The 72,089-nt window shown below is 36.5% G+C and overlaps 5 protein-coding genes across 5 annotated transcripts; 4 read left to right on the top strand and 1 right to left on the bottom strand.

Annotated features, from left to right (window-relative positions):
- The first annotated feature begins 18,319 nt into the window (after positions 1 to 18,319).
- On the top strand, positions 18,320 to 19,676 carry foxd3 (forkhead box D3). Its single transcript, XM_084426221.1, has one exon. The coding sequence runs from the start codon at positions 18,455 to 18,457 to the stop codon at positions 19,565 to 19,567; it is 1,113 nt and encodes a 370-aa protein (XP_084282347.1). The 5' UTR covers positions 18,320 to 18,454; the 3' UTR covers positions 19,568 to 19,676.
- A 4,591-nt stretch (positions 19,677 to 24,267) lies between these two features.
- alg6 (ALG6 alpha-1,3-glucosyltransferase) lies at positions 24,268 to 41,630 on the top strand. Its single transcript, XM_084425613.1, has 14 exons — positions 24,268 to 24,455; positions 24,688 to 24,772; positions 24,904 to 24,993; positions 25,101 to 25,189; positions 29,292 to 29,374; positions 29,481 to 29,549; positions 29,685 to 29,866; positions 31,106 to 31,241; positions 34,030 to 34,115; positions 36,100 to 36,184; positions 36,275 to 36,345; positions 37,389 to 37,457; positions 40,015 to 40,204; positions 40,747 to 41,630. The coding sequence occupies exons 1-14, from the start codon at positions 24,374 to 24,376 to the stop codon at positions 40,942 to 40,944; spliced, it is 1,515 nt and encodes a 504-aa protein (XP_084281739.1). The 5' UTR covers positions 24,268 to 24,373; the 3' UTR covers positions 40,945 to 41,630.
- A 753-nt stretch (positions 41,631 to 42,383) lies between these two features.
- itgb3bp (integrin subunit beta 3 binding protein) lies at positions 42,384 to 51,304 on the bottom strand. The gene is made up of 10 exons (XM_084425502.1): positions 51,176 to 51,304; positions 50,558 to 50,594; positions 50,269 to 50,341; positions 49,888 to 49,957; positions 48,520 to 48,598; positions 48,102 to 48,189; positions 47,870 to 47,926; positions 44,712 to 44,760; positions 43,150 to 43,207; positions 42,384 to 42,859 (listed from the first exon to the last, which is right to left on the bottom strand). Exons 1-9 carry the CDS (start codon positions 51,178 to 51,180, stop codon positions 43,201 to 43,203), a joined length of 465 nt encoding a protein of 154 aa, XP_084281628.1. The 5' UTR covers positions 51,181 to 51,304; the 3' UTR covers positions 42,384 to 42,859; positions 43,150 to 43,200.
- A 206-nt stretch (positions 51,305 to 51,510) lies between these two features.
- On the top strand, positions 51,511 to 61,033 carry efcab7 (EF-hand calcium binding domain 7). The gene is made up of 13 exons (XM_084425501.1): positions 51,511 to 51,783; positions 52,167 to 52,378; positions 52,517 to 52,603; positions 53,152 to 53,347; positions 54,482 to 54,603; positions 56,296 to 56,437; positions 56,597 to 56,706; positions 57,727 to 57,887; positions 58,039 to 58,172; positions 58,773 to 58,921; positions 59,382 to 59,591; positions 60,347 to 60,454; positions 60,654 to 61,033. Exons 1-13 carry the CDS (start codon positions 51,675 to 51,677, stop codon positions 60,732 to 60,734), a joined length of 1,821 nt encoding a protein of 606 aa, XP_084281627.1. The 5' UTR covers positions 51,511 to 51,674; the 3' UTR covers positions 60,735 to 61,033.
- A 1,028-nt stretch (positions 61,034 to 62,061) lies between these two features.
- pgm1 (phosphoglucomutase 1) lies at positions 62,062 to 71,720 on the top strand. Its single transcript, XM_084424853.1, has 11 exons — positions 62,062 to 62,381; positions 63,732 to 63,894; positions 65,359 to 65,502; positions 65,588 to 65,713; positions 66,325 to 66,515; positions 67,542 to 67,696; positions 67,828 to 67,943; positions 68,490 to 68,625; positions 68,749 to 68,932; positions 70,743 to 70,877; positions 71,411 to 71,720. The coding sequence occupies exons 1-11, from the start codon at positions 62,136 to 62,138 to the stop codon at positions 71,498 to 71,500; spliced, it is 1,686 nt and encodes a 561-aa protein (XP_084280979.1). The 5' UTR covers positions 62,062 to 62,135; the 3' UTR covers positions 71,501 to 71,720.
- The last annotated feature ends 369 nt before the right edge of the window (positions 71,721 to 72,089 follow it).

The following is a 72,089-nucleotide window of genomic DNA, read 5'->3' as shown; positions in this document are numbered from 1 at the left end:
TGAATATATATAATTGGATCTAGGGACGCTTGCCTTTCCAACTGATGAATAATGTTCACGATTCATTTTGGCCTGCTATGAGCCTCCTCTGAGCATCTATTACTCGGCGTCTCGCTAAAAATGATGATGACAAAGGGAATTTGGAATTAGCTTCAGTGTTCATTCAATGCTTAGTTAAACACAAAGGATAATAAAAATGGAATCTGAGGGTGAAAGCTCCGGGCTCACTGCCATCTCACAGGTTCACTGAAATGGTGTGACAGTGATGTCATTAGAAATTGAAAATGGAAGGACGCAGGCTAAAGTATAAAATTTCTCTGTTTTTTTTTGTTTTGTTTTTTAATGCTTTTACATTTTTTGTTTGCTGAGGAACACAAATGTCAAAGAAAAACAAAAAAAACTTTTTCAATATATTTTTGTCTTGTTTTGTATAGTTAAAAGATAAACTTTATGAAGATATTTTACTTCTACAAAATTATTTAAATAATTTTTTTCATAAATACTAGTTTAAAAAGATTGTATAGTTCATTGGTGTATATGACATTAAAACATTAGTTGAACAGATTTCATTCATATCAGTCAGTGTTACAAATGAGTCTACATTAATGAGAACGTAGAATCATCTTATCTGAATGAATAAATACAAACAATCCAGACAATCAGAGTTCACTGATTATCAGAGGCCTGTAAAAGGAATAATAATGATGGTAATAAGCATTACTGAAACATTGACTTAGCATTCACTCAGTTCATTTGTGAAGAAAAGGAGGAGGAAACGTGACAGAGGGGAGCGAGGAACCTGGGAACAGAATAAAAGGGTGCGATTTGAGTCATAGCAGTAAAACGTTGCCCTCCCATTGGTAACCAAATGCAACAGTCCCTCCCCTCCACATTGTGCGGGGTAAACGTTGCGTAGAGAGGGTTTGTGCGGATTAGCAAGCTGACCAACATTATCAATCCTGGTTAAGGAGGTTCTGTTGACAGGGCAGGGAAACAAGGATCCAGCTGCTCCCAAAAGAGTCCATTGGGCCTCACTGAACCTTTACTTCACACATACACACGCACGCCCATCCATACTGCCGCGACAAGGCCATCTCGTGCCCCCCTCCCCCCCATACATCACTCCAAATTAAATTTACATTAGGCCCTCCTCAATCAGAGGCCCGGCGGAAAAACCTGACATCATTAGACAGAGCGCGTGGCCGCCATCCATTACACCCCTATTATACACATGTCTTTGGATTTTAGCAAAGTTCATGCATACCTAAGTGCAAGTTTGTGTTAAAAATTAAAGACTCTTTTAGGAGGACAAAGGAGTTTCTGAACTGTTGACTTTGAGAGAGTCTTCATTACCCCACAGCCGACGGTTCAGCACCAAAGACCCGGTCTCGTTCTCCTTTTTTCTCGTTCTTCTATCCTTCTTTTGCCCTATCACTGCAAGATTTTTCAAGAAAAACGATCTGAGGAGGAGTCTCTTGTTAATCTCTTTTTCACTTCTAATGCACTGTGGAGCAAGAAGGTGAAAAGTGGCTCCCTAATAGACACACGCAAACACATTTGTTTCCCCTAATTTCTCCATTAAACCATATCTGTGAAGCAGGATCTGATATCAGGTGGTGAGAAGACAGAGAGACCAGGCTCCTGAGTGAAGCGCTTTACTCTTTAATTGCTTCATTAGCATCAACACTATAATCCCCCTCTAATTTCCACTCTCATTTCTCACACTCATTTATTCCAGCTCCCTCTTCATCTCTGTACCCCCCCATCACCCCCATCCCACCATCACCCCCCCCTAATCACACAGCACCTATTTGCTTTCCAAGGTAATGATAACAATTCACCATTCAGTAATGTTTATTTCATATGCTCTATTCCCCAGATAAACAAGAAAATGCCGAAAAACAGGCAAGCATACTAAGGCTCATTGCGTCAGACTCTAATTTTTCTCCCTAATTATGGTTTAATTACAGTTGTGTATGCTAATACGCTAAACATTTGTACAAAACATGCCCAGCATCCACCTTTTCTTTTCAAGGTGCTGTGTGCAATAATGTTTCACTCCTGTTTGCATGATTTGGTTTCAGAGGTTAAACGTCACAATACTGAAAAATAATAACATTGGAACATTTTATTATTATTATTATTATTATTATTTTATAAATGTTATTACTACTACTAATTGTTATAATTATTATAATTATAATTATCATTAACCCACTGACTCTATATATTTATATATAAATACAGTATGTCAGTCAAACATAATTAGGACATTTGCAGCTGTTTACTAGCAGGCAATTGTCTTTTTACTCTTTTATGGCAACTATTTTCTTCAATGAAGAACGCAACGGAAGTCATTAGAATCACAATATTCTACTAAGTATTTCCTGATAACTATAATTTACGAGAGTTAACAGCAGCTCTGTAGAGAGGTGACAGATAGCTCTAAAGGTCTTTGTGAGATCACACACCCACGCTGCACTCACTCACTCTCCTGCGGTCAATGACCCAGTGTGACGGTTCGAACCAAGTTGCTCATCCACACATCCATGAACTGCATGCCACTGAACCATTAACATACAAATGGCCTCAACTTAACACGTGATTAAGATTCCAAATGCCATCAAATGTGAAAGAACTACCAACTAAAGAATAAATAACCTTAATGGGGACCTATAACATGCTGTCTGTAATTTCCTTCCTGCACCGCCGCCTTGGTTGAAATGTCCAGAATTTAATTTCTCATCATGCAACACATCTTCTTAAGAGGGTTGGGCAGGGCCGTAAGATCTTTCCATTAAATACAACCCATTAACACTGTCGTGTCCCATATAGTAAGTTAAAAGTCCAAAAAGTATATATGAATAATGAGCTAATTAAAGGTTGCATTTTAAATAAATTGCTATTAATAAGGAAACAGCAGCTTATTCACACCTGGCCAAGTGTTTAGAACCAGGTAGATATGGATTTCCTTATCCACGCAGGTAAACAATATTAACCCTTCTGCTGTTACTTCTGAAGATCTCACATAGCCATTACTGGGTCAAAATGACCCTATAGTCACATCAGGAGTCAAAGGCTATGTTTATATGTCAATGCTAAAAGCAGGAAAGTTTATCGCGTACAGGCGACAACATTGTCAACTAAAAACAACTAAAAACGCTGTATTATGCTGCCTAGCCAGTAGTTGGCGATGTCACTTAATAAAGAAACTGCGTGCCAATAGACTGAACACTTAATACGTATGCGCATGATGTCATCGTTTTCACAAATTCTCATTTTTGTAGTTTATACAGAGATGATATCTGTATAATTTGCGAAAAAGTCTTGCACTTTGAAATTTGAAAGTTTGCATTTTCAGACCCCCAAAACGCTGTAAATGATTGGCCAAAACGCATAAAATGTTTTTAAGTTTTTAGTTTAAAACAGTGTAGTATAAACGACCCCAACGTTTAACTCTACATCATGGCAAACGGTTGTCATAGGCATGGTATGGATGATATAACAGGCTTCTTTTCATTTAGACTTGATAAACACCAGCTCACAGTCACAAGAATTGCCTGTTTATGTGAATAAGTGATGACTGTTGTGTGGTGGATGGCTAATGACCACAAGCACTGACTGAACATGTACTGATTCATCTTCTGGGAAATAAATCTCAAGTCAGTAAAAAGGCTGCATATATATGCTCAAAGATAGTCAAACACAGAAATATAATGAACATTTTTTTTTACATTTTTTTTTCCTGTGATGATAAAGCTCCATTTCAGCATTACTCCAGTCTTCAGTGTCACATGATCCTTCCTTCAGAAAACTAAGGCACGTTCTAAAGCAAGTTTATAAAAGCTACTTGAATCAAATTGAACTAAGGCCTAATCCTGGCTTAATCTAAGCCCTGTCTGTGAAACCGGGCCCAACACTGTTTCTTTGATTACACACTTTGTTTCCGACTCTTTTAATTTACTGTTCCCTCCTTCTCTTTAGGCCTTAGGCTGGCTACAAGGGTCAAGTCAAGACAGGGTGAGAGAAAAGATCACCCTACCCATCATTTATTTTTATCTTTCGCAGATGTCACACACAACAGCACCTCGAGAAGTAGCTACATGGATCAATATCTATTTAGTGACCTAACCCCTGTGTATGTGTATGTCAAAGCAGGCAATCTAAAGCTGTTTGAAGTATTTCATCTGGCACAGTCCTGCCCCCTGACCTGTCCAAAACACGGATCTCTCCGTCCTTCTGGCATGCTGCTCTCCAGCAATAAACAAGGCTGGGAAGTTGTTGCACACTTGTCACAATGTTGGTGGCAACTGACCACCTCTGAATTGTCGGCCTCCTTTTCTACCAGGCCTTCTCACACTCTCTCTCTCTCTCTCTCTCCATCTCTGCTTTTCAGAAAGCAACAGTAGCACAGGGCAATAAATACAAATAAAATTGGTCCATTGGCCCAACTTGCCCCACATTAAGTAAAAACATAAACATAATAAAGTATTATTATTATAGAAAATAGGATTTAAAACTATGTATCCAATTTCAAATAATGTTGCCATATAGGCCTACATTATATTCTTATTTTCAAAAAAAAAAAGAAGATTAAACAATCCAGAAAACAACCAGAAAAGGGTTAAATATTCAGAGTGGAGTGGAGAGTGGAAAGAAGATAATTTAATAATACGAACATTTTCCTTCTTTTTGGGATGTTTTTTTTTTTTTGGGCCATTTAAACTTGAGAGAAGGACATAGAAGAAGTGGGAATGGAATCAAAACATGTCACATGCCAGATTCACAGCTCAATGGTGACAATATTAAGAACATTCAGACCTTAATCAATAATAAGTTAAAAAACTATAGAAATGGTCTGCCGCAGTAAAATAAGCAGATGCCAGACAGAAGTTGTTCTTTGTTCATAGACACAATTCCATTTTTACATCCATGGTTTAACTAAACTTTTCAGCAAATAACATCATTGCAATTTCAGCAAATAAATGTACTAGTGAGACATGCTGAGATACAAAAACAAACCGTAACGACAAACACGTAAAACCTCTGCTGGGTTTATTGCTCTGACAGGAAAAGGTCTGAAAGAGTAAATAAGCAGACATCTACGCCAATCTTTCATTCAGCCGGCAGTCATCCATCCAGTGTGCACCTCTTAATCTGGTCCTACTAGCACTAGGGAAACAAAGACCTTCACCAGATAAAACAAATGAGCCCACTAGGAATGGGAAACAACTCACAGTCAACAGTTCCACTCTCAAAACAAGTCAGTGCTTTACCATCTGTGGGTGATTGAGCCATGTGTGTCCAAAATCACACATTGCACCACAAAACAGAGATAAACCGAGCTGGGGATAATAGCTTTGATTTCGAAATAAATAGTTCTGATTTTTGCAGCACCCTAAACACACCATTTGAAATCTGGCATCTTTGCTCACAGGCAACAATGAAGACCAACAGAAGCACAGACCGCAGAAGAGTTTTAAATGCCATGTCACAAACTACTCTGGAGTCGCAGAAAATTTTGTCTGAAAGACTGATGGCACCAAGGGAAAACATAGGCACTAATAAAACAGAGACTATACTATAATGCAATATTAGCAATGTGTACATGTATACAATGATTGTCAAGATGTTGTTTGGTACACTGTGATATGGAAATAGTCTTCGACTTGCCTCACAGACCTGAGACATATATAGAAAGCTTGAAATGTCTACTTTTAAACAGAACAATTCAAAACGAAATAAAACAGACTGCTCTCTGCTTATGTAATCCGTATGAAATGTGCATTTCTCTCTGGTGCGTTCACTACTGCGAAGATTGCGATAAAGCAGCGGTCCCCAACCTTTTTTGCGCCACGGACTGGGTTAATATCAGACAATATTTTCAAGGACCAGCCTTTAAGGTGTGTCGGATAAATACAACAAAATAAAATGACACGACCGGCATAAAAACACCGTAAAAAAAAATTACATCAAAATTTTTCAATTAGTCTGACGTATTATTTCTCATTGAGCCAATGTTAACAGACTATTGCAACAAGAATTTCACTTGGGCCAATTGAAAAATTTAGATGTTATCGGTCACTTGAAATTTTTGATTTGGGAGGGTTAGAATTTTTTTACAGTGAACTGGGGTATTTTTTAAATATAATAATAAACGTGAATCCAATATGTAGGCCTACTCGCAACTTTATTAGCAGCGTCCTTGTAACATCGCGCCTAAAGTCAACTGAGAAAGCCTGAACACAAACAAAATGCCCCCCAAAAGAAAAAAATCTCCATGTTTTCGGTGCTGATGCATTCATGTAATATGTAAGGGTGGCGCTGCCAATAAAGCACATAAAAGCTGTCACAAAGAACGGCAAAATGAATGATTATGAATATGTCAAATATAGCAGGAGACATTTTAATTGTTTACTAATAAACCAGTTTTTTTTTTTTTATGTCAGTGTCGGCTGGAAAGATGAAGTTGACGATGCTGAATCGCGATATTCGCAGTAGTGAACGCACCAGAGAGAAATGCACATTTCATACGGATTACATAAGCAGAGAGCAGTCTGTTTTATTTCGTTTTGAATTGTTCTGTTTAAAAGTAGACATTTCAAGCTTTCTATATATGTTTCAGGTCTGTGAGGCAAGTAGGCTACCTTACACCCTGAGTTTCAGTTAATTTATGAGACCAGCTCCAGTTCACGCGCTGGCGCCTCCATGTCTAATTATCTATTTTCTATATTTACTTCTTATTTATTAAATCCAGACAATTGGTTGATGAAACAATGATTAAAATTAAGATACAATTAATACAAATTGTATTTCTGTTTGAGGTCTCTGTGAAAGTTTTAAAGCAGTCTTATGCCGCTTTCAGAGAGCTCACGTCCTTAATGGAGAACTGTCCCATCTGTAAAAACATTTTTTTTTTTTTTTTTGTGAAATTAATTTCTAAATAGGTGCGACTTATAGTCCAGTGCGACTTAGGCTATATATGTTTTTTCTTCTTCATGGCGCATTTTTGACTGATGCGACTTATACTCCGGAGCGACTTATCGTCTGGAAAATACAGTATTAAGTTATTTATTCTTTCTGTGTGGCCGGTACCAAATGTCCCAGGACCGGAGGTTGGGGACCCCTGTTATAAAGAATTCAGGGAACTGTGTCAACTTGTGTAAAAGTTAAACATGACAGTATGCAAGTTGATGAGATGAATCAATGTAACTCCACAACAACTACATAAATGTATCCACTAACCATTCAGAAACGTCCAGGTGCAGTGAAGTCTAAAAGTTGCAACCTCTTCCTGAGTCCCTCCATAAGGTTGCACTCTGCTACTGGTTATTTACGATATTTTGGATGAGTGAAATTCGCGTGTTTTGTTAGTGCAGAAGATCACCGTCTTCTGAAAACAGCATCTGCATTTAAAGGGCCACACACAAAACGGCGCGTTTTTTGCTCACACCCAAAAAGGGGCAAATTTGACAAGCTATAATAAATGATCTGGGGGGTATTTTGAGCTGAAATGTCACAGACACATTCAGGGGACACAGTAGATTTATATTACATCTTGTGAAAAGGGGTATAACATGTCACATTTAAGCTAAGCTTGAGTGAGTAGGCTACAGACTCAAAAGTGCTATTAATTTCTTTAGGGTAAAAACTTAATTTCTTTAAGGTAAAAACATATGTATGTATGTATGTATGTATGTATATATATATATATATATATATATATATACATGTGTGTGTGTGTGTGTGTGTGTGTAAGAACTGCTGTGTTGTTTCAACCTATGTTTGGGTTAAACATGGAACCCATTCAACCCATTAAAAAAATTTTATTAAAAAATTTAAACCAAAGGTTGGGTTTGTCCATATTTGACTCAAACATGGTTTGAAACAACCCCACACTTTTTCGAGTGAACAAATGCATTAATCTTTGTCCATGTATCAGAGCAAAGTAATTAGCACATCCATTCACCTGCAAGTAAATGCACTGCATACAAGGCCTCAATGACTAAATCCTGTCTATCACTTCCATATTATACAACAAATATGAGAATCAACTGAATTCAAGACGTCTTGTCTATATCGACCCATGCACACTTATCTGATTATCCTTTTTTTTTACAGGTTTTTCATTTAGCATGTTTATAGTCAAAATTCAGCACACTTAAAATTACGCAGACTACTCAAATATTCACCAATGTAATGCCTACACTTGTCTGAGATGCTGTGTTTTGGATATTTGCTTGGATAGAAGCTTGGCTTGTCATTTGTGGTAGTGACCTCTGTAACTTGTTCCCCTGATCTCATCCTAAATTTAATGTGAAACTAGAGCTCTATGTCAGCCCCATGTGAGGGTGAGTAAGGGGCCTGGAAATATCAAGCAAAGGGGTGCGGTCGCCTTCCATAGCGGAACACAAACATCGCTGAATATATTCATACTATTCCAACTGAGTATTCCAACTGCAGTCTCCGGTATGAAAAGGACCGTGCCAATCAAAAGTCATTACACCTCATGAAAGATTTTCCAAGAAAATATATAAAAAAAGATTGTTTTATCATTTAAAGAGTTCATAATATCAGATTAGAATCACCAGTTTAGTTTTTAGTCTTCAGCCTCACATGTACAACTTATTTTTTTCTTCTTCTATGAACGTTTACGTAACTTTAAAACAGAAGCTGGGGTACATTATTGCATATTTGCACTGTAAACATTTTTTTACTGCCTTAAATCTTTTAAGTCCCCCTGTGGTGAAAATCAAGCTTTTAATGTTGTTTATATGTCTATGTGGGGTTTTAATATGCTTTAAGACAAACCATGTGCAAATTCATAAGTCAACACCATTGCCTGAGTATTTCCTTCTTAAAGGTCCAGTGAACCAAAGACAGTCTCAAAAACGCGATTTGAAACCGCTGGTGTTTCTGAAGTCACAAACTACCACGTAACCAATCACATCAAGGTGTGATCTTCAACAAGTGGATCTGAGCTGGTGTGAGTGGGTGGGGGCGGGGCTAATTTGCATATTCATAGAACTGCATATACTGAATGAGACAAGGGTGCAGAATTACATTCATGCTATATTTCAAGGAAAAAAACTTCAAATATGTAATTTTGGTGATCAAAGATGAGTTTAAAGGGATAAAATGATTGACCAAACTTGGTTAAGTCAATTCAACTTAAATTACATTAAACTGACTTAAAAAAAAAAAATTAAAACATTTAAAAAGTTGAAAATTGCTTAACGTATTCTGAATGAATAACGCTACATGTACAAGTAAACTGCAAAACATCTGTGTAAAATTCAACTGGTTATAGGATTCAAAGAGAGACAATGACACAACACCTCTGTTGTTATTTTTCACTCTGTTCACACTCTTCTAATGACCTTGTGACTCTGTGATACAGTAAACAAGTGTGCAATATTGTCTTCCCTTATTCACAGTGTTAAATGTTCTTCTAACAAATTTTTGGTAAATTATACGATGGCATGTAAAGTCACCGTGTTGTGTTAATCTCAAATGATTATTTTAAGAAATGGAAATTATTTACAAGACATTGAACAGATCAGTCTAAAGCTAATAGCATACGGACTTTATGAGGTCACTAGAGATACATGAAACATTAAGTGGCAAAAAAGTGCTTATCTGGCACATATATCAAGAGAAGGCCATTCAGACGATAATCCTGCTTCCGTTCTACGCTTAAGTATGACAATATAGCACAACTATACCACCCCATTTTCTATAAGTCACTAAATTAAGTGGAACAAAACAGCATGACATAGCCAACAAAGCTCGAAATGTATGTAACTTCCTCAATATTATGCTTCACTAGCTTTCTTTGTGTGAGATGTATGTCCATACTATGTGCATGGATGAATGGCCCAGTGAGGAATTTAGCTGAGCGCTAAATGAAGTGACCAGGCAAATTTAATATGTGGTTTTCACAGACTAAAGTGGCGATAGAAGGGGGGTGCAACATTGTTGCCCTAAGGCAGGGTGATAAAGAAGAGCAACACTGGGGAAAGAATGAAAGCTTTGTATAGCAAAAATTAAAAAGACTGAATGGTATAGACTTATCACAGAAAATTGCTTCACAGAAAATTCATTAAACACCTGATATACATCAACAGCATCATGATATATGGGAGAGACGGAGAAGCCCAATAGGACACCTTAAAGATTTTAGTGACGAAACTCCATTATGGGAGACAAACTGTGATTTGGTTGAATGGTGAACTCTGTAGCCCTTATACAGCCCAAGCAAGTAGAGAATACCACTTACCTATGGGTGACATGTGATGCTACAAAAAAACAAGCACAGAATAAGCACATAACAAGAAGCTGCTTTGCAAATAAATATGACAATTTTTCCTAGATGTATTCATCTTTTTAGGTCTTTCATAAAGATCAAGGCATCCGGGCGGTGAATCCTGGGTGCTGACGCCGGCACACAATTACTGCAGGCCTCACTGATTACATTTACCAGATTACGCACTTTGTAAACATTTGATAACATTCAAAGAAGGGGATCGGTTGTCCCAAATAGAATTACTCGCAGATGCAAGTCATCTGACAGGAATAGTTCTAATTTCTAGTATAGATTGTTTTCATGCAGAATTCTAACATGATAATTAAATCTGCTGTTCTGAGCCCCTTCTCAGTCAAGTCACACGGTCCCATTAGTCATTTAGCAAGTCCTTTGCTGGACTATTGAGAGCCGCTGGATTCCAGGACAAGGTTCCTGACTGCCAAATGACAATTTGCCGCTGCGCTTTGATGATTTTATTATGTGTTTAAATAATACAAATAGCCTGATTCCCTACAAGTTCCTGCACTTAATAGAAGACCACTCAACTGGGAACAACACGAAAAACACCCAGCACATGGCCATTAGCAGCCATTCACAAAGTTACACCACAAAGTTTTTTCATACTGAGGCTTGACAGTTGAACAAAGTTAGCTTTGAGAAATGCATGTTTAGAAAATATACACAGGAATGCAGGATAATACAAGAATCATGCACCCCAAATGTTCTAGTGGACATTTAAAAATTGTGTATTATTTTTGTGTTTTTTTATCAAACTAGAAAGACTTCTGACAAAAGACCTATACTTCATTCTAAGGTTTCTCCATTTTACATTTTATTTCCCATTTTGACCAACAGATGGCACATAATAGTGAATCAGTCATGAACTGTCAGTGAGGTATTGAATACAACATTGGTGAGCTGTTTTCATCCACCTAACATTTAAAAAAAAAAAAAAAAAACAGTTGTTTTAAAGGTTTTATTATTTTATTTTAAGGGATGCAGATCTAGAAAGAACAAAAGGTGGACAGTTTTCCTCAGGATAGCAATACAGTGAGTTCTCCCTTGGACTCAGCAATGGAGTCCAATCCAATACACCCACATTGACAGGGCTGAGAAAGATCCTCTGGGATGATATCATCTGTTGGATGAAAATCCATCGTTTTAGACTTGTTGTTAATCGGGTGTGACATGCAATTAAAACTCCAAACTTTAGCTTTTATGCAATTAGCTTACAATATTTGTATGTAAATGTTTGCACTGAAATATTATCTATTTTGCCATTTTTTAGGGATCATATATACACACCTTATCAATAATTGTCTAAATCCAATGCTTTACACAACATTGTTCAACAAATAGCTTCAATAACAAACATTTATTTTGTAGTACATTCTTGTGTATACATTGGCTCTATAAGTTGTGTATATTTATAATATACACTTCTAAATGGCTGAATGGTACAAAGTATAAAAAATTTATATATCCACAAGAGCAGGTACACTGTTTTGTGGATGACACTTTCTCTGTAAAGGCATAGTCCCTCGACAGCTCTTGTAAATCGCCCTCTGTGAACATCATAACGTGATTGATTGACTGGAGAGCAAAATATTATAGCCTACCTTTATGTAGTTGAACCAAATTTCTACCACACCAATATAATATTCTAAACATTCTGGCATGTTTTAGTAGCAAACAAACACTAATGTTAGTTATGAGAAATACGTGAATGAATTACATAGCACGTGCCGTTGAACAAACGTCGTCACGTCTTCAGACATTACGTTCAATATTTAAATACAAATGTCTAAAAATGTTCAAATATACAGCATTACTTTCAGGGATAGGCCTAATAAATAAATGAACAGTATGCATATATGACTAACTTAAATAACAGCAGGCCATACGTCTTGTTTTGAACGCAGACCCTTTGCAAAGCAGTCATAATTATTCGCCGGGGACTTGTGATCTTTTTAATTATTCTGCTCTTCATTTTTGTCCCACCATTCAAAATGCTCGAAATCCCATCTTTATAACCCCAGAAGACTATAAATTATCCAACTTTGAGATGAGGGCGACAAGCAGATCTCTTTCATATGCTGGCAAGAAATGTGCAGGGGATAATTGAATGGACCGTTCTCTGGCGAGAAAAAAGAAAGTACACTTGTTATCTTGTGAACTCTCAACATATAAGATAGGAATCTAGTGAATGTCAGCATGAAAGATGGAATTAACAAGAGATCTTTTTATTGTTCTGGAAGGTCATTAGGCTGCCAATTGGGTAATTATGGAAATGCTCTGAATGTTTTCCCCCTTCCGTTATAGGATCTGAGACCCTTCAATCAGCTCATCTCGTGGGAAAGTTCAGCCATAACTGCAAGTGTACCAGCAAAATCAAATTAGCCAAATATATTTCATTAGTATTTATAGCCGGAGGCATTTGTTGAAGAGAGAAGTTGTGAGACTCACATGGAAGAATTATTAGCTAATGACAAGGGTCATAGCCCACCTAAGACATACACTTGAGTAGACTTAATGAATTGAAGCCATTGATTGCATCGACTCTGGACGTTTACTCGTGTTGGAAATGAGTTCAGTGAACATCATAATACAACGCAGTGGTTTGCAGCTGTTTATTTTAATATATCAGGATAGTAGCCTACAATTCACGATGTCATGGCATTACTTTTTATTTAGGGACATCAGGCGTACAGGGCATCAGAAACATTTGGCGTAGTTTTTCAATAATATCTGGATATGTCTATATTAAGTATTTTTTATTTAGGGACATTTTTATTTAATTTTCAATAGCTGCACTATAAAAATAAAATAAAAAAATCCACTAAAATGGAAATCTTGAGTTTGATTGCTACAATAAATGAAGTAAAATAAAATTGATGGCAATGCTGTTATAAGTTCATGGCACTTTTTAGACTACACGTGAATTTAATTACAGCCAAAGAAAACAAATCCGATACTAGGCTAAACAGTGTACCTAAACTATGACGTAAGTATCTGATTAATTTGATTAAAACTATAAATGGGAATGGGAAATGATTAGTGATAACGTGCATCTTCAATAAATAGCCAATTAGCGATAGCCTACTCACGCAATACGGAGCCCCCAAAATATCAATGTGTCTTGGAAGGGTCCCAAGTGAAACCACACTCAATAACTCAGTCCTTTCACGTGGTGGAGGTTATTTTCTCAACCTGAGATTCTGACTGAATGACAAGCATTCATGTAATTAGCTCTAAAGCTGCGATGGGTAAAGTGAGTGAAGCATCACTACTGACTGATTGAGGTGACAAATAGATTTTACGCGTACAAGTTCAGTTGTTTGCCTATAAAGGTAAAATAATCGTATTTAAGGTCCCCCTAGGCTATGGCAAGATTATTTTCTGCTGCTTTTGAAATATTGTTGATTAACAAATAATAATATTTGAGGCATCTGACCTTACCCCCCTAAAAAATACGCCAGCGTTCATATTGGTAGTCTATGCCCTTTATATTCAAAATTGGTTTTCAGTATGAAAAGATACAAGTAGCCTACTGAGTCGGAAATATTTAAGAGTAAGTAGGCTATCGGGTAGTTTTCAGAAAGAAGGGATACAGGGAGACGTGAAAAAGAGGGATGTTGGTCGAACTTGCGTTACGCAGGAAGTTTTAAGACAAAACCCAAATAACACCCTCTGGTCGTGCTAATGTGCTACTTCAGTCTTCATCTAAATAACAATAAAACGTACAAACCGAGTAACATCACACATGCTTAACTATGCGCATTGGCATGTTAATCTGGCTGAAGGCGTCATTTTTGCACCTCGACATCATGGACCAAAAACACATCAATATTAAAAGATAATTTTGTGAAATAAACTTAAGAACGTAAACGTTTAGCAAAAAATGATAATGCATAATATTATTATAAGCTTTATACTAATCTAAAATCATGCAAGTAGGTATACGGATGCAGTTTTATTGCAGTGATTCACAGTACTGATAGACATACAGGCTGCATTGTGTTTTTCAAAACAACAATTGAAACCAGAATTCATTATTTAGGTTTGAGGAAATCAGTTAGAAAATGGTATCACGGTTACTTACGTGCAGGCAGTTCATTCTACTTCCAGCTACAGAAAGAGAAAAATAACACAATGCATAAAAATAATAGAAAACTAAAATAATAAAGACATAGCCTACATAATCATTAATTACACGCAAAAAATAAATAAAAATAATTTAAAATTCATCAAGATAGGCCTACTTGATGGAACTCTGTTTTGAATGGAAAAAAATTTGTTGTTCAGAAAAATGTAGCGTATTTAAATAAAGTAAAAATATTTTACATAAAAGTAAAGACATTTTTTTGTTACACAGAAATATTATATATAAACATTTTCAAATACATAGCCGTATTAATCAGATCATTTTCGAATGATCGCTAATTATTCATTCAACCAAACTGTTCATTGTTTTTTAAAGTAGTGTTTTGACATGCCGTTGTCATATAGCTTACTGTATTGTATAGGCTACAGAATTATGTTATGTTCAACCAAATTTGCGCGCGCGAGAGAGAGAGAGAGAGAGAGAGAGAGAGAGAGAGAGAGAGAGAGAGAGAGAGAGAGAGAGAGAGAGAGAGAGAGAGAGAGAGAGAGAGAGAGAGAGAGAGAGAGAGAGAGAACACACTGATTTTCTGGTTTGGCTGTAGCCTAATGGTGGGAGCCTGCAGGATGATACTACGAAGGGGACTGTTAAAAATGAGCTGGATCATATTGTTTGACAGAAAGTTGCAGGTTGATAGAGTGGATTCTTCAAGGGGGTGAAAATGGTGAATTCAGAGAGAAAAACGGAGATCCTGCCTTCTGGTGGGTATAGCCTTAGGGAATCACGGTGTCGACCGTAGAAAATCCAATTAAGGATTGCATTTAAATGAAAAGTCATTTTTTAACCAGAGTATGACGTGGACATTTCCCTTTTAGATGAGAGGAGCAGTTTTCCTGCAAATGGCTCCTTTTTATTAAATCTGACATGCTGATAATGCGGAGTTGATGTAAAATAATTGGCACAATAACCGTAATTAAAAGCGCGCTAACAAAGCCATTAATTTATTACAGTTGTACAAGCTTACCCCCAACTGTGCTTACATAATAAAATGACTACCAGTAAAAGATCAGCCACTTGCAAAATACATTCGATTACAACGAGGTACAAAGTCTTTATTTGATTTGGTTTATTTTTCATCATTATTAAAATATACATTCAAAATATGACCAAACAGTGTATATACATGCAGCATGTCAAATCATCACGCAGTTTGTCAATTTAGATATACGAGTCATGATAAAACACAGAGCAGACAGTTAAAAAAAATAAAAAATTGTTAGAAACAATAGAAATGATTATTGTATTTTATTTAATAAGATCTTACAAGGTGCTTATTTATTAATGTATTCAGATAAGTCCGTGCATAATTAATAGTCTTATACCCTTCAAAATATATTTGCACTAATGCGAGGCATCCAGTTCAAGTTCAGTTTTCATCTGGGTTACATCCTTTCCTCTGCACATCCCCTCTTCCCTGAATGGACACATTTCCTATTACGCCCTTCAATTTTCCCTTCTATCTCTTTTATTTCAGCGATTTAATTAGGCATAAATTCGATCCTGCTTTGCTATTTGTGAGCTATTTGTTTCTGACCTTGCTGGGTAATTCATTCAGCCGCTGTATCCGCACCGTCACCGACTGTGCCTGCGTCTCATAATAGGTTCATGCTGGAAAGAGTTGGCTTATTATTCTAAAAGGTTTTGTCGGGTTAAGCCGTGCATGTGTGCTTAAATGTACATTTCATTAACAAACTGCGAAGGTATAAAGCCGGATTTATGGAGCTTCAAAAGATCACAGAGAGGACGAATTTGATCTCCTTTTGGGCGATATCATCCGCGATGTCTTTCAGTGCGCACTGACTCGAGATATATGGTCTTTTACATTTTAAGCCGCTGACAAAACACTTCATCATTCTGCAAAGCGCTAAAAAAAAAAACGCAAGGAAACAACTGGTCTAAACATACATTTATATTAAACAATAGCCTAATCACAATTAGCCTATAGGCCTATGATCTAGCAGTAATAAATCAGCAAATATTTGGAGTTTGTTGTATTATTGTTGAAGTGGGCTCCAAATTTTTACATTTAAAATATTTATCTACTAAAGTAACATGTAGAATATGTAAAAACTATTAATCAATTGCGTAATGAGCAGAAGAACAATTTTCCAAAGTAAATATTGGCTTTAGGCAGCGTAAGATGGTGTCTTCTTCATCCTCTAAGTAGCCCGTATTGATAAACGGGACATCACACGGGCCACTGTCTGTTTGCCTGAGCCCTTCAATACCATTAATAACAACACGATTCAATTAATCTCCTTTATTCACCATGCAAAAACAGCTTCAAAGATGTTGCACAAGCACGCGTTCCTTGGAGAATTAAAAAGGATGGTAAAGGTAAAGGTCGAGGTGAAAGGTTGTGGCCTATTTGCAGATTAAATGTCACCCAACAAAAACAAGTATAGGCCTATACTGAAAAATATATAGGCTAATAGCCACTATTTATTGAGTTCACATTACAAATAAAAGGTTATACGATAAAATAATATTAATAAAAGGTTAATAATAATATTAATAATAACATTTATTAATTAATACTAATATTCATAAAGTCGTGTTTAACAATAATAATTAGTTTAAGGCTAGACATGGCAGTACGGTTGGCTATTTTGAGAGCAGCGCTGCAAAACCTGCACCAAAAACAGAGATAAGCGATTCACTGATGAAATATCGAGCTTTACTATTTGTTTTCTAACAGTTTCGTAATTCTGACCGTTAAGAAAATGATACAGCCTTTTTGTAAGCTCTAATTGAATGGTGGTGAGAATAATTGCTTCGAGCGTCGATTACATAAGGCTTTATTTTCATTACAGCAGGGGTTTATTCCAAGCTGTAGGATCGATACGACGTTGTATTACTTGTGGTTAAATAAGTGATGAATATAACCACAGAACATTTTTTTTTCTTTGCATCGACAAAAAGGTACAATCACGTCAATGTTTAATCTCTCAAATATTCGGAGAAAAAGAGCATTCAACAAACCACATTAAACCTTGCAGCTCCCGTGAAGCACAACGAGACCGAGAAACATTTTCTCACACGATCCAGGAAATGTTAAAGGAGTTTACATACTCCCTCTCCGCTTTCTTTTTCTTGGGAATATCCCACATGCGTCGCTCACCTGTGCGCGTGTGAATGGCTCCTATGCATTTACCCGCGCGCTCATTTCCTACTTAATTCATATGTTAACACGTGCAATGATGAGGGTCGTTAGCACCTCTACAAAGATCTTTACTTAGAGATTTCCATTGTTTTTGTACTTATTTCACACGTAACAAAATCAGTGCTAACGTCTACAGAAACACTCAAGCGAAAGCCATAAGTTCAATTCTCCATAAAGAATTGAATTATAAAACGTTTGTTTAACCATGCAGTATTCGAGCACACAATATATAAATAAATGACAAGAGATTCGATTAACTTAGCTGTAGACGTTTTCGTTCAGCAGCTTTCAATATAGGCTAATTGGCCTGAGAAAAGTTAAGTTTGCGTTTAGCGCGGGCGAGTGAATGCGCGTCAGCTCTGGAGATGATTTCAATCACGCAGGCCGATTTTCTCCCCTCCGCCACCGCTAAATGGTCTATGACGGACGAACAGAGGCGATGTTACTGTTGTTCCCTTTGTTGACAAATCCATGAAACAACTTCGGCTCAGCGGTATAACAGCGCGACCTCTGACGTCGACGGGTCACGTGACGCGGCTGATAGTATATCTTTAAGTGAAAAGTAATCTATCAGACAGTCCTTAAAGCCTGCTTTTCAACGCATGTGTCATCTTGACTCCTCGGTTCGAAACCACGCTTAAGTTTCGAGGAAATACACTGGAAAGGAGACGAGGTGTAGCCTGCCTACAGAGAGAAGCCTTTAGACTGGAGAAATATTTTCTAAAGTTGAAGTTTTCCTGGCAGGCCGGCCGGGACTGACCTGCATTTATAGCCACTGGTCGTCATCTGATCTTGGGTTGCTCCAGCAGTAAAGTGAGCGGTGATGACCCTGTCTGGAGGCACCAGTGCCAGCAACATGTCCGGTCAGACCGTACTCACAGCTGACGATGTGGATATCGACGTGGTCGGGGAGGGCGACGAGGGGATGGAGCGGGACAGTGACTGCGAGAGCCAATGCATGCAGGACCGGGGAGATGAGGTGGAGGAAATCGAGGTGAAAGAGCGCGGCGACAGTCCATGCGAGAGCGCCGGCGAAGGGGAGTCCAAGGGGGAAGCTCAGGAGAGCTCCTCCGGTTCCATGACAAGCAAGCCTAAGAACAGTCTGGTGAAGCCGCCCTATTCGTACATCGCCCTCATCACCATGTCCATCCTCCAGAGCCCGCAGAAGAAGCTGACGCTCAGTGGGATCTGCGAGTTCATCAGCAACCGCTTCCCTTACTACCGGGAGAAGTTTCCGGCCTGGCAAAACTCCATTCGCCATAACTTATCCCTCAACGACTGCTTCGTCAAGATCCCACGGGAACCGGGCAACCCGGGCAAAGGCAACTACTGGACCCTCGACCCCCAGTCGGAAGATATGTTCGACAACGGTAGCTTTCTGAGGAGGAGGAAACGCTTCAAGAGACACCAGCCGGACATTCTCAGGGAACAGACCGCCCTCATGATGCAGAGTTTTGGGGCATATAGTATTGGGAATCCTTACGGACGCCACTATGGAATTCACCCGGCTGCCTATTCGCACCATGCTCTGCAGTACCCGTACATTCCCCCGGTGGGTCCGATGCTCCCTCCGGCGGTGCCTCTCTTGTCCTCCGCAGAACTGAACAGAAAAGCATTTAACTCTCAACTAAGTCCAAGTCTCCAGTTACAACTGAACAGCCTGAGCACCGCGTCGATTATCAAATCCGAGCCGTCCAGTCGGCCATCGTTCAGCATAGAAAACATTATCGGGGTTTCCAGCAGCTCTACAAGCGCACAGACTTTCCTACGGCCGCCTGTGACGGTGCAGTCCGCCTTACTGAGCGCACAGTCCCTGTCCTTATCCCGGACATCAGCTGCCATCGCGCCTATTCTCAGCGTCCCGTCAAATATCATCTCTGGACAGTTTTTACCGACAGCGTCCACAGCAGCGATATCTAAATGGCCTTCTCAATGATAATCAGACTATTTTTTTTAGACATATTTTAAAGACGATACAGCACGAACTATAGGCAGCACTGAGACAATTCGTCCGCCCCAATGTAGCCATGTAAAGACTTTTGAGAAAAAAGAAAATTCATAATCAAAAAGGAATGCTTTCAGTACAGGTAATGTTTGTAAATATTTGTACAAAGAAATTAATTTACATGTTTTTCGTTCTTATTTCATTTCGTTATAATTGAGTGAGCCTTATTTCTTTTTCTCCATATTTTGTTTTCATCCTGAAAGAAGTGATTTCAAGAATAATGTTTTTCCCCTTTGTTTTCCAATATGAAATATTAAACTGTTCTTATTGAAAGACTGAAAAAGTATGTTTATCAAATTTAAATATATGTAATCTATGTAGAAATATTGTGTTGTAAATCAACTTCATTTGTTAATAAATATGGAAAAAAAATCCAATGCATCTCAGACACAATCGGTTTTATTAAATCAAACACATTCTTTCTAAATTTACAGGAATGCAACGATGACACCTGCAAACAAGCATCAAATTTGAAACAAATCCAAACGTATAAATTATGGGTTTAATTCACATAGGCTATATGTGATTTAAAAAATAGCAGTTTAATCTCAAAATAGAATAAATGTTAAAACAATAAATGATTTTAGTTATGAGTGTTTAAAAAAAATGAAAAGATAAAGGAGCTTATTTTGAGACAGTAAATTAGAAAATAACGCTTTTTGAAATAGTCAAATAAGCCGTTATTTTTTTTACATTTAATAACAGGATATCTGTTATTAAATATTAAATATATATCAGGATATTTAATAACAGGATATCTAGGCTACTAACATGTTATCTTACTGTGATATTGTGAATATAACAAACCAATCGTTTTAGCTTCTCAGTTTGCAAAACAAGTTAGCCGTATAAACTTGCATTGAAGATAATCTTCTACAGAAATAATATACTAACAGTGAAAAAAATAGAATAATAATTGCAAACGAAACTAAGCTTAATTAATTTTACCATTTCGACACCGAGGTTACAAAAATAGCAACATTCTTTCCTAATAAAAAAGGTCAATAGCCGTCGAGAAACTGCCGTATCCGTTTACAAGTGAAAATGAAGGCGACCTAAAAATGTTTGGGAAGTTGTTCCTATTAAAGCAACACTCTTTCACAGTTGTGTCTAGTTAATCAGTTCTACTCAAACAGCAAATGGTAGATGGTGTGTGGCGCACAAGAGTTAGGGCTATATTTAAGTGATACCCATGGGAAAAGAAAAATAGTCCTCTTCTTGAATTCACTTTCAGACCAAAGACGCTGCTGACACTGAAACTCTGAGAGGCACTAACAGGGGGCCTATTCCACAACTGTCTCCTTATTCCTTAAAATGGGATAGATATTTGTAAGCACATTGTTATGATGCCTTCCTGTCACAATGGACTTTGACAGCACATTCCTACAGTAATATATAGCTGGATTTCCTAAAAAAATTAGGTCGACGCTATTTGTTTTCGTTCACTTTTATCAGGAATGGTTATTATTTTAAAGATATTTACTAGCAAAGCTCATATTCAAAAGTAACATTCAGCTAAACTTTATTAATTAGTTTATCAAAGTTCATAACATAAACGAAAATTGGACTTTAAAAATTATGAAATTATGCAGGCAAATTATAGTAGGCTATTTTAAAACATCTGAAACGACGTTTAGAAAAAAAAATATAGCCTATATGAAAAAAATTAAACCGTGATAGAAATGATCCAGCACATCAGATGATGATGATATGGGTGATGTCTTTAGTGTAGCCTATCACTAGACAGAGCCTACAGGAATAATTTAGCCAACATCAAATAAACGACTGGTTTGCTAATGGGAGCACTAATCTCGATGCATCTACAGTAACCGTGGTCATATCTCAAAATACAGTTTATTTGCATTTGTTGCGGGGATAATGATCGCGCACGTGGATCAGATGTTATTTGTTTTGGACTAGAGATACTGTGAAATTGTTCAGATTCAACGGGTTTTAATAGGGGATCTATTTCAAGGACGGCTGGTGGGAAAGAGTTGACTCTTTAACGAGTGCAAGGTTAACACATCATGCAAACACACATTATGCAAAGAGTCGCGAGACATATAGGCCTATTTTCTATTAGGCCAAACAAAAATAACTAAATAAAAATAGCCTGAATAAATAAAGGAGACGTTACGCTATAAAGATTTATAAATTTCAATTATGCATGCAAGGTTATGTCAGTGATCAAGATATTAGGTTATTAGCAACAAGCTAGTCGCTAATTTTGCTTGGTAAACTATCCTTTTACGTTCTGTCGCGTAACATTTAACAGACTTCAGACGTTTAAGAGCAACTGTTTTGAAACTTTCTATTTTTCTTGGCGTGTGAAACACAAAGGAAAAGCCCTTGCTGAGCATTTTGAAAGTGACAAGTGGTCGGACGCATTTCTGGGTAAACAACGCTTTGACCTTTGTGGATCCACCTGCTCTCGCGCTACACAGGTGTAGAGTCCCCGTGTTCCCCGTCCCATGCCTTACACTCATGCTTTTATTAGATAGTACACTAAGGATTATTTTTCCATTTAGACATATAGGCCTAATTCTCTATTCTTTCAAACCTTTGACAATACACATAAATAGATGTTTAAACATTTTAAGCTTAGCATGAAGGGATGATTACAGTCTCATAGAACTGAATGTGAGGGACTATTTCAAAATGCTTGCAAGCAAGCAAAAAAAGAACAGTCCTGATTTCAAAATCACAATACAGAAGCCATATAAGCATGTAGGACCACTGACAAGCCCAGGTATCTCCTGGAGCACATCACCAACAGTAAATGTGGATACAGTGGTTACTAAATATTTAAAGGGTGCAGAGACGAAGCAGTAAATGACAAAGATGGCAAACAGCGACATTAACATGTCATTGAGTGCAATGTGACTAATAGGCTCCTTACTGTAATGAAAGTGTCATTGCAAATCAGAACTTGTCCATGGTTATCATTTATAAATATTTGATGTCCCTGCTATAAGAAGCTGTCATATCCAGCAGCTCTTAAAGTGAAAGAAATGCTAATGATTACACCAGATAAGAGTTGAGGAACTCAAGTAGGGCCGGTGATTGTAAAGAGAGCAACAACCACAATTCAGAATTGACTTATTGACAACCTTGCAAATGCTCTCAAACCTAAATTCAAATCTATAGGACCATGCAGGTAGGTTTACTGATGCTATCTGTTAGATCTTAGATGAACAGACAATGTTTGATGGGTCCAAGAAATAATAAACTAACAAGCAAAAAACAAAGTTATATTGTCTAAACTAACTTTATTTAATGTAATGATATAAAATTGTTCGGTTACCAAGGAAACAAACATAAGCAATGCTACAAGTGAGCATATTTAAAAAAAAAAATTTATAATAAAAAAAAGGCATTAATCAAGGCATTATAGATAAACGAAATGGGTGACAATTAATTTTTTTATTGTTTAAAATTGTCATTTGTAAATGAAAATAGCTTGTTATGGGATAGCTATATTTATCACATGAGTGATTATATAGGCTAATTGGAGATACATTTTGCATTTCAAAAAGTTAGGGGAAAAAACATAAAAAATATTTCTCATATTGTTTGTCAACTCTGTTACTGTCAATCCTGTTACTCTCCTTTGGTAACAGGGTTTGATGGTAACAGAATTAACCCTTTTAAACTTTTTTAGCCAAAGACTCCACTTGCTAGCATAAATGCTAAGAGCATATGGCACGAATGACATCGTGATTAAAAGACTTTTAAACAACCCACTGTGTGTGTGATCAGTGATCAATTCTGTTTTCATTTTGATATTGTGGTAACATTTTTGACGTTTTACAAAATAACTTTTGTTGTAAGAACTTTTTAGATTAAAATATTTTTTCAGAGAGAGCACACATACCTTTCAGTGCTTCAGATCTTATCAGTGAGGGAAAGTGACATTTCCATCTTACATTCCTGTATCCTGTATTTTCCAAATTCTACAACATTAAATTCAAAGGCAAAGTAAACTTAATGTTGTAGAATTAGGGAAATACTGACTAGCCTATTTCGGACAACAAGAAATCATGATTTTCAGCTATATAACTTTTTACTGAAAATTTTATATTTTTATGGCCTGTAACATCTTGTGATGACAATGCGTAACAAATTATTAAAATTATAAAAAATATAATCATTTGAAAAAAATTATGACTTTGGACACCAGATGTAACTTAGCCTACCTGCAATTAGCCTAGAATCACCCAAATAATGCCCTGTTAGCCTATTTCTCGCCCAGTACTGATATAGGCATTTTTTGGATAGTTTAACATAAACACAACAGTTATTATTATTTTATTTTTTTCAATTTCTTCGTAATCTGATTCATAGTGTTCATAATTAGGTAAAAGGCCGTTCATTCAGCGTCTTTACCTGATGATGTTCCACGTCCATTTGATAACCGTCTAATTATTCAGGACATCTAGGCAACATCTTTACTTACAGCCTACTGTATTTGAGACAGAATGGGGTATTACAACCAACATTTTCAGGTTTTGATCAGTCCATGGTTCATATTTGTAAACCAGACAATAGGATGTAGACCTATTTAACCAATTCAAACCACTGGCTAATGTACTGTGATGTCATCACTAGGCGCCACTCCGCTGACGTAATGTTTCAGGAAGTGAATCTCAGCCGATTCGGCTCTGCAGGAAAGCAGGAAAGCATGAGCGATGTTATAATTTATGATTTTTAAATCAACCGTCCCAAAGGCTACCAGACATGGAGAACTGGAGCCTTATTTCATTGTGCGTGTTGCTCGGTTTAACGACAAGATGGGCGGTGTCTTTTCACTCATACTCAGGTTGGTTTTCAATGAACCACCGTTTTTTTAAAACTGACACGTCAAAGTCAGTGGCAGGTCTTCGGAACAGCTCATTCATCTGTAAATGAGCAAGAAAACCAGCTCATCTAAAATAAAAATCTAGTGGGATAAACTTTATTCGTGAAATAAATGTTATATATGATGCTTATTATACCGCATTTACGTTTTAATTAATAAACCATGCTATTCTGCATTTAAATGAATGGAATAGGTGCAGGGAAACCGCCAATGTTCGGGGACTATGAAGCACAGAGACACTGGCAAGAAGTGACTTACAATCTGCCTGTTCATGAATGGTTAGTCTTTCAGGCCCCTCTCTCTTTGTTTATTTTTTGTAAAGATTGAATGTTACATTATTTAATTTATAAGGCCAGTGCCTTACATAAATGTGACCTAATAGTTTTTTTTTTTTTTTTCTCAAAACTAGGTACTTCAATACCACAAATAATGATTTGAACTACTGGGGACTTGATTACCCTCCTTTGACAGCCTATCACAGTCTGGTGTGTGCATATGTGTAAGTGTTGTTTTACATGGTACATCATCCATTTTTGTAACTTACCAGTTCAGTTGAACATGGCTTGATGATGGTGATTTTGATTTTGCTTTGTGTATTTTTGATAGAGCAAAGCTGCTCAATCCTGAATGGGTGGAGTTGCATGCATCTAGAGGCTATGAAAGCCACACTCATAAGTTGTTCATGAGAGCCACAGGTAGGTATTCATGACATCAGACATTTATTTCAAATATGTTAAATGGCAGTAGCCTATAATTTCTATGTCTTAACTGAATTTAGAGCATAAAACATCAAAAATATTTAGATATAATATTTAGAATTAAGTATACTAGTGCAGTGCCCGTGCAAAATCAGTTTTTGTGTGTTTTTAGTAGTAATTGTTGATTCAGTGTGTTTGAGTGCTCATTGTTACAATAACACAGCAAAAGTTCAGTGACATTTTTATTTGTGCATGGTAGAAAGCAAAAACTGGCATAATGACATACAATAAATATGGAAAATTGAACTACATGATTCAGGGAGCAGGCTACACAGTGAACTCCGAGAAAACGCTACTTAGGCTCCGCTGCTTTCTTCGACCCTCTCTGTCTCTGGTCCCGCGCTGTGTTTAGTCAGTGTGAGAGGGGGAGTGACCAGCGGCTAGAGCGGCAAAAGCCAATGTGTGCTTCTTTTACCGATATATATTTACCGATATCTTTTGCATTTCTAATCCAAACAACGCCAAACTTGGCACTGCACTTACTCGCGAGACACCTGTCAAGTTTGAAATCCATCGGACTAACGGTTCGAGAGATATGCGAATAACAGACACACATACACACACACAGACAGACAGAAAGACGTTCCTGTAATTTATAGATAGATAGATAGATAGATAGATAGATAGATACAGTGCTGCTCAAAAGTTTACACACCCCTTGCAAAATCCGTGAAAATGTGAATAATTTTAACAAAATAAGAGGGATAATACAAAATGCATGTTTTGTCAATTTATTTAGTACTGTCCTGAATAAGATATTTTACATAAAAGATGTTTACATATAGTCCACAAGACGACAAAAAAGCTGCATTTATAAAAATGACCCCGTTCAAAAGTTTATGTACCCTTGATTCTTAAAACTGTGTGTCGGTACTTCGATGATCTTTTTTTTTTTTTTTTTGTGATGTTGTTCTTGAGTCCCTTGTTTGTCCTGAGCATTTAAACTGCCCAATCTTCTTCAGAAAAAGCCTCCATGTCCCGAAAATTCTTCAGTTTTCCTGCATCTTTTGCATATTTAAATCGTTTCCAGCAGTGACTGTATAATTTTGAGATCAATCTTTTCACACTGAGGACAATTGAGGGTCTTAAACACAACTAAAAAGGTTCAAACATTCACTGATGCTCCAGAAGGAAATATGATGCATTGATAGCCGGGGGATGAATACTTTTTGAATTTGACGATCTTCTGTTGTTTCCGAAGATCAGTACCAATTGAACTTTTTTTATATTAAAAAAAAAAAAATTGACATCTTTAGCCTGTTCAAAAGTTTTCACCCCCGACAACATAGTCCCTCCTGCAACCACACCAAAACCCATTTAGTGTCTATACAGTTTGTAAACTTGAGTCACAAAAGCTCTTCGATTCCGCCAACACCACAATAATAATAATAATGATGCAGACCAAATAGCAATATAAATATTTTTGTCTGTAGCATATTGAAGTGTACCAAAGACTTTGAGTGTAGTGTCACCATTAAAATAGTTGTAGATTAAAACCATTAAAAGTCAGCAGGTCTTCAAGTGATAGTCATTTATAAATATGATTATGTTTCAATTTCTGCGTTCAAATAATGCCTTAAATAGCAATTTTCTGATCATAGGCGGAAGGTAAACCAACTCCATGGTAAGGGGATGCGTTTCCCCTTTAAAAACACATTTAAATAAATTCCTTGAAATAGTTTCAAGTTTCGTGTGACCACACAACACATCCCAGCATAAACGATTCTGATCAATTATTTGTTATATAAAGCATCTAGTTCACAACCACTGTTTATTTTAACAGAATTTGGCATGGCAGAAAATCTGCAAAGAGCGCTCCCTTTATAATCACAAAATGCTGTCACTCATCTTAGTTTATTGCAATCTCACAAAGTTCCGTTATAATCAATGAAGCTGACTTCACAATGAATCTTTTATTTAAATAATTGTCATAAAGAGAGGATTTGTGAGCGTGCAGATCTCAGAATCCACTCACCGCTCAAGACGCAGAAGTTCTTGTTCAGTGCCAACTTAAACACCTTTGATTGGCCATTGCATTCAAGAAATCAACAGATATTGTTGTGATTGGCCAAATTGCTAAACGCTGCAAAAACATTGTAAATAGAAACCCATTGGTGTTCTCCAGAACGCAAACACAGTTGCGCACTGGATCATTTGCCAAATATGTTTTGTCAATACACTTTTACGGAAAAAAAATATCCCAGACCAGCAGTTATGGGCTGCTTTTCCCTCTAAAAGCAATCAGAACCAGGCAGCTTGGGTTTGGCGGATGCCAGGAGAACGTTACCTGCCTGACTTCACTGTGCCAACTGTAAAGTATGATGGAGAAGGAATATTGGTATGGGGCTATTTTTCAGGGGTTGGGCTATACCCCTTACAGTCATTGGAAATCTTAATGCTTCAGCATACTAAGACATTTTTGACGATAGTTTGGGGAAGGCCAAACCAGTGCACAAAGCAAGGTCCATAAAGACGTGGTTGGCTGAGTTTGGTGTGTAAGAACTTGACTGGCCCACACAGAGCCCTGAAAACACTCCTTGTGGACAGCCTTCCCAGAAAAGTCGAAGCTGTTATAGCTGGAATTCCATATTATGGCTTGTTTCCACCGAGTGGTACAGTACAGTACAGTACGATTCGGGATGGTAAACCTTGATCCGGCTTGTGTTTGCACCACCAACAGTACAACAATGGAGGACAAACAGCAGATCTTGTTCTTGCTTCTTGGCATGTGGCTGTTTGTCACAAGAAGAGGACAAGTTTTGTTTGAGCAAAGGCTGCAAGGAAAAACACAGCCGGACAAAATAAATGGCGCATCTTGTGCTGTCATTCCCCTTGTAGCGTGTGCAAGTGACAATTCTCTGTCAACCAATCAACGTTCTGCAGTGAGTCTAGCTCCACCCTTTAGGTACCGGACTACTGTGCTAGGTAACCCCAATGGAAGGGTCCCAAAAAAAGGGTATAGTACGGTTTGGTATTTTGGTACCATTCACAACTTCTGACAATCGAAATGGAAATAATTGTGTACCATACTGTACTGTACTGTACCGTACCGCTCGGTGGAAACAACCCATTAATGTCTATGTATTTAAAATGCAATGTTATTACAGTCCATGTTGGTGTAATTGTCAGGTGTCCCAATACTTTTGTCCATGTAATTATTTTAAGAAGGTGGGGTTATTGTCACCTGTAACCTGCATTGCTTTGAATACTCTTGGATGTTATAAAGCATGTTAATGTTTACAGGGCTTTGATCATTGCTTATATCAGTGGTTCCCAATTCCAGTCCAATTCCACTGCTCTGCACATTTTGTAGGTCTCTCTTATCTGACACACTCAGTTCCATAGATATCATATAAAGGCTAGATGTCTCGTCCGCGCTGCTGGCCAATGGAGCTCGACATCCGCACACGGCGGCCATCTTACGACAGGGTGCTCGCTCACTCATAACATGGTGCATGTACTTTTAAATAACCATAACTTGCTCAATTTTCTACCGATTTTCAAACGGTTTGGTTTGTTATAAACGTCAGAGATGTAGCTATTATACTGCATACATATGAATAATTATGTTCAAAATGTTTAAGCATTCAGAATTATAGCCACGTTAATAACGTTTGTAAGAAACCAAACCGTTTGTAAATCCGTCCAGATTTCAGCGAGATAAGAGGATTTGTGTGCGTGCTGCTCACTCACCTTAATTCACAGAGCCCTGTCCTAAGATGGCCGCCGGTGATGCCGGAAGTGACTCCGCCTTAAGACATCTAGCCTTTATATGATATCTATGCTCAGTTCAGTTCATGGAGTCTCTCCTAATGAGCTGATGATCTGGTTCAGGTGTGTTAAATAAGGGAGACATACAAAATGTGCAGAGCAGTGGGTCACGAGGACTGGAATTGGGAACCACTGGCTTATATTTCTGCAGTGTAACCATGACTCTTTGCAGTCTTCAAAGTAAATTGTGTAGGATTGATTAAGTAATTCCTCTTGACACAGGAGAAATATTTATACGTTGTATATTAATCTTCTTCATCTCCATTAGTTCTTTTTGCAGATATTTTGATCTACATTCCAGCAGTTTTGGTTTATTGCTTCTACTTTTGTGATGGTTCCTCTAAACAAAAGGTAGCTAAACAAATTCCCTTGAATTTGTATATTGTGAAAAAATAATAATAATTGAGATTACATTATTGCTTTGATTTGGTCAAACTGTATCTTTTTGTTCTCATAGGTTGCCACAGCTCTCTGCATCCTTCTGTATCCAGGACTTGTACTGATTGACTATGGCCATTTTCAATATCCTTTACCATTACCCTGATTCTGCTATGGTATTTAATATTTATCTAATTTAATTTAATCTATTCACAAATATGTTAAGAACTTAAGATCCTGCAAAAGCAGCATGTGCATCATCTTTAACTGCATATTCAGATATAACAGTGTGAGCCTGGGTCTGGCTCTATGGGGGATTCTGGGACTTGGTTTGGGCTGGGACCTGTTTGGTTCCTTGGCCTTCACCTTGGCTCTCAATTACAAGCAAATGGAATTGTATCACTCACTGCCTTTCTTCTGCTACCTCATGGGGAAGTGCATCAAACAGGGCTTGACTGGGCGAGGGTGAGTCTCTTGGGTTGCATAAATACTGCGGTTTAGTGGTTAAATGTTGATCCCAATTATATGTTAAAATTGAGTAGGCTATTTGTTTTTTAAGCAGACCTCAAAAGATTACAAAAAGCCTTGGTGTAGTAAAAGTAGGACTGTTAAATGTATTTATTACAGTCAATGCATGTATCTATGCCTATGTTCAATAGACACACCCAACAAAAAAAGATGTATATGCATGTATGTGTGTGTGTATAATTAATTAAATCAAAAATAGCACCTAAATTAAAAGTAAAGTCATTGGTAGTTTTTTTTTTTTTTTAATTGCTGAATCTAAATCTCAGCAAGTATGATTTATTACTTACAAATGAAAAGTTCCGTTAATGGAAAATTGCTCACCATTAATTAATGAATCTGTTGACATTCCTATAATTACAAGTTTAGCTGTACAATCCAGCCGAAAGTGCCAAAGTCCCTGATTTATGCTAGCTTTTAACAAATGCTTAATGTTTGTCATCTGGCACTTCACCACTACAGGTGTTATTTTAAAATTGTCTTTTATTATTACATTTTTAAGTATGCAGGTGACATGCAGTTTTACATTAGTCCTGCAGCCAGTCTCAGTGCAAGTGCTCTGCTCTTTGCTGTCTTGCATTTGTTGATTTAGTAACAATGTACCAAGGGCATTTGGAGGCAAATGCACTGGTGGATTAGTTTGCCTGGGAAGAGACATGTCCAGATGACTCTCTGGCCATGCCTGACCATCCCTGCTATGTCTGTGCTTGCAACTGTATATCTACAGCTGAGAGGTGTTAGCGGTTACAGTATACAGCAAACTGAAAAACTGTGATGGTATGTTGTCTCTGCTCAAGTAGTTGAGAAACCTGATTAATAACACGTGAATCATGGAAATGTTTTTTTTTTTCTTTTTTTTCTAGTATGTAATTAAGCTCAACTATTTTATTTTCACTTACAAATATTAAATTAATAGTATTCTGACATATGTATAAAATCATGCACACTCCAATTTTATCAGTGGCCTATAAAAAGTCATTGAAATAGACATTGTCATCCCTGGATGAAACAAAATGGCTTAATATATTTTTATTTCTTTATATATATGTGTATATATACACATATATGTATATGTATGTGTATATATATATGTATAAAGTGTGGAATTTGTTTTATTTTATTTTTAATGTGTCATTGTTACATGTTTGAGTTTTTACAGTGCTTTTTGTGTGTACCCAGATTTTTCCTGTTGGCCAAGATCGCATTGACTGTATTGGTGACCTTTGCCCTCTGCTGGATGCCTTTTTTGTCCGACCCCAAACAATCTCTACAAGTTCTTCATCGCCTTTTCCCTGTTGACCGGGGACTGTTTGAGGTAATTCCCTTAATGTGTATGCATCATCACAACACATCAATGGGCAAACTCTGTCAAGTTCACCTAAATAGCTTCCTTTCATTGACTTTATTGAACTCATGCTTGCATAACTGAAATTACCTTGCTAATGGTAACATACATTGAGAAATGTTTACTATTTGCTTACAGTCACAGCAGTATTTTCACAGTTTGGTATCAGGCTTTGCGCTTTACTTTTGTAAAACACTGTGGTAAAATGCATGTAAATCAGTCATATTTACTGCTTAAGGAATGGGTTTTCAACACATCATTATAGCATGATGCTTTTTCGGTTGTGTGCTAGCCTGTTATAAAATTTCCGATGCAGGGTCAGCTTGGAAATGCCCTTGAAATCCTTATCCACATGCATACACTTTTCTCTGTATGCATGCATGAATGCATAAATACACTATTGCCAGAATCCTATGTAGATACATACAGTAAACTGTAAACAGTGTTCAGTTCTGGTTCTGTGATACTAATGCAAATAGAAGACTGACTTAATGCACATCTTGCCAGTCAGATCTTCCTATATTCATAGATTACCCCAATAAGACCCTTTGTGTCTAGAGCAGGATTTATCTTTTAGATCTGATTAGTAAACAAGGGTCTCACATTGAGTTTATTGGAAAACCAGAGCTGTCTCCTGTTCATTGTCTTAAAGCCAGGTCTGATTCCTTTTTGTAAGTCAATAATGAAATACACGATGTACAAGAACTGCGGCTTGCTTTTGAAACGTACCCAAAAACCCTGTTGTCAAAGTAGCTGTGTTGTGAGAAGTAATTGAAAATTCTACAGGGCTCAGGGCCCAGAATATATCATGCATTTGCCTGACATGAGGCTAACATAATACACAAGGTGTGAGTAATTCTAACCTAGAGCCTTGAGCGTCTGTGACGGAGGAAGCGCTAAGCGAGTCTTGGCTGCTGCTATCATGTACTGTATACATCAGAGGACGGTAAAGCTAGGTGATGTTTAGTCAATAGCTAAATCCGTGCTGTTTGTCTCAAAGAAATACAATTAAATTCCGTCATTTACCTAACCTTATGTTGTTCCAGACCTGCATCACTTTCTTTCTTCTGTGAAACACAAAGGAAGATATTAAGAAAAATGTCCCTAAAATTAAAGCCAATGGGATAAAAAACAACAACAAAAAAACACCATTACAAAATAATTTCCCAACACTTTCACTTGGGAAATGATTTTGCCTATACAATGAAAGTCAATGGGGTCCAAAACCCAATTGACTTTCATTGTATGGAGAAAAAAAAAAAAGTGTGTCCTTTTCAAAGTATGTCTCATTGGCGGGTCTCATCTTCTGCTGTAGTGTCCACTCGTCTTTACACAGCTGTGAAAGACAGCAGCTGTGTTTTTGAGGACTGAGCAGTATGGAGAGTTTCTCAGAGGCAGGGCTGCAACTTTCATAACATTTACTAATTCTGTTTTTGCACAACTGCTAAAGGCCACCAGTCTTTGAGGAATCACATGTCGGTACCCCAGCAGAAAGGTCAATGGGCACTCGTAACGTATCGGTTTCCTAAAGGGTACAATTTGGTCTTCTGTATGTGGCAAAACCGCAGTCTTTGCAGCCTGGGGGATGTTATTAATGTCATTGGTATACATCAACCCTGTGTCCATAAGTTTACAAATAAGTGCATAGCTTTTTTTGACTTCACGATCACTTGACGGGAAAATTAATGGGAGTGTAATACTTCACCCTTGCCCTTTGTACCAATGCTCCCCAAGAATGCCCACAGGAATTTTTATTGCGCTTTCAGTTGGGAAATGATTACGCCGAGTAATGCCACTTATGTGCTTTCTTTTCAAAAGCCACATACCATTTAAAGACACTTACCTTATATGTCAGTGCTAATTTTGTAAGCATGATCATAAATTTGTAGTTATTTAAGAAAAGTCTATTGAGCTGCAACAATATAGAAAATGACCAAGAACAAAATTCTACCCTTGAACCACTGATTTCAGATGTACCACTGATACACTGTCTTTATGAAATCTCAGGACTGTCAAAGAAACGGCTTGTAGGCTTAATAGTGTTGTTATTGTTTAATATAACTAAAATGAAAAACCATTACAAATTATTTTCTGTAATTAAATATTAGATTAAAAACTTAAAAATGAAAATCAGACATTTTGTCATTGCAACTTCTTAAAAAAAATAGTTTAAGTTTTAGTAATGTTGTTATAAGAATTTTTTTTTTTTTTATGTATTTAAAAGCTAATTCAACTAAATAATACAAAAGTATATGAATAATACTAAACACTGAGGCCTAATATAGTTTGGGATCGTGCCCATTTATCTTATTGCTGCAATATACTCATAATATTTTACAGCGTTAACAGCAAGTTGCTTACAGTGTTAATAAAAAATACAAATAAAATATATATATATTTATTATTATTATTATTATTATTATTATATATATATTTTTTTTTTTTTTGGTGGCATTTTTACATTTTAAAAGCAGTGCATTCTTTTTCTTTATATTGTCAGTATTGTTGTGTGATTAATATTCCCTTAATTTTAACCCAATAGTTTACCCCAATATTAGTTATTAAAGCATAAAGTTAAATGTGAAGTTTTGTTTAGTCTGGCCTAGAGCTGGCACCCCTGAATTCACACCAGTTTAAACAACTGTTCATAAAGAACTTGAAAACTGACCTAGCAGTCAGTGCATCATTCGTTCTCATTGTGTCATTCTGTCCGGAGCGCATTAGTTTAGTGACTTTGACAGCATGTGTTTGTTGACAGGATAAAGTGGCTAACACATGGTGCAGCTTGAATGTGCTGATAAAGATCAAGACCCTGCTGTCCAGAGAGACTCAGCTGTTCCTCAGGTAATCCTTCACCATCTATTTACCCACAACCCTTTCTCCTTTTCCTTTGTCTCTTTATGTATCCTCCTAAAAATCTCTCACAGGATATTCCCTCTTACCAAGTTTGCGAAACACATCTCATTATAATGGAGGGCACAGAAGGATTATGGGTAGTTAATGATATCGGAGAGATTTTGTGACATTGATATGTGGACACTAATCTGCAGGTGCAAGGGCTTGGTTAAGATTATTTCTTTGACTATTTGCTTCAGAATCTTTAATGATTTGTTTGTCTCTTTGTTCAGTCTATATTTGCAGGGCCGGTAATTAATTTTCTCATGTGTTTGTTTTAACGGGATAGTTCACCCCCCAAAAATTCTGTCATCCTGTTTTATTTTACACTGAGCTGGTCCCCTCATGGGGGCAGCCATTTTGAAATGACAGGACCAGCCAAATACTGCACACTTATTATTGTACACTTTCATTGGCAAAATAAATTAATCATTACTGACTGTGTATAATGCTTTTCTAGCTGGTGTAAATGTTTGCAAGATGCTACATCCACACCACTAGGTGTCAGTAAATGTCTAAGATGATTGCTTCTTCGGTCAGCTCCAAGTTCACATTTTACCAGGGGGGCACTGTTTCATAAAATATTGAAGCTTCCCCGGGCGCCGCCATTGATTAGCGGACCTCCACCTGCTGTTAGCATTCCATTGACTCCCATTCATTTTGGCCTCACTCTGACAGCGAATAACTTTACATCTGAGGTGTTTAAAGATTCCATTTGTCCATTATTTATTTCTAAAGAAACACGAAAATTTATAAAAGGCTCCATTACCTTGTATCTTACGTTATGGCCCCGTAGAAGCAATTTTTGTAAAAATAGGCTAATGATTGCGTCATAACCACGTGACTCTCTGTCGCACAGTAGAGACATTACCGTATAGACAGGAGGAGAAGCTTGCGGGCAATCGGGGTGACGTGGAGGCAAAATGACAAAATAATTAATTAGAATACTTAGCAAAAGTTTCTCCTGCTCCTAGCTCATGGACACCTCCTACTCACACTCTCCGTCTCTGCAAGTTTCGGAAGGGAATGATTCAGATTTCTCTTGGCACAGCTACTAGAAGACAGATGGGTTGCTCACGTCACATCTACGTCGTCAAGCTCAGTTTGAGTCTGCGCAGTACGCTCGACCATCAGGAAGTGAGAGCTTCTAATTGACTTCACTTGTCTCCGTTGAATCCAATGGGGTCGCTGTGTCCAGTTTATATACTGTCTATGCATTTTACAGGGCTGTGACAATCATATAGTTTTATAAGCAATTTTATGTTACTTTTAAAAACATGTCATAAGGAAAAAAAATTGCTTACACTGTAAAAAATTTCTAACCTCCCTAACTCCCTAAATTTTTCAATTGGCCCAAGTGAAAATCTGTACATTTAATTTTATAATTTACAGAATTTCACTTGGGCCAATTGAAAAATTTTGATGTTTATGTCAAATTTTCTTATCGGCCCAATAACGATAACTTTAAAAATGAACATATTGGCCAATACCGATATGGTGGCCGATATTTCGTGCATCCCTAAAAAATAACGGTCGCATCAGATACACATGCGTTCCCTGTAAAGTGTATCTCACCTGTTACATTTGCATCAGTGTGATGGACCAGATTCTTGTCCCACATGGGTCATTCACCTCTAATAGGGTCATTTTCCTCCAAGAGAGTGATGATTGAGGGGTTAAAGTAATTCTGTGAGTGCTCGGCAGGCCATCTCTGAATCTCATGCATTTCCTGCATGCTGGGATCTTTCTTGTTGACTGTGAGGATGTATAAAAAGATCAGGCAGCCGCGTTCTCTAGTTCCATGGGATAGATTACGGGCTTTGGCAACAGGAGCTCTTGATCGTATTTCTCCACACTGTGTGTGTATAGTAAATCTGTCATTAATGCGTGGATGTATTCAATGAATAAAAGTTTTAATTTTTTTTTCTTACAGTTTTGCTCTTACTCTGTTGTTCATCCTGCCTTCATCATTAAAAGTGTTGTCCAAACCCACTCTATGGCATTTCAAGCTTGCCTTGGTAAGTGGTGTCATCATTATGTGTTTGACTTTGACAGTTCAACAACTTGTATTTTTGACCACTGACTCTCCCGGTCTACTTATATTATAGGTGAACTCCTCCCTGGCTTTTTTCCTCTTCTCCTTCCAAGTCCATGAGAAGTCCATCCTTCTAGCAGCCTTGTAAGCAGCGTAATATAATTCATACTACTTGATCCAATTGCTGTGAACAGTACTTTTGCTCAACCCACTGTCATTAATAGACAATGTTATGACACAAAGCGAACACACAGCACAGTGTCTAAAACTAACAGTATCGTGTTTAAAGGTAAAGTTTGCCATTTCATGTTTTTGGGCTCAACTAGTAGCGTAAGATACTGTAGGGGCCGGACTACTGTTTTTGTCAGAACAGCAGACGAAGGGGTGATACAAGGGATACGGAAACATTTAAAAACACTTTTTTACACTTTAATGTTGAGCCTACCTGATAAATGCCACCATTTGGTTGGCCGCCAACAATAGTTTTCACAGGTAAAATAAGTATTTAAAAAATAATTAAGTACATAAAGAAATGTGTAGATTAATAAAATTGACATCCCAAAATAAAAATACATTTGCAGTCATTTAGAAAAAAAAATTGTAATAGGCATAGCCCAAAAAAAGATACAACAAAACTGCATTAATGACATCATAATAATTAATACAGCAATTCATTGCTGTCCAATGATGTAGTCAAAATGCAGAAATAGAACAATGGTTAAATAATGCATATTGGTTATCGGACAACTAATCAAGAGGCAATATCAGTAAAAGGCAATATCGGCCAATTGCTAGAAATTATCAACTTCGCCTTCAGTGAAATTAGTGATTGTTTAGTATAGTGCAGTAGTTCCCCTTAGTATTCTGCAGGTTTATTCGTGTATGTCATAAATCTAAAATATTATGATATATAACATATGTACATACACAGAAAGAGCCAGCTGCAAGCAACGTATTGTTGTGTTATATCTTGCATGTGTTAGTCAATCAGTAAGGCATGTTTCTGGATTAAGGGTCTCCATTGGGAGTATTAGAAGTTTGCTGACAGAGGAAGTGTAGTGGCTGGATCAGTGGGGAGAGATGATACTGATACCTGGTCCTTGCCCTCTCAACTACATAATTATAGCATCGGTATCATATAAACATATCTGTAATGTAGTAAATATAGTCAAATATGTCTTTTACAGGCCAGTTTGCCTTGTCATCAACGAAATGCCTCTGATTGCCATTTGGTTTCTGCTAACGTCAACTTTCAGGTAAGATACCAAGCAATATGTGTTACTAAATTCAAATCATTGTACTATAAATAAATTAATCCTCACGGTTAAGATAACAAAATCCGCAAATGACTGTATAGTGAGAGGAAGAGTAGCTGATAGGGGAGTCCCAGCTGTCCACACTTATTGTTGTGTGCATGGTTTAGTGTAAGGATATCACTGGATTACATGACATAGCCCACATACCATTAAACTAAGACCCCTTTGTGTAAACACAACCCACCATTCTCTGGAATCACACTGCCTGCTTCCACAAAACTGTTTTAATGCTGCATATTTCTGTTTTTTAGCTGAAGACATGATGCTCTTTGTTATGGAAGATAATTAGATTATATTCTATTATAGAGTAATTGTTGCATTAAGGGAAATATCCACAAGAGCATACAGAGACAACACATTGCCACAGTTTTCTGTACCGCAAACACACACCATTAATTTGCACACTTTCTACTCATTATGGCGAAATGTTGAGGCATCAAAATTCACAGCTCGTATTGTTTTTTCTGCGTCATGACCTGTTCTGCTAACACAAAGATTGTTTTATTTTGTCAACACTCTCACAATGGCAGTATTATTCATAAGATTGGTGCACAAGTTATTGTTTTTCAGCCAAATGCCTGTGTGTGTGTGTTTTCAGCGATAAGGAAGACCTGCTGGAAAATGTGCATGATTCGATAATTAAACCATTTTTATTAAAACATACTGTTCTTGAAAATGTTAAGAAAAACAGGTTTTCGTCAAGTTTTCAAACGTTGTTCACGTTTATATATTTATCTATCTATCTATCTATCTATCTATATATATATATGGTTCGATTTTGCACATTTTCATTAACTTAAAAGTTATTTTCTTCTGAAAGTATGCAAGTAATTTACTAAAACTTAAAATTTACTAAAATGAATGAATGAATATGAAATAACTAAATATTGTCTCAATTTAAAGGATAGGTTTTTTGGGGTTTTTTTTTTTTTTTTTTACACTTATCTTGGTTACCCCTGCTATTATTGGACACTTCTGTGGAATAAATGAATCTTGGCTGACTGTGAATAATGCATTTCTACCAGGGGTATCCAAACCTGTTCCTGGAGGGCTACAGTCTGTCCCGTAAAGCAGTGTTTCCCAGCCCTGTTCCTGGAGACACACCAAGAGCAAATTCCAAACAGCATTTTTGTGCCCTTGAAGGGCCCTTCGGGAAGGGGACGCCATTTGTAGGGGTGTTCCAAACGAAAGTGAACAACTGGGTTCCTTCACGAAGGGCCCTTCCACAAGACTGTTAGCGAAGGGAACATGCGATGGTCACTTCAAGGATGTAATGTTATCATTTATGGTCATGTGACCCAGTAAATACTCGTGATTCATTTTAAAGCTAGATGGCGGGAGAGTTCGAGTTAACTTGCATACAGAGCAATTCAAGTTGTTTTGTCTGTGATACATTTTTGTCATGTTATATTTAAATAAGTTTCATAGGTAAGAAATGTGTTAGGTAATGTTGGGTCCAAAGATGAGAAGACAAGTTTTAAAGTTGAAAGCAGCGAAAAACACTCACACAGATATATAACGCATATTTTAAAAACTTTTTTGTATAAAATGTATATTTATTTCCAACAGTTAGGTTAACCGCAATAATAAGAAATTTCTGTCGTAAGAACAGCTATTCATCTGATGGACACCTTGCTGCGTTGTCATGGGAACATCCCAGATGAAAATGAGGAAATTACATTGTCTTTAGTTGCTCCCATCGCCAAGTGCGTTCCAAACAGTTGCATAATGGCACACAAGTGCCCTGCTCACTTTAAGGGTTCTGCCCTTCAAAGGGAGTAGGGCATAGGGATGCTCACTTCCATTTGGAATTTGCCCAAACACTAAATTTTTTCCAACTCTTCCTAATCAATCACACATAAATCACCTCGTTAGTAGAGACTCCAAGACCAGAAATATATGGTTCAGATAAGAGACATCCAAAATGTGTACTGTTGGTGCGCCTCCAGGAGCAGGGTTGGGAAACACTGCTGTAGAGTTTAGCTCCAAACCTAATTAAACACACCTTAACCAGCTAAGCAAGGTCTTCAGACTCACTAGAATCTAAGCAAGTGTGTTGGAGCTAAAATCTGCAGGACATTGGCCCTCGAGGAGCAGGATTGGACACCCCTGCAAACATTTGCGTGATTCTACATCCACACCACTAGGTGTCAGTATACATATGTACAAGACGATTGCTACATCGGTCAGCTCAGAGTTCACCTCAAAAAAAAAAAAAAAAAAAACTGTAAAATGCCATTTTAGTCTGAGTAAAATTGACTAAAATGAATGAATATGACATGTCAAAACATTGACCAAATTTAAAGTTTTTACACGGAGCGGGTCTCATCATGGGGGCTGCCATTTTGAAATGATAGGACCAGCCGAATACTGCACACTTATCTTGATCAAAATGAAAATTAACACCAGCTGTATAAAAAAAAAACAGGGATAAATAATCAGTTATTGTGCACATTCAGAATTCTGTATGTTTTTAACATTGCTGTTTTCTCTCTAGCATGCTCCCCCTGCTGTTGAAGGACGGTTTGCTGTTGCCTTATGCGGTGACCTCATCGGCGTTCCTCTTTCTGAGTTTGTATCTGCTCTCTGCTTTAGAGAAAACTACAGATGAAGAACTCAGGCTGAGCCTCTCTCACAAACTCACTCAGCACTCTCTGCCTAAACTCAGCCTCATCATTAAATGGAAAGTAAGTTAACGCTGACGTCACGGCCCGTTACCCCACTGACGTTAATGAATTCGACGCTTATGAAGAAGTCAGTAAAGCGCACTAGGCCACTTGAACGGGCCATAACTTTCACATTAGCTTGACCCCATGCTCCTCTTAGTGCTTTTGAAGACTGAACGTTTCAACAGCTCCTTGCGTGAATGTTCAAGATCAGAAGGTGTGCTATTTGTGTAGCGTGAGTCATTAACACAGGTTTGCCTAGATATATTTATTTACACAAGAGACATAAATAAGGGGGCCCTACGATGGAGGTAGAGTTTCATTGGGGGGTCGTGTTGCTCACACCAGCACTTCCACTGATCCTTCACTCCATCTGTCGTAAATAGACACGTTAATGTTTATACCTCGCCGTCCCAAAACAGGGTGGAAAATAAACATCAAGTTACAAGGATCTGTGTACTGCCGTTGTTGTAGAACTTGACTAGGACTAATTAATGTTTGTCATATTTCCTCTCTAAGGAAAGGAAATAATGTGGAAGTGTTGTTCACTTTGTCTTTTACAGTTCTGGTTTTCACTGGTGGCCATGGCTGCGTTGAGCTTTACGAGCGTGTGGTTGGAGCCTCCGGCCGAGTTGCCCGATCTGTTTCCGGTTCTGGTCTCCGTCCTCTCCTTTCTGCACTTTCTGGGCTTCATCATATATTTCAACGTAGTCCAGTTGATGGAGCCACAGAGGAAAAAGAGCCAGAAGAAAACAAACTGAAACATGTCTTCAAAGACATTAGTTGTCAAAAGAAGAACTACAGTCAGGATGTTGGTGAAAAGAGAGGACAATCCCTGTGGTTAGAATAGAACAGGATGGGAATAGTTTGGAAAAATTCAATTTCCTCCTAATGAAGTTTGGAGGTATTGCTTGGGAAGAGTGAATCAAATGAAAGGAGATACAGTTCTGCCAGACTTTCTCTCACTTGTATAATTTAGAGACAAATTCGGTTAGTGGGATATTGGTATTGTGTAAATGACCAGGCCATAAGGGATCGCTTGTGCTGACATTATTTTTATTGACATTTTTGATACATCATTAAATGTTTTTGTACCAAATGAAATTGTCTCCAGGATTTTTAAATGACCTAACAATTTTTTATTTCTTTTTTAAAGTTGCAGGTTTGTTGTCCTTGTTTGTAGGGCTACACATTTTGTCCAACATATTGGATGTCCAACAGGGTTATACAAGTCGCACGGGTATATTTGTGGCAATAGCCAACAATACATTGTATGGGTCAAAATTATCGATTTTTCTTTTATGCCAAAAATCATTAGGATATTAAGTAAAGATTATGTTCCATGAAGATATTTTGTAAATTTCCTACCGTAAATATATAAAACATTTATTTTTGTGAGTGAATACAGCACATTCGCGAATATAAATGGACAACTTTAAAGGCGATTTTCTCAATGTTTTGATTTTTTTGCACCCTCAGATTCCAGATTTACAATAGTTGTGTCTCGGCCAAATACTGTCATATCCTAACAAACCATACATCAATGGAAAGAATATTTATTCAGCTTTCAGATGACACATAATAAATATCACATAATAGATATATATATATATATTAATTTCAAAAATTTGACCAGGGTTTTGTGGTCCAGGGTCAAATTTGTGATAGCAATTTAACAAAAATATGAATAATTTTATTATTAATTTTATTAATATTAATATTTATTCAATTATTTGAATAATTATTAAAAAAAATAAACAAAAATATAACTTTCACTAAAATAAGAGTATTTAAGAAAAATGATAATTTATTATTGTTATACAGTACTAATTTAAATTTACAATATTTATGAATTAGCGCATAATATTAAATCCCAGCTTTTCCGATTTGATAATCACACTAAGTCATATTGCGATTTCGGATTTATTTTAACAACATGATGGGAGAAAAGTTTATGTACCTTTCAATGAGTAATGTGATGACAAATAAAATAATAATTATTATAATAATTATTAAATAAATAAATAAAAAGAAATACTATACATCACTGTAAAAAAGTATTTAAAAAAATGAATATTAAATATTAATAGTAATTTTATTTTACAGAACCATTTTAAAAGTACAATACAAATATTTAAGAAACAACCCCATATATTTATTTATATCACAGCTTCTGATTAGATAATCACAATAAGCCATATCATATAAAAAAATCATTTATTCTGATTAATCACGCAGTCCTAAACAATAGTTCTCATCAAATAAACAAACTTAAGAAAAAAGTATGAATTTATTTTAATTTTCAAGTAGTAAATGAAGAGAAATATTCATTAACACAGTGGAATCATCTTGGCCGTGACTAAAGACGTGAGGCTAGTACTAAAGCTATGCATTAAAATGCTTCAACTTCATGAGCTGTAAAACAAAAATGATGGAAGCAGACATATCAGAACATAATGCTGTAAAGCTGAAATACCAAGGGGAAAAAAGTACAAGCAATCTTTCTCACCCCTCTTTGTTCGAGTTAATGACGGCCATTAAAAAAATCCATTACAACTATAAATGTTATCAGGTCACAAAGGGGCTAGTGTGTTACAGCCTGAGCGAGGTCTGGAGCCGCCACATATGATCAGGAAAGAATGAACCGGTTTTGGTTTGACTGTCTTGCACAAGATCCTGTAAAACAAACCGCAAGCCACAATAAGCAGGATGCGTGATACAATTATAATGGATGGTGCTAATATTAAATAACCATATCTTGCATGCCGTGCTTGGTTAAATACATTGAACTCAGTGAGTTTAACAGCCCACGGCAAACTGCAGAATTCTGAGATGCTTTTCTTGTTCATCTCAACAGACTGTAGCAATGCAAAGTGTGTGACAAGTGTGTGTTTTGTTAGGTCAACCTAAGCTTTTGTCCTTCAGACAGCCTCTAGAAGTGATAAAGAGAGAGTTACGTGATCCACCTTGAGCGGGGCACCAGCTGCCGCCCATGTCCTACATCGAGAAATGATCCCTCAGCGGCTGCCAAAATAAAGAGACAGATCAACAATGAATACTCTTACCTCCTGTATATCTGTGCGTGTGTAGTTTTTCAACACATTTGTTGATTTCTCAAATATATATACGTGTGTGTATGCATACATTTCTCTCCGCATCAGCCCTAATGGGACTGTATGCCAGCGGTAAGAACACTATTTTCGCAGAGACGCAGCACACCGTGTATTTTAGAATCAACATTTTGTCAGATTCCTGGTGAAAAGGAGGGGGAAACCTTTCAGAGAATGAATTGAATGTAAATGTGTCTGAGATGGGATGGCAAGGTGTCGGCGGCGCTGTCTCATTTTGACTACGCCGGAAAGACTGACAGCCTCCTCAGACATCTCGACGCTTTCAGACTGACAGGACGTTCAGTGTACATCAAACACGCTGACAGAAAGCTGCAGCTCTGCCAAAATAAGAACCGTTCCATTTGCAACCGCTCACAGAATTACATGAAACAAAAGCATATTGCGTGGAAAAGTCTTTGTAAATCTCTGGCATATTACATTAATATTTAAGCCTGAGATTAAATGGATTGATAGAATTACACTACCGGTCAAAAGTTTTATGACAGATTCTTTTTATGTTTTTGAAAGAAGTCTCTTATGCTCACTGAGGGTGCATTTATTTGATCAGAAATACTGTAAAAACAGTAATAATATTATTACAATTCGAAATAACTGTTCGAGGGAGCCTTTAGTGTCACAAGATCCTTCAGAAATCATTCTAATATGCTGATATGGTGCTCAAGAAACATTCATTTTGATGATTAGAAATGTTCAAAGGAACACATTTTGAATGTAATTCATTGTAAATTAAAGGTGAAAAATATAATAAACAGAAAAATAAATGTATTTGTATTAGTGCTGTCAAATCGATGCAAATATAGTTTGTAAATATATAATATGTGTGTGTATAAATGTATTGTGTGTACTTATATGTGACCCTGGATCACAAAGCCAGTCACATGTCGCACGGGTATATTTGTGGCAATAGCCAACAATGCATTGTATGGGTCAAAATTATCGAATTTTAACGTATGTATCATGTATGTATCTGACAGCACTACTTTTTGTGTCAATAAAGAAACATACGACATTTAAATGCATGAAATTATCCTATTCAGTAGTTTTGTCAAATTACTCTAAAACGATCAAATTTGTTTAAGATTAAGCATAATTCAAGTAGAAATAACTCTCTTGTCCCATGATATCACATGAAGATTCGAGAGATGTCACAAAAATCTCAAGTATGTTGCTATGAGTTTGCTAAGGTGTTCTGAGTGATTGTGAGCATGTTGCTAGGGGGCTCTGGGTGGTTGCTAAGCTAGGCCAAGTCAAAACAGTCCACCCTACTCTATAAAAACACCACTAATTACTGTAAAATTGTAGGATTGCTTGGAATCTGTGTAATGTGACAAGCTTTTAAAGTTTCAGTGAGTACAGTGATAACCCAGGTAAGGTTGGAAAAAAAAAAAAAAACATACCTTAAGATCGCCTTAAGAAATTCAAAAGAGCTGCCAGTCTGTTTCAACCCTGTAAAAGACACATGGATAGATTAACACACACTTTATCTAGTTTAAGAGCGTGAGAGCGAATTCATAAATGAGACATGTGCACATGTAACGTATCAGGTAAATCATACCATCAGTCATAGGTTTTGTAGACTGCAGCCGCTGTCACTGCTAGATGATCTAAATGCAAATGATCTGAAATGCCTCTGAATGCATTTCATACCGCTGCAGGACGTGTGTGGACATAACCAGCGTTTATATTAGAGACCAAAACACATGCTGAGAGTTGCTTAACTTCACCCTCCCCACCCAAAGTCCTCTAATATACAGCAGTCCTTTAATTGTGATGGAGTTTTCCATCAAAAAGGGCTAAAATGTTCCCCAAACAGACGCCATTTATCCTTCAGCAACCCAGGATTGATGTGGTATTAGCAGGGTCTGTGACCCCGTCCCAGCCAAGAACCAAAAACCTATTTGTTTTATTACATTTTAAGGAATTTTTAATACGGTCTATTAAGGCTGTCTTACAAATCTCCCACAGCTCGACCCCATCTGCGGCCTGATCAATTTTTATACTGCTGATCCGTCCCCTTCCTTCTCATTTTGTCATCGCAAAATTCATATTATATAGGATTTTCTTATGGAAAACTCGCCATAAAAATCCGTTACTACATCTGCTGATGTGCACGGGAGGCCGCCGCGCGAAGACGGAGAGGGCTTTGGTGAAGATAAAATTTGTTTCAGCGGTAAGCAGAACTGTTTAAATGTTATTTATTTTCATGCTCCAAAGAAAATATATTGTGAAGTGCAACATTGATTTAGAACATAACAATGTCTCCGTATAGGCGTAGAAGAGGTGGAGGCAGGGGCCGATTTATGAATCCTTTGCTCAGCTCCTTTAATTGAATTTTCCAAATCTCTCGCCACACAGAAATAATCAATACCCTCGGTCCAGGCGACAAACTTGCCTCAGAATTATTGCGCTCTCTCTTTTTCCATTTTGCGCTCATCAGCAACATGTAACGTGAAGCTCGGGACTTGGTAATGCCTGAATAAGCCAGAAAATTTATAGTCGGTCTGATTGTTTAGGAGGGGTGGCCTCTCTAGAATGCTTGGGAAAAACTTTTGTCAGTTTTGCCATAAACATCTTGCTCGTTGAGTTGCCCTTTCGCCCAATGTTGTGTTTTGGGAAGCCATTAGATGACTGCCGGGGGTTGGAAGGGGCTTCCGTTAGGGACATGGATTCAGCGGTTTGCCTGTCAAAGTTAAAATATCCTTGTGGATTTTCTCAGCTGTCTTGGCGGTATCACGCTGCCTGGTGCTCAGCTTGGTTTTACACGAGTAGTGTCATATCCTCGCCCTCATATGTCATCCGCACCAGCTCCTGTACGGCTCAAGTGACACTGAGTGTTTGAGAACTCTAATAGCAATGATGTGTCTCTATGAAATCCAGGACCAGGATCTAATGGTGTCCCAAGAGAGTTTCAACATCTTCAACTAATTACATGCAGCACAATGCATTTATTTACTGTGATTATCATTTATTTGAAGCTTAATAATGTTGCTACAAAAAAAAAAAAGCTCTTCTTCTGGCTAGATATGAATGTAGAAAAATATTCAAACACTATTCAGGGAACTTCAGTGAAGTAATTTCAAACTTATACAAATCCTAGGCTACTAAACGCATTATTTGTACAGGACAATGTAGACATACTCGGATGTTCAGTTTGATAATTGAAACTGCATCCTGAAACAGTCCATATTTATCTCTGTTTCAGTGAAAATATTTGTTTTCATGGACAATCGCAATCTTTTGTGATTGTCAAGTAATTCGATTTTGTCACACCAATTTCCAACACAGAAAAAGGCCTTTCATAACACAAATGACAGAAAAAAATCATTGCCAAATTAAAATGTTTACAATAATATATCTATTTGAATAGATTTAAAATTCCCGTGATGCAATGTTGAATTTTCAACAGCCATTACTCCAGTCTTCAGTGTCACATGATCCTTCAGAAATCATTCTAATATGCTGATTTAGTGATTTATTATCAATTTTGAAAACCATTTGTGCTGCTTAATAGTCAAAAAAAGAAGAATCTCTTTTTCAAAATATAAATGTCTTTACTGTCACATTTGATCAGTTTAATGCATCCTTGCTGAATAAAAGTACTAATTTAAAAAGAATTTACTGACCCTAAACTTTTGGTAAGTAAATAACTGGTTCAATGTGTCCTAATTTCACATTACGACACACAATCAAACATTAAACTCCTAAGAGGTCTTAAATCATTTGTTTATCATCAGTGTATGTCTAGGGACGTAAATGTGAAAACACTCTTGTACTGTTGTTGTTGTTCTCCACATTGATAAATTTCATGCTCCACCATGTGATCAAGATTGTGACATTCCTTTGGTGTCGAGCTACAAGCAACATCTACGCAAAGGTCCTCGAGTGTGACTAATTAAAACAATTTCAGCCGACCTTATCTTAAAAACATGCCTAACTTCATCACAATCCAGCCATTGTGTTGCATCAAATCACTATTGTGCGATTGAATCACAAGTGCAGCTTTGCTGGGGGCTGAATGTGTGCTTGAAATAATCTAATTAATTCTGTCCCATGAAGAGGAGTTCTGGCTTGTTTGTGTTAGGAAAATGAAATATTTTTCTTAGAAAAAGAGAACCTTTTATTTATTCATGTCTATGAGCACGACGCATTGACAAACCAAATCTCGGCTATTCACTGGCTGTTCAAAGGTCCCATGTGACCGAGATCCAGAACTTCAGTGCTTGAAATCAATCATGCCTCACATATAAGTGGAACACAAAATGTTTTCTTTCTCTTGCTCTTTTAGACAAAGTCACAATCACCATAGAGTAATATGAATCAATTCAATACGGGACGCAACTTATCCTTGTGTCAGAGTCTTACAAAGAGTGTGTTGTGATGGGGAAACATTCAAGATTTGAAACACAACTAACCGTGTGCCGGCTGCTATCTGATCTGACAGAATTACTAAGTTTGGATATCCACTTAAGATAAGTGTTATCGTTCATGCTTTTAAATGATAAATCAACTTTTGAATTCAATTCTAAACATTCAGTCGATTCCCAAATTCACTCACCTTGGAAATGACCCTTGTTTGTGTCTGCTCTACGTGCGCAAGATGCAACTTTAGCAGCTGGAAAGCAATAAAAATCGGTTTTATGTTTCACACGCAGCAAGAATTTGTCATGTGAACTCTTAAAAAGCATATAAAGTGTTTAAGCAACGTCTATAAAGTGACCTTGAGATGCGAGGCGTTTGCATTATGCGGTTTATGCATATATAGCAGAAAAGTCAAAGAAAGGACTCACACAGATTCTCATGTCTCTTGAGTTCAGTTTGTAGATCAGCAGGACTCATCAGAAAGAGACTCCTCAGCTCACTACTGCCCTCTACTGGCTGCAGACAAACAAAAAATTGTGTGCAACCTCAATAAGATGCATTAAATGTAGCTAGCTACACATATCAAAATAAGCTTAAGTAACTCAGTACCACATATTCAGGATTGAGGGACCAAATGTAATAATTTAGATAAAAACCATAAAAATGCACATCAGTTGACCACTAATTTAAATATTGGCAGGCATGAAGCTCCTCAATGTCTATGGTGGTGCAGACCCTGATTTAGTCTTAGTTTAGAAGTCTAATTGGCCAGTCTATAAACAATCCTTCAGTAAATACACTAATACACGATACACTGTGGTCTTCTACTATAGTCGATCCACGTACCAACAATGTTTCCAGCTGTTGCCTGTATTTCATGAGATCCTTGAGAGACTTTTTCACCTTAGACCTGAGGAACAGAAGTCTGAGGGGGGAAAAGTATTCAAAAAATAGACAACAATTTAGTAACATTTTACAATAAGGTTCAATGTGTTAACATTAGTTAATAGTTACAATAGTTGATACTAACAACAACAAAAACCCACTAATTTAAAAGAATCTATTATATCTTAGTTAATGCTAATTTCAACATTTACTAATACATTATTAAAATCAAAAGTTGTGTATTATTTAATGGACCTGAGCTAACTAATGTTAACAAAGATTAATGAATACTGTAACAAATGTATTGCTCATTGATAACGTCAGTTAATGTATTAACTAACATTAACTAATGAGACCTTTAAAAGCGTTACCATTAATATTTAATACGATATTTATTAATCAGATTTTTTTTATTATTGTTTTTGAATTGCTAAGCATGTGCTGCATGTCAACATTTAAAATTAAATATATTACATTACATTATTAGATTATTGTAGAATATTTGCTTGATAAGGACATGGGATCATATTCATATTCCTTATTAAATCTTTGAGGGGAGGACAAGCTGACTAAGAATAAGATATTCATTTATTTTTAATACACATTTAAACATATTGGGGGACATATTAAAGAGTCTGCAAAATCTTTTACAAGGTCCTTCGTCCAATCACGCTCGAGATCTCTTCTACATTTTGCACAAGAAGTTCTCTTAGCTTTGACTAGCCAAATGAATACATTCTTAAATGAATCATAAGCCCGCTCTCTTTATTGATGTTTTTATATATATTTAACTAGCTTCCTCTTAAATGACTGCACTATAAAATTCAAAACTAATGCTTGTCTTGATGGATCACACGGAGCTCTGTGTTAGTATGCGTTGGAGAGGAAATAGGTCTTTTCTTAAACTCTCCTTATCCAACTATTTTTAGTGCTATGTAAATCAACGAGGCTTTTGGCTGGTGATGAAACTCCCTCCATGTCCTGTCATTAAATTCTGATCAGTCATAATGGCTATCAGCCAACTGGGACAAAGGAAATATCCAGTAATGAGGAGAAATTTCCACTGCTTCAGTTATACCAATGTTAGTAGCTTCATAAAAATAGACTTTGATGGCACTCTGGTTTTTGTCAAATATAACCAAGTAAAAAGTTGAATAAAGTAACTCAACAACAGCATTCTAACTTTCAAAAATTAAAGCATGGGCCATTAATTAAACATTATAAAGTGTGTTTTTATTTTTACATTTTCATTTTTTACTGTACTTTTTATTTACATCTTAAACATTATCACTAAAACGACAGAAATAATCAACATTTCTTTATCCTTACCTCTCAGCATCTGTCATGGGCTCTTTTGTTTGAGAGGGATTCGTTTTCTTCCCACCTGCTCTGGAATTACCTGCCGATGAAGCACTAAATGTCAGCCAATTTATCAAATCGGCATGAGCAAAGATATTATTAATGGCTACACAGACAGCTAATCTAAATGCAATACTCCTTGGATTACAAGAGACCCTTACTGTACAGGATTTTGGAAACAACATGACATGAGCAGGGGATCGTTTATGGTGACGATTATCAAAAGCGAAAAGAACACGCATACGTCTTACTCTCTTCACAATAATAAATAAAAATGAAAACTCCTGGGGGGCAAAATGTGATTTTTGTAGGACTAAGAGGACACAGTAGCTGGACTGTGGTTTCTAGTACCTGCAGGTTTTGTTAATCGAGTTCCAGTCATAGGCGAATAGTTCCTGTTTGGTGCATGCCTCTTTGCAGGGCTCTAAAATAGATGGAAATTAAGCATTTACATCCTTCAAAACATCTGGGTAAAGATTTTTTGTTGTACTTTTAAGAAGCAAAATCATATTACTTTACTTTCATAACATATGATTAAGTCAAAAAATGGGTTAAAATAATAAACATTTAAAGAATATGAAAAAAAAGTACAGTGCAGTTTTAGATCTGAAATCTATAGTAGAAAAGTATGCAAACTCACGTTTTCTTTGTCTTGCAAATGAAGGGCTCTCTTCGCACTGTATGGGAAATTAGACAGCATAACTTTAGTCTTGATTTTTTTGTTCTTGCATTTTCTATGTAATGCCTTAACAATTTAGGGTTTGGTCATTAAATGTGGATGATCCCTATACAATAATATATCATGTGCATTCAGTATAGGAAGACACCAGTTTTTCCTGCACATTGCTCTTTACTGAACTAAGTATTTTGAATGAATCATGATTTCTCCTAGTACTGTACAAAAAAAAAAACGAAAAAAAAAACCTCATATCTATTAAAAATGTAATTAAGTCTGAGACATTTAAAATATTTCTCAGTAACTTATTTATCTCGCGTGGAGGGGACCACAGAGGTTCCAAAAAGTACCATGGTACTACCACTGTTTCTTGAACTGGTAAAATGTTAGCTATATAGTAGTCTTAAAAGTATTAACACAGTTCAACTTCATGGATATGGTAATCGTTATTATTTTGGCAAGCATCCATGATAGCAAAGTACCAGCATGTTATCACTGTACGTTTTCCGTTAAGGTAGTAGCATGATCACAATTATGCCACTTCAGTTGTTATATGTGAGCCAAATGAACGTATACACTTACGGCATTTTAAATATTTACTTGAAGTCGATTTATCTTTCTTGAAGTTATAACGTTAAGACAGACTGGCGCTTCTATTTGTAGTTTGGCGCGGTGCGGCAGCAATTTAGTTCCCCGGAAACACTCATCTGTGCTTTTACATACTTGTTTAAGTATTTTATAGTGTCTAACTCTATTTTGCCGGAGAATTCACACAGAATGAGTTATAATATTGTTAGAGTAACGATGGGTTTACCTGCTAAGTTTATATCACAAATACTGCACAGCATATCTAATTAATAAATATTTTATGAGAAGCATTGAAAGCATGTGTTTCCTTTATCTCTTTTAAACTGCGCACCGTTGAGGAGGGTTTTGTTTACACATGCCAGCCATGGCAATCAGACTCGATAGTGAACAACATCACCAACCATAAAATAGCCTACAGACTCACCTCTCTAGCTCACAGCTATTATTACAATATGTTTTGATATTTCGGTTGCATGTTGGCAATATTTTCACAATGCAGCGCTCAGAGGAAGAGAGGTTTTATATGGCGTGCAGGGCTGCTTATCTCTCTGTGTTCAGGTCCAGCCTGGTTAATATGACTTCAAAAGATCAGCTGTGCACCGGTGAGCATAATGCATCTCAACACCTTTATATCTTCACGTTGATCTTTAATACAAAGGCTAAATTGTATTGATAAGACCAATAAATTGGTCAAACATCATAATTAATTCCTAATTCAATTTTATTTATTTATAATTAATTTTACTTAATTTATAATTCAAGAACAAACATTATATAATGTTGTAGATGATGTAAATTCAAACAATATATAATATAATGTAATTTGCAATGCAAACACCAATACACTAGTCAACATTTAAATATTTTTGACAATATAAATATTTTATAATGACTTTCTAGTGATATCTAATGTCAGTACAAAATATTATCACTAGGTTAGGTTAAAAGTCAGTGTATATGATCCATCTCTGCTGTTTTGTCTCAGTTCTTCAGCAAGCAGGTAGAAATCCATCACAGAAAGCTTTAGACAAATATTGGCCCCCAGGAACCAAGAAGCTGAATTTTGATGACTTTGTTGAGATCCTTAAGAAGGAAAAACCAGCAGAACCAGACGAGCTTATGAGAATTTTCAAGAAATTTGATGTGAATTGTGATGGATATATCTCACATGATGAGCTTAGTAGAATCCTTACTGCGGTAAGTGTTAAATCAATTATCTCTTCACAAACATAAGCTGTGAGGCGGCTGCATCCTTCGAAGGATGAATTGGGACACAGCTTTATTGTGTGTCTGTTGTAATCATTTCAGGTTTGTGTTTTGATTTGTTTGGTTTAGTCTGGTGAAAAAATGTCACCTGAGGAAGTGGATGAAATCTTTTCCTTAGCAGATGTCAACAAAGATGGAAAGTTAGACTACGCAGAGGTACGATCTCCAAGCATTGCACAGCAGAACACTTTTTGTAAATAGACAAATTATAATATAGTTGAGTTAAATTAGCCAGGCTGGTCCCATTGTATATTAAATATCTTTAACTACTATGTTCTAACATTTGAATTAATCATTTGGTACAATATTTATATATATAAAATATTTAAAGAATATATATCTGCATGTAATTCATATCTGTAAACCTACTCGGTAACACTTTTTTTTGTGTGTTATTGTTACTGTTACATGTAGGCTAGTTACTGTAGTAATAACAAAAAATTATGCATAATTAAATGTGCAATTAACCCTAAACCAAACCCTCATCCTAACCCGTACCCTATAATAAGTACATGTAGTTCATTATTATTACTCTGTACTTAAATGTATAATTACACTATAAAACGAACACCTTAATATAAAGTGTAACCCCCTACTCCTACCCACCTGTCCCCTAAACTTACCCAACTTACCTAACAGTGATTTCTAATGTAAGTACATAGTAGTTGAAGACTGTAAAGTGTGACTGTCAGGCTGCTGTTTAGTTTTGCAGGCTTCTCGGGTCTACAGCAGAACAGTGTCAGACCGCGGCACTGGAGAAGCTTGAGGCTGATGCCAAACTGAAGAGGCAGAACTTTGGCAACCAGTTGGAAAGCCCTTCACAGAGCTCAGAGTCCCAACCTGAGCTTTCAGCTGCACCGACACAGTCCAGAACAGAGCTGGAAACAACACAGAGGAAAGGTATGATACAGGGTCTGCACAAAATCTAAAAACACACTAACCCCTGGTTTCACAAACAGGGTTTAGATTAAGCCAGGATTAGGCCTTAGCTCAATAGGGGACATTTTAGTAGCTTTTATAAACATGACTGGTGTTCATCTTTAGACACTGATATAGTTTAAGATGTGTCAGTGCAAGTGGCTTTCAGTTAAAACAGCTCAAACATACATTTTAGTCTGGGACTATCTTAAGCCTTGTCTGTGAAACCAGGCGTTTATATATTGAGAATGAGCGTGTTCAGGTTAGGTTTGTTCAGCTCTTATTTACTGGCCAGATTGCACATGTGCATGCACACAAAAGCAAACAGCAATTCTGTTTTCATTCTTCTTAGTGCAGTCTATTGTATAGTAACTAATGGTCTAGCTATTGATTTCCCCTCATGTGTGATGAGAAATGGACTCATTTGGATTTGTGCCATACATCATAATGTGAACTCAATAGAGGGTTTGTTTGGGGGAGGAACTTTTAAAGCCTTTTGGTTAAGGCAATCATTTGTCATTATTATGAGTAAGTGCAGGGCTAGTGAAGATTTAGCAGAGGATTTGCTTTTGCTTTGTGGTTTTCAACTTTAAAGTCACCATGAAATCTAAATGGACAATTCTTGTTTTTATGATAGAACATTGCAGTGTTTATTATAAATGATTTATCTGTGGCCTTATTATGATATAATTCATGAGCCCTTGTAATCTTTAATCAAAATAACTTCCCCTCCCTCTCTCAGTGACATCTCTTCTCTTCTCCGATGATGTGTTTTTCGGTGCGAGGGCGGGACAACCTGTCAATCACATCACAACAATAGAAAACCTCAATCATCCAATCAATTCCTGATGGATAAAATCAAGTCCCGCCCTACATTTTTTTCTTATTTGAGGAGCCGTTTCAATTGGATATACATCAAAATAAGGATGAAAAGACTATCGCAACTTCCGTTTCATGTCTAATGTGATTCAAATCATTGGTTTAAAATGCGCAATTTTTTCTTTATTATCTGCATTGTGTGTTTCTTTTTTTGGACTGCTTTGTGATGCATCTGTTGTAATAAAGATCCTCATTATAATGGATTCAGCTTATAGTTTCTATGTTTGCATATGACAGACAGTCGCTCCTCATCCAGACCATCATCAGCTCGCAGTCGTCGGTCATCTTTATCCACGGCCATCACCATGGGCACGGGCAGCACTAAGAGTGGCAGACTGGCAGAGCCCAAATCTCTACAGGTACCAACTGCGCTGTAGGAATGTCAGCTTCTTTTGGACTTTGCTTGAAATCTCTCACAGAACTCTGAAGAAGAGATGTAAAGATTGGGATAAGATTACACAATCAAAATATCATTAAACATCATTAAACAATATTTAATTATTAAACAACTGCTATAAAGATCACAACACAATTTTGAAGTAGAAAGTTTTTTTAAATGTAGGCTACTCCAAAAGTCTTTTTTATGTACACATTTTTTGAAATATTTTTTTCACAGTGTATTGAACTGCTGAATGAAACAAAAAAAACCTTTTTATTAGAAAAAATTCATGAAAAACTTTAAAATAGTTCTTAAACATACAACCTAAAATGTTAATAAAACAAGTATATTATTTTAAACTAAAGTAAAATAAACATTTTACAATAAAATCTAAAAAATAAAAGCTGAGTAATAATGGAATGAGCAATTTAAGAAATAAATTGTTACATACGCGTGATCTGTTTTTTACTCTATCATAAGCTTCAATTTTGCCTACAGTACAATCTAAACTTTGTGTAAATTCAAGCGCCTTACGGGCAGCCATACATTTGCTGTGTTTTTGTTGTATCGAAGCTTTTTGGTTGCAAATTTTCACCTGGTCGATATGAGTGCAGCTCTGCTATTGATCTCCTTCCCTTTGTTTGCACTCTTTTTGACTTTAACCTCAGCTGGTTTGCTTTACCACGGAAAAATAATGACCAAGCTCGTCAAAGCAAAGAGATTGGAAAAAAACAGATGCTCTTGGGTGAAGAAAGTTCTATCGCCTCAGTTCCAGCCTGTTGTATTACCTGAGCCAGGAGCTTGATAATTGGGTGTAGGGATTGGAAAGGGTCAGGTTGTGTGTTTTTATGGTGGCTCGCGGTCTGTGCGCGAGACTTTAAATTACGGAGGTTTCTGGGAGGTGACATGGCAGTGTATTAGTCCAGCCGAGTGACCCATCTCCTTGGGACACTACATCAGGGCCTTTTAAAGTAGACACATGCCTCGGGCGCTTTTCTTCATTTTGATTCGGGGTGGACAAACCACCCAAGTGTTATGATTTGATCCTTAACACGTTTCACAACCCAGCATAAATTCTGGGAGGAAATTGCTTTTGTTGAAGAAGTGTCATTTCAGAACCATGTTTTTAGCACTCGGAAAAGAAGCATAAACCAATTCTAAACATTAAAAGGCCTCTGTGGCACCTGAGGACAAGGTTTATTTCCCAAAACTACTCTCTGATGGGTCAGGAAGGAGGCTGTTTGACTCCGATTTTTTGATTACTTGATGATTTAGAGTATATTTGCTGTAACATTTTAGCTGGACCTAAACAACAGCAGTTAAAAGAGCAAAAAGACTTGCTTTAGACAAGGATTTATGGGTTTCCTCAGGCCCTTTTTCCTTTTTAATTACACTTTTAGTGCGTATAGTATGAATTTTGATGGTCTGCATTGAAATGTATCTTTCTGCATTATAGTAAAAAATCGTGGACTTTGTTTTGTTCCACTCAGGTGAATGCCTTTGTTTTAGCAAAGATGTTACAATAGCGTCACCCTGTGGTTGTACCTTCAACTTCATCCCAGAACATTTCTTCTGGAATTATCATACTACAATTATCATAATGTTTGCTGTTTTTCTAATGAATTTATTATTATTTATTTATTTTAAACTGTGTTAACACTTATTCCACCAGGATTGGAATCATACTCTTATGAGAGGCTGTTTTTATCTGGAGGAAGATGGAACGATTGTTTCTCTCCAGTATCGCCTGCATATCCCAGAGACTACCGGTGTCTACCTGACAATACGGCCCCTCAATCTCAGCCCGATTCCTGGTAAATATACTGTACACAGTGTTTAAGACCAAAGTTAATGAAGTTACAGATTCTGAGTTATTCAAAATACCTACAGTAAATAAGCAGGTGTGTGTGTGTGTGTGTGTGTGTGTGTGTGTGTGTGTGTGTGTGTGTGTGTGTGTGTGTGTGTGTGAACAGAAAAGCCTTCCTCATGGATGTGTGTGGACACAGCTCTCTATGTGGTGACGGGAAACAAAACCAAAGAAGATTCAACTTTGGTTTGCTTTACTGAGTTAAGGGATAAGGAGGTCAGTAAATCCATTACGTTCCTATCTAAATATGATAGTATTTGTATTATCAAACTATAATATCTGCTTGTATTTAAAGTATTTTGACATGTTTTCTTATCAGCTGTAATATAAGAATGTAATTCTATGGCGTGTGCCTTTTCAAGTTTGATATTGTGACTTTTAATATTTTAAACATTCTATATTATGAAACATTCTATTAGACAGATAATGTGTGTAAGTGTTAATACATTGTCCCATCTCAAGCTAAACTAATTAATATTAATGAATGTTCATATATAATTATGTCTTCAGAAAAGTAAGGGTTGATTTTAATGCTGATATATACTTTTGGCAAATATACACATTTTTCAATGATCAGTCATTTAAAATCATGGTAACAATATTGATATTTTGATATTGTTCCTCTGACAAACATAACAAAGCAGAAAATAAAGTGATTTCACTTCCTAAATGCATGGTGATGGCATGATGAGTTATATTTACAAATATTACATTATTAGGGTTGATGCATTACTTGGGTACACAAATTATAACTATAACTTTTTAATAATACATTATGTCAGCTGACATCGGAAAAGAAATGCAACGTGAATAAACACAAAAGGCTAGATTTTACTTTCATATTGTGTGAATATTTGTTAATACATTTATATTTAAATATTGTTAATACCTCCTCATGAAGAAAGAAAAAGAAAAAAGATTGTTACTAGCTTTTTGTTGATGTGTTTACAAAATTCTATAAATTATCTATATTATATATATGAAGGACACAAATGTAATTTCATAGAATAACTCAAAAGTTATTTATGTGGGACCATTTTTTATCTCATTTACAAAGAAATATATACAAATTATATTCTTTATATACAGTGAATATATTAAATTAATTGAATCAAAATACTAAATGGAAAACTGCATCAATATATAGGTTAACATGAAATCCTGCCTCATTGGAATTGGAATTATTACATTGTACAACAGTAAGTAAGATGTATGTTGTGTGTGATTGATGAACAGAAGTTTGTGTGGAGAGGAGAGCTCAATGCCGGCTCATATCTGCTCATGCCCTTCACCACTGGCTGCAGATTGATGAAAAGTACGAGGAAGACCACCACTAAACCTGCTCAGCTAGTCACTCGCACCCAGTCAGGAGAGCTGGAGCTCACCAAAGAGTTCAAGTTAGTCAGTTCTAATATAGGGGGACCCAATAAAAGTCTATTAAGTTTATGTTTAATGCTAAATGTTTGATTACTGAATTTAGGTTATTGTATGTATCTATTAGAATAATATACAGCATGTGCAAAGATGCTGTACTGTTTTGTTCCACAGGGCGGCATTGTCTGACATCTTTGAAGTGATCGATTTGGACGGCAGCGGTCTGCTGAGCCTAGAGGAGTACAACTTCTTTGAACAGAGAACCAGTGGAGAGAAATGTGATGAGGATGCCTGGGCCATCTGCAAAGGTTCTTATACAAACACCGTATATAAAGCGGACACATAATCAATCAGAGCTTTTAAAGTCACCATGAAATCAAAATGAACCATTCATGCAGTATTTCTTATAAATGATTTATCCATGCGCATCATATTTTTTTTTAAATCATGTGCTTGTGCAATCTTTAATCAAAGAACTTCCCCTTCCTCTTGCAACAACATCTCTTCCCTGATGACATTTTTCGGCACGAGGGCAGGACAACCTGTCAGTCACATGACATCACAGCAATAGCAATCCACAACGATCCAATCAAGTCCCGCCCTACATTTTTTTCTTGTTTGAGAAGCTGTTTTACTCGAATATATGTCACAGTAGAGAAGAAAAGACTATGACTAACTTCCGTTTCATTCTGATTGTAATGCTCTCAAAATCTGATGATGCAATTGAATTATTATTGCCAAGTACTTTTTCTTGGCTCCTCTGATAAATTATTGATTGTGTCTTCAGAAATGTAATTTAGTTGTTTAAATATTTAAAATGACGCTTCCAGATCTTGAACAAGTACTGTCCAATCCAATCCAATCCAATAATATGTATTATTTCTATAATAGTATGTGCTCTCCTATAGAGAACTTTGACACAAGGAAAAATGAGTTAACTAGACAAGGCTTCCTAGAGCTCAACCTGATGGAAGCGAATGATCGGGAGGGTGACCCCAGGGATTTGTGGCTCACCTTGGAGGCCATGGGCTACAACCAAAGCTTGGAAATGGTGGAGGTACAAAGGTCTATGAGCTTTACTTATGAGCAGTGTTGGGGAAAGTTACTTTTAAAAGTAATGTGTTACAATATTGCATTACTCCCTAAAAAAGTAACTTATTGTGTTACTTGGTTACTTTTAATGGAAAATAATGCGTAGTAAGTTTAATCTTTTGCGTTACTTTTTGTCACCTGGGCTGGGCTTGCTTGTTTGTTTTTTTATGTAAAAAAAAGTCTGATATTTTGTTGTAAATTTAAAAGTAATGCGGTACTTTACCAGTTACTTGAAAAAAAGTAATCTGATTACGTAACTTGTAATGCGTTACCCCAACGTTGCCCATGAGAGAGTCTTGTAATTTCAAACAGTAAAAACTGCAAGGGTTTAGAGAACATGTACTTTATTTCTAAAAATTAAACACTTTTTTGAGTAATTTACTCATAACCACTTTACATTTTTAAGTTTTTCTTTATCCCATCAGGCCTGTCCATTTGTCATTGAAGTCTACTGTGAGGATGTCAAGGCTACTCTTCAGGCAGTTCATTTGGATTCTGGGATCAAGATGTTGAATTCTTCTGTACAGAAGTCTATCACATCAAAAGCAGAGGCTAGATCTCTGAAGGGTCAAGAGAATGTCTTGCTTTATACATACAAAGGAGAGAGCAGAATTTCATCAGTCATTGCCAATAAGGTTGGTTGGTTACTGTTTTATGTCACTTAGCTGTTTGTTTGTTTTTTGGATTATTGAAAATGAATACATGGCATCCATCTTTCATTTAAAAAAAGCCCTTTAAAAATGTCTGTGTAGGCCTCACATTTGTTTGTCTTGTACTTAACATTCACTGAGAATAGCACAAAGTAACTAAACCTCCAGTTGTTTGGAATGCTTTATAGAAAGGAACACTGACCATGAGTAGAATTTCAATGTCCTGATCTGCCATTATATAGACAAAGTCAACTGAAAGACACTTTTAACAGAGAGAAGGGAATTAGATCTGCAAAGAAACCTTGACATTTTGCCATACGTAGTTAGTGGAACTATTTATCTGAAATATACACTATCATTATTAAGAAGTTTATGTGGCTGTAAGATTTAGTTATGTTTTTGGAAGAAGTATCTTATGCTCACCAAGACTGCATTTATTTAATAAAAAAAAAGAAGCAGTAATATTGTAAAATAATATTACAATTGAAATTAACTGTTTTATATTTTAATGTATTTAGCAAAGCTGAATTTTCAGCAGCCATTACTCCAGTCTTTAGTGTCACATGATCAATTTAATGCAACCTTGCTAAATACAAATACTAATTTCTTTCAAACACTAAATATTAACTGTCCCCAAAATGTTGAACGGTAGTCTATATAATTCACTGTTGTTAATTAATGATTATAAAATGATTACTGCTGTAATTTCTTTTCACTGATTTTCCCTTTCGCTGCTATAGTCCAATCAGAAGGTGACGGTGCACATCAACAATGAACAAAGCAAGAACTGTGTGAGCAGCAGAGGCATGAGTATGTTTGCTGTGGAGGTTCCTGCTAGGACTAAAATGGTGAGATACACCCATTTTCACTCACAAACATAGGCCAGTTTTTTTGTAGGTTCGGGATGGGGTGCATTTTATGCTCCATTTCCCATAGAACTAATAAAAGAACCCCAACTTGATTGAGGATAGTTACATTTGACAGACACTCTGATGGACAATTTTGCTGAATATTTAACACTTGTGCTCTGTTTTGGTCTCTGTTCAGGTGTGTCAGCACGTCATAGCTTCAAATGATCAACATGAGTGGACTTACAACTGCGTTGAGAGCATCATACCAAGTTTGTGAATGCTGCAGTAACGTTAGGAATATTTATTATGACATAACAAATCATGTAGTGCTTGTAAAATAAATAACATGATTTTGTTTGCTTGTTACAATGATCATTACATGCAAGTTTTACTATAGTTTCAAAAGTTATTATTATTAAGCATTTATTATGTAGTCAGTGAGTTACCTTCATGATGTTCACGTTTTTTTGTAAATAAAGCTAATTTATTTTCAGTAAATCTTTTTTATTTGTTTGTTTGTTTATGTATTTATCATTTATTTATTGAAATCATAACAAATAATAATCAAGTGCGTATATTTTTTTTGGTGTGTGGGTAGTTTGTTCGGATGGATTGGTTTATGAATGTATTTTATTATTTTATTTATTATTACACATTTTATTTATTATTGCACATTTACCCCAGGACTCATAATGGAATGTAACATACCTCACCAATCACATTACATGTTATATCAGTTTGTGTTTCTTAAAGAAAATGTGGCAATTTAACATTAAGTAAGCAATATAAAATACACTAATTCAGTTTTTAAGCATTATCCTGGCATTGAGCCAATGAGCATAGTCCAGTTTTAGCAGTCAAACATACAATCCAAATTCCAGACTGTTACACACACAGACCTAAATTTTATTCGCCCTTGACCTTTAGCACCACGTGTAGATTTAAGCTTCTATTTATAACTTTCAGTCAATTATTTTGGCCTTTGACTTTCACTACTGTAACTGTAGAACAAGACACTAAAGGTCACATGGCATGTGAGGAGTATTTAAAATGCATTCCTTTTCTCTCCATCTCTATCACCAATTAAGTACACTTCTATTCTAACTTTGTATTCAGGGTGTATATGTTATCTATTAGAATTGTTAGAGCTCATAGATTTTTGTTGAAAAATATTTTATTCAGAAGGTGACAGCTACATCTGTTTCTGTGCGTCCGAGACACTTTTCCATCTTGGCTTTTAACCGTTTTTTCTTTTCTTTTTTAAGAAACCTGCAATATCATGATAACTTGCAAACCTTGCATAATTGTAAACTTTGTTCTCCTTTGAATGAATTCTGGGTGAAACGTGATGCAATAGACAAACAAAACTCTGACATAGAGGTCCAGCTTTCCCAACATGCTCTTCATAGGGCCCCTACATTTTCTCTCAATATTTAGATCTAATAGACCAGTAGGTGCTCAATTGTACAATTGAAAGCATTTGTACAATTGAGCACCTAATGGTCTATTAGGTCTATATACTGAGAGAAATTTAGAGGCTGAACTGTCTCTTTAAATGTGGGCGTGTCCTTCTAATCGGTGAAAGGCCAATGTGTGTGAGAGAGGCTACGTGGTGAACGCGCATCCCTCTGGGCACCCGGATAGTGAGTGAGTGACAGACTGTGACTGCTGCTGCAACATGGTGAAAATTACTGTTATTAAGACCAAACCATACCCCGATCAAAAACCCGGAACCAGCGGTTTAAGAAAGAGGGTGACTGTATTCCAGCAGAATCAGCATTATGCAGAGAATTTTATCCAGAGTATCATTTCCACCGTTGACCATTCTCAAAGGCAGGAGGGCACCCTGGTAGTGGGAGGAGATGGACGATTCTTCATGAAAGAAGCTATTCAGCTGATCGTCCAGATTGCTGCAGCTAATGGGGTTAGTATTGGCCGAATTTGATTTGCAATTTTAATGCAAAAGAAACGTATAACAAAAGCCATTTCCTTACATAGGAAGACAAAATGACTTTGTCTATGCATGACACAAGTACACTGCAAAAGAGGAAACTTCAGTTGCAATTGTGCTCTGCTACGCATGCCTTAAACTAGTTTACTGCATGGAATAAACGTTGAGGTCAAAATTCTGGATTTTTTTATTCATACTTCATCATAGTGGTTTCAAGTAACATTGCATGCACATTAATAACGGTTACATGCATATTATTTGAGGGAAATAATCTTAATTATCCACCCTGCGACGTTAAATTCATTCAACGACTCGTTCAAATTACTCGGATCTTTTCAATGTATTGGTAGAACCGGTTCACAAAGCCTTTCTGAACCATTCGTTGACAAATCGAACTGAACTGCATTTCTAAAGCATCGTAGAACGTAAAACCATTGGCACCAATGGTCTTGAGCTTTTGAGAAATTCGTACACGAATCGAACTGAATCTCAGGAGTGTTTCTCTAGAAAGCAACCCATTGAACCTTGTCAGTCGTAACGAACCGTTGAGCTTGTTTATCAAATTACAAGTGTCTTTGACCGATTAACACCTGTGTTAATGAAACATTATCAACAAAAACTCAATAATCAGTAATAAAGTGACTTCAGTTGTCTATGCCAGGGTGACTTCTGGAATACGTAAATGCGTCTGACGTAAAGTATGCGCTGAATCTTTTTTCCGTTTCTTTGAAACGAGCTGTTCAAAAGAACCGATTCGGAACTAATACAAACGAACTCGATGCTCTTTGAAGCTGAGGCTGTTTTGGGACACCTTTGACATTTCACGCTCTGCCAAAAGCAGGAGCCGCTGCGTGGTGACTTCAACATATACCCTCTCATCATGTTGCAGAGCGCATTTAATTTAGAAAGTATAAAACGTGAAGAAGTGTTTTGTAAGGGTGTGATTGATTTCTTTAACAGTCTTGCAGCAACAACCATGATGTGGAGGAGGCGTGCCTGCAGTCACGTCCCGAGCAGTAGTAACAGTTACTGTATTAAGTAAAATCTGTGCTGTATTACAGAACACAGTGATTACTTGCATCTCTTTTTTTAAGTAGTAGACAGCACTAAGTAGTAGTAGCACTAGCCACATTCTATTAATTGCTAGTAACGTCCATTCTATAAGTCAAGGACACATTAATAGGATTTATGTAATGTAAACATTGTACTGGATGGCAAAGTCAAAGTGGTCCTCTCTTAGGGTTCAGGGTTCATGAAGTGCATTTCTAAGCATAATCTTGAACAGGAGTTGATTGGTCACTTCTCTCGTCCATGATCCCACAGATTGGCAAACTGGTCATTGGTCAGGATGGGATTATGTCAACACCTGCTGTTTCCTGTGTGATTCGTAAAATCAAAGCCATTGGTGGGATCATCCTGACAGCCAGTCACAACCCAGGCGGCCCCAATGGAGACTTCGGCATCAAGTTCAACATATCTAGCGGAGGTTAAACATATTTTTATGGCCATTGCCGATACCTTAGAGCAGTGGTTCTCAACTCCAGTCCTCGGGACCCACTGCTCTGCACATTTTGTATGTCTCCCTTATTTAACACACCTGAATCAGATCATCAGCTCATTAGGAGAGACTCCATGAACTGAACTGAGTGTGTCAGATAAGAGAGACATACAAAATGTGCAGAGCAGCGGGTCACGAGGACTGGAATTGAGAACCACTGCGATAGAGAACAGGGTGACCGATGGCCTATATACAGTAAAGGCGTATCACAATATGATATCACACTATTTAATTTAAAGATATTAAAACATCCATAACAATTGCTGAAATTAAATTCATATTCATTTTACATAATATTTACTAAATTAGAAATCATTTGAAAATGGAAAAAAAATTATAACTTGATAAAAAAAATAAAAAAATCTGTAAAATGAACAGATTTATACTTAAGATAGCAACTTCCTTCTATCTTGACCTCCAAAACAAATTTAGAAACGTTAAACCTTAAATTCATGAATGTTTTGCCAATCATTATTTCATATTCGGCTCTTTAGCGACCTGAATCTATAACTTACGCAGACGATCTTTACCTGTCGCAAAATATAAAACTCTCTTTATATTAGAGTAACAATTAAAGAAGAATAAAATAAAACATATTTTGTTACTTTTGTTGAGCTTAGAAGTGTTCAGTTTGAGCAGATGTTTTATACAATCATCACTGTCCTCGTCAGTGCTCATTTTCCATTCAGCATCTGCCTCATATTCACGATCTCAAACATATTCTCAAAACTATCATTTTCAACTTCTTCAAAATCAATATTTTGATGGTTGAGAGCTTCTTCACCAAATCCACTATCAGTGACTGACGCTAATATTTGATTGCGTTTAGTACTTGCTCTGCAGTAAATCGCTGAGCCATTTCAAGTTTTGCTGATGATACTTCCTATTCTTTTGTTTTCTGCCTGCGGTAACTATGAGTGAAACGTCACTTCATCATTTTGTATCAGACATTTCTACCTTGTAGAATAAAGTTTAATTGCACTTGTTCAGTCATCAAAGATTCAATTATTGTTGTGCAGAAAAAAAAATACTTACACTATTACACTCCTCGGGTCGTTAGCGACCCTATACAATTATGAATTGGAAAACAGGTCTTCTTTTATAAGAAAAAGTTGTTATATTGTTTATAATGAATTGATTTGAGGAATACTTAGAAGGTTGATGTCTAACTTTAAAAAATGAATGAGGAGGAGGGTAGTGAATGACATCACGCATCACTAAAGACCTGAGGTATGCGTTTAAGGGTTAAAATCGCATAATAGGGGCACTTTAAAAAATGGCAGATTATATACAAATATATATCAGGCTTGGTGACACATCAGTCAACCACAATTAAAGACTGCATTAAATCACTTAAACTTGCATTCAGTTGGTCTTGTTTTTCTTTCCCAGGTCCTGCGCCAGAGGGTGTCACAGACAAAATCTTTCAGATCAGCAAGACCCTCCAGGAATACCACATCTGCCCCGAACTCAAGGTGGACCTCTCCACAATTGGGAAGCAAACCTTCGAGGTTGACACGTTCAAGCCCTTTACTGGTACCATTTTGGAGTCTAACCTTTTGTTAGTTATGTAAAATAAATTTTCAGTTCATATTTGTTAATAATTGTGTATCGTTTGCAGTGGAAATTGTGGACTCAGTGGAATCCTATGCAGAGATGCTGAGAGATATCTTTGATTTTGCTGCTCTGAAGGAATTACTCTCAGGACCCAACCACATCAACGTACGGCTCGATGCAATGCATGGAGGTAAGAATTATATTTCCCAAACAAAAATAAGGTCATTTTGGTGTTGTAGTGAGCCATAAGTCCTTATATATTAGCATTAGTGGTAAACTAGTTTTCATACGAGTATCTGAGACGATGCTTCTTTCGTATCTCGCATATCACGGCGTTGATGCGCTCTCTCATTTCATTTAAACGCAGCTGGTGCCATCTTGCACCTCACTTATTGTTTACGTAATTACGTATTTATAATGAAATGAGAGGACTTTAGTATTAATAGTAGGCCTACGATAATAATACTGTAGTGTTCGTCATTGCCAAAACGATTGTTTGGTTGCTTCAATTAAGTATTAGTTTGGGGGTGTACACACTTATGCAGTTAGTTATTCTGTAACACTTTCTATGAAGACCATGCTTATAATTTAATATAGCTCCTTTTATACTATTTTATGTATTACTATTACATAGCAAAACCCTGCAACAATATTTTTAAGGTATAATTCCAAACTGCTATAAGTAATACCATGCATATGGCTGGGGAGATATTGATTTTAACAAAGCAAAATTACCATTTATGACCTATAATGCCTAATTGATAACTGAAGACTGCCTCTTCATGTATTTTTTTACACTAGTGTTGGGTCCTTATGTAAAGAAGATAGTGTGTGAAGAGCTTGGTTCCCCAGCAAACTCTGCTGTTAACTGTGTCCCCTCTGAGGACTTTGGGGGACACCATCCTGACCCTAATTTAACTTATGCTGCTGAACTGGTCAACACTATGAAGGGAGGTGAATATGACTTCGGAGCAGCGTTTGATGGTGATGGTGTAAGTTTATAACTGACATACCATATACACTACCGTTCAAAAGTTTGGGGTCGGTAAGATTTTAAAAATGTTTTTAAAATTAGTATCTTAAGAAGTTTCGAACCAGCGCCTCCTAGTGGCTAAAAGTTATAAATAAATTTCCAAAAAGGCTAATAACTTTTGAATATATCTGGCTATTGAAATGTCACTGGTCTTAATAGATTCCTTGGGTCAAGCCGAGAACATAGATACCAAGTTTTCCTTATTTGGCCGAACTTCCTGTCCGCCATCTTGATTTTCATTCAAAACCTACTTTTTCAAACTCCTCCTAGACCGTTTGTCCGATTTTCACCAAAATCGAATCGTATCATCTCCAGACTGTGCCGACTAAAAGTTATGGATTTCGTGTCGATAGACAAAACTGTTTTCGTATACCGCAGTAACAAATTTGAGGCATGATGCCAAAAGTACTATTCAAGCTTTATCTCTGCAAAGCCTTGACATATTGACACTAAACTTTGTATGTGTCATTGTCACTTCACTCTGATCACATCACATCAGTTTTGTAACTGCGCCACCTATTGGTCGAAAGTGATAATCCATTAAATCATATTTTTATTTACTGTTTCTATGATTTTTCAGGCATTTTGCCTAAAATCCTCTTTAAATGTCTTTAATTGCTCATTGTTGCAGTTGGTCTGACACTTTCAGACATGTTGGCATGTCTTGTCATCTGATTCTGCTTGGCCCCGATAATTGCCGCTTGCAGCTATATTTATTATTATTATCAATGTTGAAAACGGTTGTGCTGCTTAATATTTTTTTGCAAACAGGGATACTTTTTTTTCAGGATTCTTTGAATAATTAAAAATATATATATATTATAAATGAAACATTTAAAGTGTCTGTCAATTTTGATCAATTAAATGCATCCTTGTTTAAAACATTTGAACAGTGATGTACATTTAGTTACACAATTGAAATCAGCTAGTAACTATTCTCAGGTAAAACCTCGTCATATTTGCCCTCTTGCTGTTCTGTTTGCAGGATCGTAACATGGTTCTGGGTAAGCATGGATTCTTTGTAAACCCCTCAGACTCCGTGGCAGTCATTGGCGCCAACATTACATACATCCCTTATTTCCGGAAGACGGGCGTGAAGGGTCTGGCTCGCAGTATGCCCACCAGTGGGGCTCTGGACAAGTATAATCATCTAAACACATTTATATTTTGGGATCTAGCCCTATATTTCACCGTCTCAGTTGGTGTATAGCTTTTGACCCTTTAATCCTGCACAACACAATTTATAGCATTTCATAAACTTTATCATACAGTGTGGCCAAAGCTTTGAAGATGCCACTTTATGAGGCACCCACAGGCTGGAAATTCTTTGGAAACTTGATGGATGCTGGCAAGTTATCCCTCTGTGGTGAAGAAAGCTTTGGTACTGGTGAGTAGCAATGAAACCATGCTGTTTTCCAGTATAATAGAAGGTTTTAACTAGCTAAGCTGCTTAAAAGGTTTTAGGCTGACAAGCTTTTTTATATAGTGGTTAAATAAGTGAATAAATGTGTATTTCTGTTTAAAATTCATGTGTATAGAAACATTTACTTTTATAAAAAATAAAAGTGTGTTCGCTAGTGTTATAAAATTGTTAAATTATATATATTTTTTATTCATTTTATTTAAAAATGTTCTTAGGCCCACTTATAATGTGTTTATATCATATTATTTTAACTGGTCGTAATCGTAAACACACTAGTTTGTAGCGCAAATAGTTTTTCCATTTACTGCACTTTTTATTCTTCTAGTTTTTAACATATAATGAATCAGATGTTTTGCACATTCACCAAAAATAACTTACTGCCACGTCGTAAAATAAGGTTAAGTCAGAATATGACCACTTGCAGTATGTTTTCGTAGTAAATTGAGATCAAAATATGAAAGAAAGCTTTATTTCTAATTTGACCCCTTTAAAGTCTTGTTTTTGTGGTAGGTTCTGATCACATCCGGGAGAAAGATGGTCTGTGGGCAGTGCTCGCATGGCTCTCAATCCTGGCCACTCGCAAACAGAGTGTGGAGGATATCATGAAAGACCACTGGCAGAGGTTTGGGCGGAACTTCTTCACAAGGTAACTGCGAAAATTATGGTGTGACACTTTGGTGTGGACAATAGTTGAAATATTGATCTCTGTAGCTTGACTGCCCTCTGCTGGTAGATTTGTTGTTTGATTTGTCTCAAATCTCTGTTTCAGGTATGACTATGAAGAGGTGGACTCTGATGCTGCGAATAAGATGATTGATCACTTGCAGACAACAATGTTCGATAAAGCCTTTGTTGGGCAGAATTTCTCCTCTGGGGATAAAACATATCAAGTGGAGAAGGCTGATAACTTTGAGTACACAGACCCTGTTGATGGCAGTGTTTCAAAAGGACAGGTGAGTCCAAAAATAATAATAAGACGCTGAAATGATTCATCTTCTGGGATGTGACTACTGCTACTGAAGACATAAATGATTAAGTGATCACATGGTCAGTCCATTACACAATTAGTTTTCTAGGTCCATTACACAATTAGCTTCAGGTTGGCTTGATGTTCTGATTTCCATTCGGTCCATATTTATAAATAGTACTAGAATTATGTTTTTCAACAGTCAGCCAAAAAGCTCAGTGTGTCAGTATTTAGAAATCACTTGGGTTTGTAATAAAATATTTGTTTGTTATAAATAATAAACAGTAATATTGTGAAATATTATTACAATTTAAAGAACTATTTACTATATTAAAATATTTTACAATGTCATTTATTCCTTTCATGGCAAAGCTGAATTTACCACGGCCATTACTCCAGTCTTCGGTGATCCTTCAGAAATCATTCTAGTATGCAATTCTTATTACGATCAACATTTATTAATAGAGATGCATGCAAGGACTTCTCACAGACCATCTTTCTCCCAGATATGATCAGAACCTAGTACCAAAAAACAAACAAGACTTTAAAGGGCTTATAGAGAAATCAAGCTTTCTTTCAAATTTTGAGATAAAAATGCTTGATTTACTATGAAAACCTAACATTTCTTATTATAATCAAAGTTTTGCTGCTTAATGCTTTTTGTGGGAAGTGATATATGGGTCAATGACGTGACGGGTAATTTTTTTGTCCAAAGGCCTTAATAATAATAATAATAATAAAAAAACAAATATGTAACATCCAAAGTATGTAAGGTAGTACAACTTGATCTCTTTTACTGAATCCAAAAGGTTTTAATTATATTTTACTACATATAAAGGTATTTTAAAGATTTTGAAGTGTCAAAAGGTCATTCGGTAAAACCGATATAGTAAATATTTAAATGGAATAATATTGTTTTTTAATAACTAAAGGAACTACAATAATACAAATATAAAGCAGATAAGGCTCTTTTTTTTTTACATTTAACCTTTTCTCCTTTCCCTGTGCAATGTTTTACTTGAATATGTTGGAGTGTTTAGAGTAGTCCAATAAATGATTACATTTATGAGATCAGTGATAATTTTATTTAATATTTCTTCTGTGGTACACACTATATACTATCTCAACATTAATGTCAAATCAGTTTTTAACTTTCAAATCAGTGGTTAAACCGAATAACTTTTTTGGTGACAAATTTTTTCCATCTTGTAAAAAATGACAAAAAACAGTGTTAATTGATTGTACAAACCACAAAATCTTATTGTTAACACCTAGGTAAACAAAAAAATGGTTTCAAATATAGTTATATCTCCATTCTATTTTATTCGTCAATGACCCATATATATTTTTTAAGGATTCTATGATGAATAGAAACTTCAAAAGAATTTATCTGAAACAGAAAAATCTTCAAGGTTTTTGAATAGCCATGTCATAAATTTCACTACCCTTATTTGGAAAACAGCTGCATTTCTACTTGCATATAAAAATATTTAATATCATATTTATATAATGAAAGTTTATTTACCCATTTTTTTGCAGTTATGACTGCCTTATTGTACATTATAAATGTGAAATGGCATATTGAAATTCGTTGATTTCTCTGATGGAAAGTACTGATGCTGACATAATAGCCTCATCATGACCTTCATTGTGTTTGAACTATCTCATAAATATACGGTCTTGGAAACGTTTCGTCTAAACACCTTTCTCCATTTCATGGAATTTTTACATACTTTCCAAAACACAGTATCGTATGTTGGCCATCATCCCTGTTTTTCTGTCTTCATGCTTTTTAGGGTTTGAGGATCATCTTCACTGATGGTTCGCGTATCATCTTCCGTCTCAGCGGGACAGGCAGTGCCGGGGCAACCATCAGGCTTTACATTGACAGCTATGAGAACGACTCCCAGAAAATCTATGCAGACCCACAGGTAAACTGATTGGTTAAAATCAGTAAAAAAAAAAAAACTTTTCCCCCCCCACAAAATATTTGCTCTCCGATATATTACTTTTACAAAAAAATTTAAAAAAATAATTATACATATAATTATATAATTTATTTTCAGATTATGTATGTATTTTATTTTATTTTTAAGACTTAAATCCATTGTAGCTTTAGCGGTAATCAAGTTTGACATGCTTGTCCCGCCACATATGTTTGAAGATCCGATTCACTCTGATCAAACTGGATCACAGGAGTATCAGTCTGTCTTAAAGTATCAACCTCAGACATGCTCAATTCTGAGATGTGATGACTTTCCAGCAGTCCTTTTCATCTTGAGTTTTGAGGTTTGAGTTACTGTAGAAGAAAAGGACGTTACATTTTAATTCAAACAAGAAAACTCTACATTCGCACCATCCGTTTTCATTTATGGTGAATCCAAGTCCCTATTGTATCTCTCATTTTGTGGGTTCCTAATAGTGCACTTGTAACATTTCCATCCCTCTCGACTGTTGTGAACAGGTCATGCTGGCTCCTCTGGTGGACATTGCCTTGAGGATCTCTCAGCTTCAGGAAAAGACGGGCCGCGCTGCTCCCACTGTGATCACATAATTACTCTAAAGCCCATATTCACCTGATCCAGCCCAAACTAGCCCTCACTGTACTCAGCAATGCCTTACTTTATAATTATTGCCAGCAGTTTCATACCACAGTCACTATGTGCTCGGTGTGTCCCCTAGAAAGTGTCACGTTTTTGCTGTTCCACATGTACAATCGAAGATCTATATCCACTATAAATAGAGAAAGTATAAAACACAGTCTATGAAATGAATGGCTTGTTGTGATTTTGTTCTTAAGGAAGTCATGCTTCTTTATACACTTTGATTTGTCTTAGGGAGCAAAGCGCTTAACTTTGTTCTGTGTCTGCTAGGTCGATTATATTTAAATTCTAAAAACATCAGCTACATTTTATTCATATACACAGTTTGTCTTTCATTTGAGGCTGAAAGTAGAAACTGTTACACCCCAGTGTGTTATTAGTGGATAAAGACAGGAAGGCAGGGAAACCTTGGCTGCATCAAATATATTCCATCTCCCTTTAAGTTAGCACCAGAAATAACACAAGTATCTTTCACAAGGGTTTGACAATTAATATCTCAGATTAGTACCATAATTATCTTTGTAAAACAATGTTTGAAGA

Source organism: Rutilus rutilus, assembly GCF_951802725.1.
Source record: "Rutilus rutilus genome assembly, chromosome: 12".
Taxonomy (NCBI): domain Eukaryota; kingdom Metazoa; phylum Chordata; class Actinopteri; order Cypriniformes; family Leuciscidae; genus Rutilus; species Rutilus rutilus.
The sequence above is the reverse complement of the archived record's forward strand: the minus strand, read 5'-3'. Positions and strand labels throughout refer to the sequence as shown.

Excerpts from the sequence above, each read along its gene's own strand:
- foxd3 (XM_084426221.1), top strand. The coding sequence starts at position 18,455 with ATGACCCTGTCTGGAGGCACCAGTGCCAGCAACATGTCCGGTCAGACC.
- alg6 (XM_084425613.1), top strand. The coding sequence starts at position 24,374 with ATGGAGAACTGGAGCCTTATTTCATTGTGCGTGTTGCTCGGTTTAACG. Across the intron at positions 29,550-29,684 it reads ACTATGGCCATTTTCAATAT|AACAGTGTGAGCCTGGGTCT; the intron begins CCTTTACCATTA and ends ATATTCAGATAT. Across the intron at positions 31,242-34,029 it reads TTGACCGGGGACTGTTTGAG|GATAAAGTGGCTAACACATG; the intron begins GTAATTCCCTTA and ends GTTTGTTGACAG.
- itgb3bp (XM_084425502.1), bottom strand. Across the intron at positions 48,190-48,519 it reads AACAGCTGGAAACATTGTTG|CCAGTAGAGGGCAGTAGTGA; the intron begins GTACGTGGATCG and ends GTTTGTCTGCAG. Across the intron at positions 44,761-47,869 it reads AAACAAGGGTCATTTCCAAG|GGTTGAAACAGACTGGCAGC; the intron begins GTGAGTGAATTT and ends TGTCTTTTACAG.
- efcab7 (XM_084425501.1), top strand. The coding sequence starts at position 51,675 with ATGCAGCGCTCAGAGGAAGAGAGGTTTTATATGGCGTGCAGGGCTGCT. Across the intron at positions 52,379-52,516 it reads TTAGTAGAATCCTTACTGCG|TCTGGTGAAAAAATGTCACC; the intron begins GTAAGTGTTAAA and ends TGTTTGGTTTAG. Across the intron at positions 54,604-56,295 it reads CAGAGCCCAAATCTCTACAG|GATTGGAATCATACTCTTAT; the intron begins GTACCAACTGCG and ends TTATTCCACCAG.
- pgm1 (XM_084424853.1), top strand. The coding sequence starts at position 62,136 with ATGGTGAAAATTACTGTTATTAAGACCAAACCATACCCCGATCAAAAA. Across the intron at positions 65,503-65,587 it reads CACGTTCAAGCCCTTTACTG|TGGAAATTGTGGACTCAGTG; the intron begins GTACCATTTTGG and ends TATCGTTTGCAG. Across the intron at positions 68,626-68,748 it reads GGGCGGAACTTCTTCACAAG|GTATGACTATGAAGAGGTGG; the intron begins GTAACTGCGAAA and ends TCTCTGTTTCAG.